Raw genomic sequence first — 72,089 nt, forward strand, 5'->3', positions numbered from 1 at the left:
GTAGCTGTCTATTTACCACCACAAACTGATGCTGGCACTAAGACCGTATTCAAAGAACTGTATAAGGCCATAAGCAAACAAGAAAATGTACATTCAGAGGTGTCGTTTCTTGTGGCCTTTGATTTAAATGCAGGGAAACTGAAATCCGCTTTACCTCATTTTTACAAGCATGTCACATGTGCAACTAGAGGTGTCAAAACTCTAGATCACCTTTATTCCACACACAGAAACATACAAACATACAAAGCCCTCCATCACCCTGCCTTTGGCAAATCAGACCATAACTCTATCCTCCTGTTTCCTGCTTACAATAATGCTTAGCGATTAGTGGTTTTTGAGGTTGGTTCGTTTTCGGTTTGATTATTAAAAAATAATCTGTTATTTTTTGGGGGGGTTTAATCATTTTCTTTAACATTAAATGCACTATGCATTATGTGGGTTGAATGCTGTAACAACACAGAATAAAACAATGAATAAAGTCCCATGATGGTAGTGACTGCCCATTACTGCTTATCACTTATTAACCATCATTTATTCACATTATTTTACTTTAATAAAATATTTCAGTTGTTTTGTAAATTACATTTGTTTTATTTGATTACTTTATTATTTCATTCCAAGTCATCATCTCATCTCTATGGAGCTGCTGCCTATGCTGTCTGACAAAATCACTATTTTGTATTTCTTCAAAGTAAATAAGGTATACTTTTATGACTGCTGAATACCAACAATCAATCACTTATATCCTTTATTTTCAGGTAGAGATACCTCGCGAAGCAACAGCTGCTCCACAGTATATCACCTCACGATTGTGCTTTCTTCCGTCTCTTCTGGAGCAGGCATAAAATAAACACAGACCGGACAAGTAGATGTGCAATGGATTATGGTCATTGCAGTTAATTACCACGTTTTATGCGCTAAATTATGTAGACTATTGGCCTGTTGGAAACTACAACTCCCTACTACATCGTACAGTTCAGGCTGGATCTGATTTATCTGTAGAGAAACTGTGCAATGTGCGCATTGAGCCCACAGAAAAAAAACAGAACGAAATGGAATTCAAATAATTGAAACGGCATTGGTCAGTTGACCAGTTGTCAGTTGTTTAAAAAACAAAAAAAATCGAATAAATAGTCACTCAGCACTAGCTTACAAGCAAAAACTCAAACAGGAATTACCAGTGGCGCGCTCAATACGGAAGAAGTTTGTTGAAGTGGATGCTAAGCTACAGGACTGTTTCGCTAGCACAGATTGGAATTTGTTCCGGGATTCATCCGATAACATTGAGGAGTTTACCACATCAGTCACCGGCTTCATTAATAAGTGCATCGACCACGTCGTCCCCATAGTGACCATACACCAACCACGCTTCGAGGCAAGCAACACTGAGCCATGCATGAGAGCACCAGCTGATCTTGCTCTCCATAGCCATTGTGAGTGAGACCTTTAAACAGATTAACATTTGCAAGGCCGCGGGCTAGACGGAATACCAGGATGTGTATTCAGAGCAAGAGCTGACAAGTGTCTTCGCTGACATTTTAAACCTATCCCTGATGTGGTCTGTAATACCAACTTGTTTCAAGCAGACAACCATAGTCCCTGTGCCCAAGAACGCCAAGGTACTGTAACTTGCCTAAATGACTATCGCCCCTTAGTACTCACATCTATAGCAATTAAATACTGTTAAAGGCTGGTTTTGGCTCACATCAACATCATCATTCGAGACACCCTGAACCCACTCCAACTCCATACCGCCCCAACAAATCGACAGATGACGCAATCTCTATTGCACTCAACACTGCCCTCACACACCTGGACAAAAGGAATACCTATGTAAGAATGCTGTTCATTGATCACAGGTCAGCAGTCAACACCATAGTCCCCTCCAAGCTCATCACCAAGCTCAGGATCCTGGGACTGAACACCTCCCTCTGAAACTGGATCCTGGACTTCCTGTCGGGCCGTCCCCAGGCGGTGAGGGCAGGCAATAACACATCCGCCACACTGACCATCAACACGGGGCCCCTCAGGGGTGTGTGCTTAGTCCCCTCCTGTACTCCTTGTTCACCCACGACTGCGTGGCCGCACATGACTCCAACACCATCATCAAGATTGCTGACGACACGATGGTGGTAGGACTGATCGTCGACAATGATGAGGCAGCCTATAGGGAGGAGGTCAGAGACCTGGCAGTGTGGTGCCAGGACAACAAGCTCTACCTCAACATCAGCAAGACAAAGGAGCTGATCGTGGACTCCAGGAAACAGAGGGCCGAGCACACCCCCATCCACATCGATGGGGCCGTAGTGGAGCGGGTCGAGAGCTTCAAGTTCCTCAGTGTCCACATCACTGAGGAATTAACATGGTCCACACACGCCCACACAATTATTAAGAGGGCACGACAGCGCCTCTTCCCCCTCAAGAGGCTGAAAAGATTTGGCATGGGCCCTAAGATCCTCCAAAAGTTCTACAGCTGCACCATTGAGAGCATCTTGACTGGGTGCATCACCTCTTGGTACAGCAACTGCAAGGCACCCAACCACAAGGTGCTACAGAGGGTGGTGAGTATGGCTCAGTACATCACTGGGGACAAGCTCCCTGTCATCCAGGACCTCCCTGCCATCCAAGTTCCAAAAAATGGTCAAAGACTCCAGCCACCCAAGCCATAGACTGTTCTGCTACCGCACGGCAAGCGGTACCAGTGCAAAGTCTGTTACCAATAGGACAGCTTATATCCACAAGCCATAAGACAGCTAAACAAGACTGCAGCTGCTAAATAGCTAATCAAATGTCTACCTGCTGCAGCTACAGTCTAATATCTATCCTGTTGCCTAGTCACCTTACCTATATGTACTTAGCTACCTCAATTATCTCGTACCCATGCACATCGACTCTGTATTGGTACTCCCTGTATATAGCCATGTTATTTTTACTCATCATTGTTATTCGTTATTCATTGTGTATTTATTCCTCGTGTTACTATTTAAAAAAAAAAAAGTTTATCTTTAACTCTGCATTGTTGAAAAAGGACCCGCATTTCACTGTTAGTCTACACCTGTTATTTACGAAGCATTTGAAACATTTATTGAAATGTTATTTAACTAACAATGTAACAAAATACAGTACATTGTTATTATTATATAGGAAGTGTACAAAACATTAGGAACACCTGCTCTTTCCATGAGATAGACTGACCAGATGAATCGAGGTGATTGATGTCACCTGTTAAATCCACTTCAATCAGTGTAGATGATGGGGAGGAGACCGGTTAAAGAAGGATTTTTAAGTCATGAGACAATTGATACATTGGATTGTGTATGTGTGCCATTCAAAGGGTGAATGGGCAGGATAAAATATTTAAGTGCCTTTGAATGGTATATGGTAGTAGGTGCTAGGTGCACCGGTTTGAGTGTGAAAAACTGCAACGCTGCTGGGTTTTTCACACTCAACAGTTTCCTGTGTGTATCAAGAATGGTGCACCACCCAAAGGACATCCAACTGTGGGAAGCATTGGAGTCAACATGGGCCAGCATCCCTATGAAATGCTATAGTTCATGATTTGAGGCTGTTCTGAGAGCAAATGGGGTTGCAACTCAACAGTAGGGAAGTGTTTCTAATGTTTTGTACACTCAGTGTAAGTCTTATCAAAAACCAGACCAGATCTCATTAGAAGTATGTCAGAATGTTGACATATACCATTGTAGTAACATGTAATTTATGCTGACATATGGGTTACTTGTGGTTCTACAGACTCCCAAAAACTTTTTTCAAGTAATCCTCAAATAAAATGAAAATATATTGGGGTGTAGTCAGGCTACTGAAGTATAGTATTTAATGCTGAATTTAACTAGCAGTCCCACCTGTCCTGATAATTCAATATGTAGAAAGCTGTGTAAGCCGACCAGTATCTTTGGGAGGGAGGGAGGGAGGGAGGGAGGGAGGGAGGGAGGGAGGGAGGATGGAAGGAAGGAAGGAAGGAAGGAAGGAAGGAAGGAAGGAAGGAAGGAAGGAAGGAAGGAAGGAAGGAAGGAAGGAAGGAAGGAAGGAAGGAAGGAAGGAAGGAAGGAAGGAAGGAAGGAAGGAAGGAAGGAAAGTTAGATCTGAGGCCTAGCCTCATCTTTAGGTCACATTTGAGGGTAAAAAAGTTGCATGAATTGAGAAACAAACTGCATATACTGTACAAAAGGAAAAAGGAAATTGAAGTAGAATAAAATATGTTTCGTTCTTATAATTAACAAGTTATATAACAATAATGACAACTGATGTGTTTCAGGATGAAATGCCTTAATCATGCTTTTCCTCCCCAAAATCGAAGGGATGTTTGTAGCATTACCCATTTCTTAAAGGCAGTCACTTTAAATCAGCAATACTACAGGCACCTGAAATGTTATTCCGACCTCTCATATCCTAACATATGCATACATTTTTCTACACAAAAACCCCATGTTGAATGTATTGTCAATATTAAAATCTATTTTATGCCCCAATATTCCAGGAGATCTGCAGCTGGCTGCTGGGTGCTCTGTGGAGTAGCTACTCTAGCCTAGTTCCAGAATGGTTTGTGCTGTTTGACAACTCCTTTGGTTTCATAACCATTGGTGTTGACAAGATAGCACAAACAGATCTGGGACCAGGCTAAAACTGCTCTGGGTCTGAGTCTGGGCCTCTGCACTCCCCTGTGCAGCTGCGTCCATGAGTCAACACGTCTGACCACAGAGAGTATCAAACCCAGCAGGCCGTCATGGCCGCACTCTGCTGGCATTAACACAATATTGGGGCTGACTCGCAATGTGGTTACCGTGTCATCACTCAAAACAGTGCTGGAGTTGTCCAAGAGAGAAAATGGTCTGGAGGTGTGGGGGAGGCGATGGTGAATTGTCCTAAAAGGGAAGTTTATCAGGCCTGTTGTGATACACTGTTCAGCTGCCTGCTTATGCATCAGACATTACTTAAAACATGTCTCTCATTTTTCATTGTCCTCCACGATGAAATCGGGGAGGGGACTGTGGATCTGTCTCTGTCCGTTAGTACGTTAGTTCGTCACACTTGATATCTCAGATGATATCTCAGACAGCACTGGGACGATTTGGTGAAACTTGGGTGAATGATGTGTCCTGCCATAGAGATTCAGCATTTACAAAACTGATTGGCCAGATGGTGGCAAGTGATTGAAAATTTATATTTTGAGAGGTCACGCCCCTAACCCCGTTTGATCAAAAGTCATAAGATTTGGTACATAGGTTCCTCTCATCACAGGTAGCACATTTGTCTCAGGTCACATAAGGTCTAACATGATGGACTTTTCACCATTTAGAATTTTGTGAAAAACACTTCAAAAACGCTACCGATCTGCACGAAACTTGATATGTGGCATCTATGGGAGTTTTTCCTAGCCACCATGCTTCTACACCTGCATTGCTTGCTGTTTGGGGTTTTAGGCTGGGTTTCTGTACAGCACTTTGAGATATCAGCTGATGTAAGAAGGGCTATATAAATAAATTTGATTTGAGTTGATATGGACCAAGGTCTCGCAACGCAATACTTTCCAGACTAGTACCTAAAACAACTTGGCCATTATTGACCAATAAACATTCACATGGGCGTGGTCTGGCACATAAATGCATATAAATCAGTCAAGAATATTCATATTGTAATGACATTTGATACACATGTTGCAAACACTGAAGACTTAACATATGCACGAACATTCATATTGACCACATGGTGGCGCTATAAGGGACACATGTTTATCTCTCTTGATCTGTTTGACTCAGAGTGATGAAATTTGGCACACATGCTCAGGGACATGAGTCTAGCTAACCCACGTGATATCTCAGACACCACTGGCACATTTTTCATGAAACTTGAGTGATTGAGATTACAAAATTACACTGATTGGTCCAAGGGGGGGCTACAGTCATCAACTGTACGTACGTTAGTCACACTCTATATCTCAGACACCATTCGCCTGATTCTGACGAAACTCGGGTGAAGGATGTGTCTTGCCATAGAGTGCGACACACTGTGACTGCAAACTCAATATCCCTTAGTTAATTGCCTCAACAGGTTTTTAAAGGCATTCCTTGGTGCGGGGGGCCAAAGTATTTACGGTTCCAAACTGTGAGGTTGGGGAAAGTGAGCAAGGGGTCGAGTTGGTCGCGGCTGAGGAGCAGTAAAAAGAATCTTGCTGTGTCACGGTTTACAAGCGAGGACCGGGTCTTCTGCAGGTCGCCATTGTTGGTGCAGCTGAGTTAGGACCAGAGCCAGCAGGGCCTGCTGGTGGCTTGATGTGTCAGAGGTTGTGATTGTAAAAACAGGCCAAAGAGGTCCTTTGATGTCACACACCAGCAAATCTGGAAGCCATTTGCTTTTCCACAGTCAGTGATTGCATCCCAAATGACCAAGGCCCATCACAAGTAGTGCACTATATAGGGAATAGGGTGCCATTTGGGACGTATTTAGAGAAAGTGGAGGGCTTGATCCCCTCCAGCATCTGCTGCCTGTTTATTTACCCAGCTCACTTAACCCATTAGACAAACTAACCAGGGCTCGCTGTTGCGCCACTGTTAGATTGGCCTCTGAGGACAGGATCTGTCACAGGGGCTTTAGACTCTAACAGTTGAAAATATTAAACATAGAAAGACATAACATATCATAAACCTTGCTATAAGATATTATTAAGGTTTGAAATCTTTAAACAAGTTATAAAGCATCATACTTTGATGGTTTAAGTAAAGTGTTGTTATCTCTATGAGGAGCATAGACAACACTTATAAAATGTTTCTTTGTAGGTGTACTTTAATTGGATTACATGATAAGGAGCTATAATAGGCCGTCAGAGCTGTGGTTTTAGTTGTTTTGCATTGCAGCAGCTTTTCATGTGCTGCACAAACAACAGAACATCATTACGTTTTTAATCTCACTTTATATGTGGTGAGAGTTTCACGCCTCACATTCCTATGCATAATCACACTAATGTAATCTTTTGAATATACAAAAATGGCACTAGGCCTATTTAAATAAGTACATTGCTGGTAAAGATATATGTTGTAATTGTAGTACATAATAAATTGGCAATGGCAGCCTCCAGTGTCAAAGACTGTTTAATGGAAGCCTCTCCAACATAATCCAGGTAGAATTAGGGATTTCCCAGGGCAGCTGTCTAGGCCCCTTATTTTTTTCAATCTTTTTCCAATCTTTACTAACGAGTAAAGCCAGTGTGTCTATGTATGCGGATGACTCAACACTTTACATGTCAGCTACTACAGCAACTGAAATGACTGCAACACTTAACAAAGAGCTGCAGTTAGTTTCAGAATGGGTGGCAAGGAATAAGTAAGTCCTAAATATTTCGAAAACTAAAAGCATTGTATTTGGGACAAATCATTCACTAAAACCTTAACCTCAACTAAATCTTGTAATGAACAATGTGGAAATTGAGCAAGTTGAGGTGACTAAACTGCTTGGAGTAACCCTGGATTGTAAACTGTCATGGTCAAAACATGTTGATACAACAGTAGCTATTATGGGGAGAAGTCTGCCCATAATAAAGCGCTACTCTGCCTTCTTAACAATACTATCAACAAAGCAGGTCCTACAGGCCCTAGTTTGGTCGCACCTGGAATACTGTTCAGTCGTGTGGTCAGGTGCCACAAAGAGGGACTTTGGAAAATTACAATTGGCTCAGAACAGGGCAGCACGGCTGGCCCTTAAATGTACACGGAGAGCTAACATTAATGATATGCATGTCAATCTCTCATGGCTCAAAGTGGAGGAGAGATTGACTTCATAACTATTTGTTTTTGTAAGAAGTGTTGACAAGCTGAATGCACCAAGCTGTCTGTTTAACCTACTAGCACACAGCTCAGACACTCATGCATACCCCACAAGACATGCCACCAGAGATCTCTTCACAATCCCCAAATCAAGAACAGACCTTGGGAGGCGCACAGTACTACATAGAGCCGCAACTACATGGAACTCTATTCCACATCAGGTAACCGATGCAAGCAGTAGAATCTGATTGAAAAAAAACCAGAATAAAATACACCTTATGGAACAGCGGGAACTGTGAAGACACACACAGGTAAAGACACACGCATACGCACACAGGCACTAGCACACACACTGCAGATGTGTAGTGGTGTAACAATGTTATATGATGTACTGTTCTATCTTTTGTTTTATGTGTAATGTAAGTGCCTTAATGCGTTTGGATCCCAGGAAGAGTAGCTGCTGCCAGGGGATCCCTAATAAATCCAAATCCAAATGGGAATTAAATAAATAATTATCTAGCCAAGTTCTTCAACTCCTTCACAGAGTTAATCACAGACTAGAGTTTTTTTTAATGAATCTCCGAATCCTTCGAATCACTATGAGTCAATACTTAAAATATGTTAATTCTTAAACTTTTTTAATAAAACGTGAACCAAATACAGACACCGACTGTTTCCTCATTGCTGCTGATCAAGATGGCAACTCAGAAAGAAGGTGCATGTGCCAATTGAATCTCAACAAGGAAACAGTCGGTGGTTGTTTTATTAAAAAGTATGGATTTCAGTAAACAAAGACAGGCACGCAACAACAGAGGACAAACATATGTACACGGTAAGGGTTTAAGAATGTACAAGTTTGAAGGGTCAAAGCATAGCGACTCGAAGGAGTCTGAGGTTCATTTAAAAAACTAGTCTGCGCTCAGCTCCATGGAGGAGTTAAGGTACTTGGCTTCAACATATCATGCAAATAATGCTTCAATTTATTGAAATGATACTGACCTATTAAAATAATACAAGTTGTTTATAGTCTAAAATATAATTTTGAAGGGCAATGGTTACTGTTGGACTGTAGCCTAATTGGTCCTTTTGGACAGATTGGTTTGCATGTTCCAAACAACCCCTCCTCTTCTGCTGAGCTACAGTGGGCTGGCTATAAGAGCTCACTCAAGCACTCACTGTTGACCATCCGGCAACACCATACTATGAGGATATGTCAAAACAATTTTTTCCTATTCGAGGGGGTATTCCTATGCAAGTTCTGACCTCAACGGCTGTCCATGAGCACATATTAAACTGTAGGCTTATTATCTAAGGAATACTAAATTCATTGTAATTGGGTTATACTTTAGTTTATAATGGCTTTTACCATGCTTCGGCCGGTGGCAACTCACCCCTTCTCCTCCTACCCTCCTGATCTCAACATGATCTCGGACGACGAGGAGAACCGCAGCGAGAGCGACGGCAGCTCTGACCAGAGCTATGAATGCTGTGCCTCTTCAGATAAGACTTGTCGGCAGCTTTCCCGCATGGTGGGAGTCGGTGGGGTTGTTGTGGTCAAACAGCGCAACACAGCCAACGCCAGGGAGCGAGACCGGACCCAGAGCGTCAACACCGCCTTCACCGCGCTCCGGACACTCATACCCACGGAGCCGGTGGACAGAAAGCTCTCCAAAATTGAAACGCTCCGGTTGGCGTCCAGCTACATCTCACACTTGGCCAACGTTCTGATGCTTGGTGACGGGCGTGAGGATGGGCAGCCGTGCCTGAGTGCAGTGTACCGCGCGCAAGGAAATGGAGACAGGAAGCAACCCAGAACTATCTGCACCTTTTGCTTGAGCAACCAGCGAAAAGGGGTAAGCGTGCATGACAGTGCTATGTCAAGTATGAATTCCAAATATATTTATACTATTTTACATAGTAGACTAGACAGGCAGCATGGCACCCTTGACAGCCTAGTAGTTAGTGTACAGTGCCGTCAGAAAGTCATCATACCCCTTAACTAATTCCACAGTTTGTTGTATTACAGCCTGAATTCAAAATGGATTACACAAACTATTCTCACCCATCTACATACAATACCCCATAATGACAAAGTGAAAACATGTTTTTCAAAAAGTTTGCAAAAATACAAAAATATCTCATTTATATAAGTATTCACACCCCTGAGTCAGCACATGTTAGAATCACATTTGGCAGCTATTATAGCTGTCTTTCTAGGTAAGTCTCAAAGAGCTTTGCACACCTGGATTGTACAATATTTGCATATTATTATTTTTTAAATTCTTCATGCTCTGTCAAGTTGGTTATCAATCATTGCTAGACAGCCATTTTCAAGTCTTGCCATAGATTTTTCAAGCCAATTTAAGGAAAAACTGTAACTAAGCCAGTCAGGAACATTCAATGTCGTCTTGGTAAGCAACTCCAGTGAATATTTGGCCTTGTGTTTTAGGTTATTGTCCTGCTGAAAGATTAATTTGTCTTCCAGTGTCTATTGGAAAGCAGACTGAACCAGGTTTTCCTCTGGGATTTTGCCTGTGCTTAGCTCTATTCCATTTCTTTTTATCCTAAAAAACTCCCAAGTCCTTGCCGATGACAAGCATACATAACATGATACAGCCACCACCATGCTTGAAAATTTGAAGAGTGGTACTCATTGATGTGTTGTGTTGGATTTGCCCCAAACATAGTACTTTGTATTCAGGACATAAAGTTGATTTCTTTGCCACATTTCTTGCAGTTTTACTTTAGTGACCTTATTGCAAACAGGATGCATGTTTTTGAATATTTTATTCTGTACAGGCTTCTTTCTTTTCACTCTGTCATTTATGTTAGTATTGTGGAGGAACTACAATGTTGATGTATCCTCAGTTTTCTCCTATCACAGCCATTAAACTCTGTAACTGTTTTAAAGCCACCATTGGCCTCATATGGTAAAATCCCTGAGGGTTTTCCATCCTCACCGGCAACTGAGTTAGGAAAGACAGCTATAACTTTGTAGTGACTAAGTGTAATGATACACCATCCAAAGTGTAATTAATAACTTCAACATGCTCAAAAGGATATTCTTAAAAAAAAAAAATATGCTATTATAAACTGGGTGATTCGAGCCCTGAATTTTGATTGGCTGAAATCAGACCGTATACCATGGGTATGACAAAACATGTATTTTTACTGTTCTAGTTACATTGGTAACCAGTTTATAATAGCAATAAGGCACCTCAGGGGTTTGTGATATATGGCCAATATACTACGGCTAAGGGCTGTGTCCTAGCACTCCTTGTTGTGTCGTACGTAAGAACAGCTCTTAGCCGTGGTATATTGGCAATATACCACACCCCCTTGGGAATTATTGCTTAATTATAGTCTACTTTTGTTGCATTCAATATCCTCTACAAAGGTAGTAGCATGTTTAATTAACCCTAGACTTGTTTTGATTGGCCACTTAAAATTAGTATTAGATTTGTAGTCTAGTTATTCCAGTATATCCAAACAAATAAATGTCAAACATAGTTAATGTCACAATGATAATATGGCATAAAAATAATACTAGGATGTTAACAAAAATACTTTCTTGCCAGGTCACATGAAGATTCATCATAATAGGTATCCATCAGTTCAGCTTCAATCTGTCAAACATCTTCTTGAGAGAAAACACCCGACTGGCAAATGATCCCGTTTGGGACGTCATGTAGTTATTCATTTCATTTTCAGTCTGCTAAGATATCCTTTAAAGGGAAAAACTGAGGAGGGGCTGAGGGGTTGTTGATATCAATTACACATACGCAATCCGTCTCAGTGCTTAAAAATGCTTTTTTAACCTGTCTCCTCCCCTTTTATCTACACTGATTGAAGTGGATTTATCAAGTGACATCAATAAGGGATAATAGCTTTCACCTGGATTCACCTGGTCAGTCTATGTCATGGAATTCATTTTGTGCCTAAAAAAGGGGGTTAAATATGTGTTAAACATTTTTTCTTTTGAGTTTCCTCATCTTTCTTATACTGTATTGCTCAGATATAGTCCAGACACTTCAAAACAAATTTCCTTTAGAATAGTTTTTTAAATATCTGTTTTTCCATGTTATTCAATGCATTTCTATGGGCTAATAGCAGTAAGGCCAAATTCAATGTTTCATCAAATCATTTTTTATAGGCTCAGACTCTAGTGTTAAGTCAAAGACAGCATGTAGTATTCATGTTTTGGTTGCAGATGTTTCCAACCACAGAATTTTCAGGACAGAAATCAATTCTGATGTTATTGCAACTTTTTGGCCTAACACGATATTTGTTTTTGCAGGGGAAAGATGGTCGGGGTTGTCTGAAAATGCGTGGAGCCAGTGCATTACGAATGAGCCGAAAATAGACGGCTCTCAGACTTCAAGGATTGTTGAATTCAAGTCAGCACCTCAGGGAAAAAAACTCTAGCTAACACACCCACTGTACATATACCGACACATAGGCCAGAATGCCCTCCAACTTTGGGAAAAGACTGTCAAAAAGACGCGTTTCAGGAATTTGTTCGTGTGAGAAAAGGCTACTCCTCTCTGCCGCAATGCTGGTTATGGAAAAGGTGATTTTGGAAGAACATTGTCATAAATGAGACTTTATTTGGTTGCCTTTTCAACACCATTTTGAATTTTGCTTTAAAATTATATTTTTACATAGTTGTAGTTGTCCCTAGTCTTTATTTCAGCCCCTCAATACCAACAATGTTGTGGTGTTATTTTGATATAACTTACAAAATGTCTACCAACAAGGTGATGTAACAGAGTTTTTAAAGATAAAGTATGTCTGGGAATTTCCGATACAGTTTACCTTATCCTTCAGCAATGCTAAGGAATCTCTGCTAAGAAAGTGCGTGAGATAGGGCCTTTCCAAAATATCTGAGATTGGCCAATTTTAAAGTTGCCAACCAAAGGCCTTTTGAGCCTAATAAGGATAGGACATGTCAGTGTGTGAGGAATACATGAATCACTCTGAATCATCACGCTCTATATTTGCTCTAAAACGTTAAAGGGAAAACAGGAAAGGCAACATGAATAGTGTCGGTAGATCTTTTGTCAAGACTAATGATTACTCATGGAAACCATCAAAATGTGTGGCACATTGCTGGACCGATGCCCAATATCAGGAAAAGATGGTAAAAGCCAAAGGTAGTGAGTTGAACAATTGGTAACACTTTAGTTAAAGACTGCACTTTAGTTAATGCTTTATAACCTGTTTCTGTAAACATTTTACATTTACATTTTTAGTCATTTAGCAGACGCTCTTATCCAGAGCGACTTACAGTAGTGAATGCATACATTTCAAACATTTCATACATGTTTTTTTTCCGTACTGGTCCCCTGTGGGAAGCGAACCCACAACCCTGGCGTTGCAAACACCATGCTCTACCAACTGAGCCACACGGGACCTATAAACACATATAGGAGCCTCTATTAATGTCTTATAATAAGGCTTAAAAATGTCATGTCTCTATCTATTAATTATTTTTGAGGTTAGTTCGGTTTCAGATTGATTATTTTAAAAAATGTATCATGGTTTTCGATTTCAGTTTCTAATTTATGTTTTGCATTAAATGCACTATGCATTATGTGGGTTGAATGGTGTAACACAGAATAACACAATTAATACAAGTCAATGGATGGTAGTGACTGCCCATTACTGCTTATCACTTATTAATCATAATTTATTCAGGTTCATTTAAGAAAATATTTTTTTTATTTGATGCCTTTATTTTTTCATTCCAAGTCATCATCTTATCTATATAGAGCAGCTGCCTCTGCAATCTGACAAAATCACGATTTTAGTAGTTCTTCAAAGTAAATAAGGCATATTTTTATGACTGCTGAATAACAACTATCAATCGCTTAGATCATGCATTTTCAGGCTCATGAAGCAACTGCTTTACTTCCCTCTTTTGATCGCGCGTTCTCTCTTCTGTCTCCGTGTCTGCGCCGCACAAGTTTAAATTGAACCAGCGTCGGTCAATTAGTTGTTTAAAAACCAAAAAATATGTTGGTTTAATTGCTCAGCACTATTATATATGTTTAACATTTCCACTGACTCAAACTCATTATGAGATGATTATAAGACATTATAAAGGGGTCAGTCATACATTTTCAAGACAAGGTTTACAATGATTATCACATAATGCATTGACTCTGTTGGCTTAAAGCAAAGTGTTACCAATTGAACAAATTCAGTGTTTTAGTTTCAGATCCATGTCTATCAATTCGCAAGTCTACAGTACAGTGCACTTAGAGTATAAACCATTCAATGGTTTTGGCTTATTGAAGCTGTATTTCAACAGCTGCAGAGGATCCTAGGAAGCAGTAAGCTGCAGGGCTTTAACACTGGTGTGTTTGAGTAAATCTTGCGGGTTTTAATGCACATGTGCTATTGATTAGTCACACCTAATATCACCTAGCAGCCTGTGTTGAGCAAAACACAGCTGCTGATATGTTAATGGCGTAAATCACAACTCTCCGGAGCTGGAGAGGTATGGAGGGGTCAGAGAGTTGTGTGTATGTGTGTGTGGGTGCGTGTGTGCATGCCTTTGTATGTCTGAGTGAGTGAGTGAGTGAGTGAGTGAGAGAGAGAGAGAGAGAGAGAGAGAAAGAGAGTTTATAAGAGGTGAGTTATTGTTTTGTAAACCACCTCTAAACCTGTGTAAGTTAAGATTTAGTCATTTCTTTAAATCCTCTGTCATAAAGCCAACTTGTAATTTCAAATAGACTTATATGATGTATTTTCCTCATTACACACATGCTGTGACATTGTTTGAGTGGTTGGTTACCTCTGATAACATAAGGCCAATAAAAGAATATCAGTAGCCTGGTTGTCTGTCTGTTAAGCTAACGTTCCACTCCTTGCACTCCACGTTATGTGCCGTGGAGTGGAATGTTAGCTAAACAGACTGGCAGTCAGGCTTCAATATCACAGCTCCCATCACCAGATTTGGAATGTTGTCATGTCACCACAATTACTACTTTACTGTAAATGGCAAGTGTTACAAAGTGGCATTGTTGTAGTTACAGCCACAACCCATCAATAATGTACAATTCATTTTGCACTTGCATACAAATGCTCCTAGTCCCAGTCCCTTCTCCACCTGCTGTCAAACAGACCTGGGTTCAAAAACTATTCAAAATCATTTGGCATACTTTCACTGGGCTTGATTGAGCTTGCCTGGCGCAATTGAACCAATAGAATAGTTGCAAAGGTGCAAACCCCGTCCACCTGGCACTCCAGGCAGACTAAAGCAAATGCTTTAAAGAATATTAAACATTTAAAATCACTGTCAAAACGGGACAAATTAGAAACGGCTGTTTGACTGAGCTTATTCTGTAACTCTGGGTCTTGGGGCCCAGTGAGGCCCCTTCAAATGGCCCCCAGAAGCCCCCGGGGCAGGAAGATGTCACGGAGGAACAGGAAGGAAAAGCAGGAACAGCCGACCCGGCAAAGGCCCTCCCTGTGGGGCCAGCACGTCCTGGGTCAGTGCCAGTCCTGACATCAGCCTGCAGAGCTGGGGTCCAGATGTCCAGCTTCTAATTTTAATTAATGGGTGGGAAAGCCTGGCATTCCATCATGTATTATAGTCCAGAGGAATGTACTGTTTCACAAAGTCCCTAACAGCTGGTAAGGTTATGAGAGAAAATGTGTTACACTGTTACAGTACAACAACCTGTAGGCTACTGTAACACCACCTGGTATGGAGGATGCTGTTGTTACTTACCTTTATTAAGTTGACAGAGCATTTACAGCAACAGCCTGTATGTTGTTGAGAACAGAACATTTGACTGCCATTGAGTTGAGACGGAATAAAAGGAAGATATACACTTTAAAGTAAATTGTCTTGTCAAAGGAGTCCCCATGCAGCACTTACTCAATTCCTGTCCAGCCACATGCTAGACATTTGCTGAGGGAACCATGGGACAAATAGGGCTAATATTGTGATACAGTTCTCTCCACCACGCTTCGACCAAAACAAACCCTTATTGTGCCTTATCTCACACAATCCACAAGGGAGGTTGGGCCCCGTTCAGCCTAAAGCTTCCTGTCCAACCTGCATGTCAGAAGAGCTAATCGCCTTCAGACACGCACTGCAGCCCTTTCATGAGACAGGGCCTTGGATACAATGCTTCTGATTTTTTATGATGTCATGATCCTTTTTTTCCGTGGAAGAGGGATGGGAGTGTGGGGAGCAACTGAATCCAGCCAAGCAGGCCTAACCAGAGCCAGACAGAGGGAGGGAAACAGTGTGTGTGTGTGTGTGTGTGTGTGTGTGTGTGTGTGTGTGTGTGTGTGTGTGTGTGTGTGTGTGTGTGTGTGCACGCTTGCATGTGTGTGCTCTCTTGCGTGGGTGTGTGTGTGTGCGCCTGCGTGGGTGGGTGTGTGTGTACTGTAGGAGCGATACTGTTGACACACTCTCCACCCGGTGGACACACTGGGGGCTATTGTTTCCCTACAGTACGCAAAGGGAGGAAGTGAAGGAATGCCCTGAGACATTAGCCTAGAGACAATGTCAGTCTGCTGGGGCCAGGGCCGGGCCTTGATTGCTGTGTTTCCCTGGCTCCCGCTCCTGCCGCTGGGCGGTGTCCTTAATGCTGAGGTGAAAAGGCGGCTAATTTCGAGCCCGATTTCTCCCATCAAAATAATTAAACAATATGAGTGCGCAAGCAGCCCTTCAAGAGGAAAGAGGCTTCCATCCTTAGTAACCATCCATCAGGGCGTAATAGTTCATTATTGTTTTGAGCAGGAGCATGGGGTCACTGGGGGTCAAGTGCTTGTATAATATCAGAAACTGTATGCACAAAACACTCTCAGAGTAGCACTGCAGATCTAGGATCAGGTCCTCTCTGTCCATGTCATCTTATTCATTATGATCTATAAAATATATATATATCCTAGATCAGCACTCTTAGGAGCTTTATGGATATGGCCTTGACGTCCATCTACCATAAACACAATCCTGAGTCCTCTGTAAGTTAAATGAATAACTCAGGGCATGGAATCCTTGTCTTGTTTAGCATATATTTTTTTTCTCTCTCTCTATCTAATGGTTTCATCACCACAAATGTGTAACTCTGTGCTTGTTGAGGCAAAAGCTTACAGTATGTAAATCACCCACTCTAGAAATGTATTAAACTACTTGCCATACCCTCAATGACCAACTATTTTCTGTATATCCTAACCTCGACATGAGATGATCTAAATGACTTAAAGGAATGAGTTCTCAATATGTAAATTGTGGTCTAAGTCTATTTTCTTTTCACTCAAGACGGCTGACACTTTCACACCTTTTCCAATGTTTGTGAGTGTGTGCGTTTTATTTTTGTTTTTACAGTAGATTGGAAACTCTTCTGGCTAACTGAGTGTAGACGACTAGATGTCTGAAACTTAAAATGTGGCCCATATTTCATTTCGAAACCAGGAGCAATTGTTAGGAGGATATCCTCAATCAAGGACCCACAGAGCGCAATGAATAGCCTCACTAACAGAAGCACACTGACCCATAACCTCTGGGACCTACATGTAAACGTTAGGCTACCTACATTGGAAAGAGAGGAGCTCCTCCCTAAAATAAAAAAACACATAATGTGGGATACTTTCTGTTTGTTGTTTGTAAAAAAAATTGTCATTTTACCATGTCCATTCAAATGCCTAGATGCATATCTGAAACATCTGCAAGGCCTGGGTGACATTTCATATGGATCCAGTCTAGCCTAACCATTTTGAAGTGGGAAGTGGCAAGCAAGACTGAAAGTAGACAACAACACAACCCGCATTTACAACTGTGTGTGTGAACACAGGTTCAGTAGGCGTACTATAGCCTTTCTGTAACTCAGTGAGAACTTTCACAGATGAAAGTTACATATCGCCCCCTTGGGTTGAAAAATATATATGGAGTGGGGTGTATTTGTTTTATGCTTTTATTCATTTATTCATTTCTCTTTAAATTAATTAACATTTGACTGTTGTCTGTTAGATGTCCAGATGCCTCTTAAAATACAGTTGAAGTCGGAAGTTTACATAGCCAAATACATTTAAACTCAGTTTTTCACAAATCCTGACATTTAATCCTAGTAAAAATTGCCTGTTTTAGGTCAGTTAGGATCACCACTTTATTTTAAGAATGTGAAATGTCAGAATAATAGTAGAGAGAATGATTTATTTCAGCTTTTATTTCTTTCATCACATTCCCAGTGGGTCAGAAGTTTACATACACTCAATTAGTATTTGGTAGCATTGCCTTTAAATTGTTTAACCTGGGTCAAACGTTTCGGGTCGCCTTCCACAAGCTTCCCACAATAAGTTGGGTGAATTTTATCCCATTCCTCCTGACAGAGCTGGTGTAACTGAGTCAGACTTGTAGGCCTCCTTGCTCGCACACGCCTTTTCAGTTCTGCATACAAATGTTCTATAGGATTGAGGTCAGGGCTTTGCGATGGCCACTCCAATACCTTGACTTTGTTGTCCTTAAGCCATTTTGCCACAACTTTTGAAGTATGCTTGGGGTAAATGTCCATTTGGAAGGCCCATTTGCGAGACTTAAAGTTTTTTTCTGATGTCTTCGCTGATTTCTTTAGATTTTCCCATGATGTCAAGCAAAGAGGCACTGAGTATGAAGGTTGGCCTTGAAATACATCCACAGGTACACCTCCAATTGACTCAAATGATGTCAATTAGCCTATCAGAAGCTTCTAAAGCCATGACATCATTTTCTGGGATTTTCCAAGCTGTTTAAAGCCACAGTCAACTTAGTTTATGTAAACTTCTGACCCACTGGAATTGTGATACAGTGAATTATAAGTGAAATAATCTGTCTGTAAACAGTTGTTGGAAAAATGACTTGTGTCATGCACAAAGTAGATGTCCTAACCGACTTCCCAAAACTAGTTTGTTAACAAGAAATTTGTGGAGTGGTTGAAAACCGAGTTTTAATGACTCCAACCTAAGTGTATGTAAACTTCCGACTTCAACTGTATCTGGGTAGTTGCCATGTGGCCAAAACAAAAGTGAAAAAATGATTTCCTCCAAAATGATAGTCAAAAACATAGTTACAATAAATTATGTCTAAACAACTCAAAATGTTATGTGGCCACCTTACATTTTCTGTTCATATCCTATTTAAATGAACCATTTAATGCATCAATACCTTGCATTTGGCCTCTGGTATTACAATTAATGTTAATATATATATATATAAAAAGGTTTAATGATTCCAAAATAGACAAGAACATTTGTTTTTAAATCAATAATCATATTCTGGCACGATACATTATTGGCACTCATGCACACAGACCTCTCGAGTGTCATCAGAAACAAACAGCAAACACATTAATAATAATAATAATAATAATAATAATAATAAATAATACATTTAAGCGCTTTTCAGGACACACACAGTCTCAGCCAACTTTATTGCTTCAGTCAAACTGTATTACAATATTTCAGTCTTTCAGTTCACACAGACGCTTCAGTTTGTGCTTGTATCAGTATTATCCTCTCCTCACAGAGAGAGGGAGTCAGAGAAAGAGAAGTAGGGGAAGAGAGCATGAGAGACAAATAGACTATCAATGTCGTTCCTTTTTCCTATGATGACGTTATTACCTGCAGTATGGTGTCTCTTAAGTTAATCAAAGTGCAACAATATAATCTGGGTCAGAGGAATGTAATACATACAAACAGTTATAAACCTTAAAAACAGAGAGACGTACTTGGTTTAACCCAGACCCCCACACACACTCCCCAAGCCAGGAGTGGCCAACCCTGGTCCTGGAGAGCTATAGGGTGTTACATACCAGCATTAACACACCTGATGCAGCTTATCAAGTCTCAATGAGAGGTTGCTATGTTGAATCCGGTGTGTTAGTACTGGACTGGAACAAAAGCCTGCCCAATACAATTCACCTCTAATTCACAGACAGATCCCTCAGTATCAGGAGAATACATACCAGATGACATAAAATTACATATTATACGCTATACAGTACATATTGTGAATAAATACCAGTAACATCACAGGGTTAGAGGTGATGAACTGGTTCGGAATGCTGCTAAAGACTGAATTCTGACCTACAGGGTCACGATCTCATATCATATTGTGGGTTTAGAGAACTAAGGAAGGAAGTGATTGAGAGTAGGAGGAGGAGTTAACTTTCACCCAGGGGTTGGTGTCTCAGGGAGTCGGAGGGGATGTGAAGCAGACCGACTCTTTTCTGGTCTCTAGTTTGGGTGAATGGAATGTCTTTGTGTTACAGAAGAGTGGTCAACCAAAATTTCAACATCAAACAATGAACACTGGGGCAATATATTTCAACATCTGAATGATGAGAGATGGAATATGGAAAATGAATGTCTATTTTGTGATGTCATTAAAATTGGTAGAAAGACGTTATAACGGAAACACTAACTTGAAAAGCTTTTACACTGTGTATATCAGGTTTACAACCTTTATGTTGTGTAGAAAATATCAAGGATAAAGAGAATGTTTTTGTGACGTTAAGATTGTGATTTTAGTTCTCTAACGAGACCATAGTAAATGATGATACCTTGCCGCGCCCCAGGGAGCTCAGAGAGCGGTTCAGCATGACGTAAAGGCCCCTTTTTATCCGAGGGTATAAAAGTTTGAATTAACCTGTTAGGTTACAGATGTTCCGCTAGCGGAACGCCTCACCAATATCCAATGGTATAGAGTGGTGCGAATTACAAATACCTAAAAAATGCAAAAACTTCAATTTTTCAAACATATGACTATTTTACACCATTTTAAAGACAAGACTCTCCTTTATCTAACCACATTGTCCGATTTCAAAAAGGCTTTACAACGAAAGCAAAACATTAGATTATGTCAGGAGAGTACCCAGCCAGAAATAATCACACACCCATTTTTCAAGCTAGCATATAATGTCACAAAACCCAAAACCACAGCTAAATGCAGCACTAACCTTTGATGATCTTCATCAGATGACACTCCTAGGACATTATGTTATACAATACATGCATGTTTTGTTCAATCAAGTTCATATTTATATCAAAAACCAGCTTTTTACATTAGCATGTTTTGTTCAGAACTAGCATACCCACCAAAAACTTCCGGTGAATTTACTAAATTACTCACGATAAACGTTGACAAAAAACATAACAATTATTTTAAGAATTATAGATACAGAACTCCTTTATGCAATCGCGGTGTCCGATTTTAAAATAGCTTTTCGGTGAAAGCACATTTTGCAATATTCTGAGTAGATAGCCCGGCCATCATGGCTAGCTATTTTGACACCCACCAAGTTTGGCACTCACCAAACTCAGATTTACTATAAGAAAAATTGGATTACCTTTGCTGTTCTTCGTCAGAATGCACTCCCAGGACTTCTACTTCAACACCCAATGTTGTTTTGGTTCCAAATAATCCATAGTTATATCCAAATAGCTCCGTTTTGTTCGTGCGTTCAAATCACTATCCGAAGGGTGACGCGCCGGCGCGTTTCGTAACAAAACATTTCAAAATATTCCATTACCGTACTTCGAAGCATGTCAAACGCTGTTTAAAATCAATTTTTATGCGATTTTTCTCGTAAAATAGCGATAATATTCCAACCGGGAGACGTTGTATCCGTTCAAACACTGAAAGAAGAAAATGGAGTCGTCACATGCATGCGCGCACCAGTGCCATTGTTCTCAGAAGTACCACTCTCCAAAACCCCTACTGTTTTTCGCCCATAGTCTGCAGAGTTATCATTCAACGTTCTGGCGCCTTCTGAGAGCCAATGAAAGCCTTAGAAAATGTCACGTTACAGCAGAGATCCTGTATTTTTGATAAAGAGGCTACAGAAGGCCAAGAAATGGTCAGACAGGGCACTTCCCATATAGAATCTTCTCAGGTTTTGGCCTGCCATATGAGTTATGTTATACTCACAGACACCATTCAAACAGTTTTAGAAACTTTCGGGTGTTTTCTATCCAAATTGTATGCATATTCTAGTTTCTGGGCAGGAGTAATAAACAGATTAAATCGGGTACGTTTTTTATCCGGCCGTGAAAATACTGCCCCCTATCCCAAACAGGTTAAGAATTAACATATGAGACTAAAACGGACCACAGCTGCAGCGAGGTCTACGATAGTCACGACCCCGGAACGCAAGACAAGGTTGAAGAAGACAAAAGAACCTCTAACAATCCAACGCTACGGTTGAGTAGCTGTACTGTAGTGGTGTGGGGGCTGTGGGGGCTGTACACTAGTGGTGTGGGGGCTGTGCTTTGGCAAAGTGGGTGGGGTTATATCCTGCCTGTTTGGCCCTGTCCGGGGGTATCATCGGATGGGGCCACAGTGTCTTCTGATCCCTCCCGTCTCAGCCTCCAGTATTTATGCTGCAGTAGTTTATGTGCCGGGGGGCTAGGGTCAGTCTGTTTCATCTGGAGTATTCTCTTGTCTTATCCGGTGTCCTGTGTGAATTTAAATATGCTCTCTCTAATTCTCTCTCTCTCTTTCTTTCTTTCTCTCGGAGGACCTGAGCCCTAGGACCATGCCTCGGGACTACCTGGCATGATGACTCCTTGCTGTCCCCAGTCCACCTGGCCATGCTGCTGCTCCAGTTTCAACTGTTCTGCCTGCGGCTACGGAACCCTGACCTGTTCACCGGACGTGCTTGTTGCACCCTCGACAACTACAATGATTATTATTATTTGACCATGCTGGTCATTTACGAACATTTTAACATCTTGACCATGTTCTGTTATAATATCCACCCGGCACAGCCAGAAGAGGACTGGCCACCCCTCATAGCCTGGTTCCTCTCTAGGTTTCTTCCTAGGTTTTTGGCCTTTCCAAGGAGTTTTTCCTAGGGAGTTTTTCCTAGCCACCGTGCCTCTTTCACATGCATTGCTTGCTGTTTGGGGTTTTAGGCTGGGTTTCTGTACAGCACTTTGAGATTTCAGCTGATATACGAAGGGCTATATAAATAAATTTGATTTGATTTGATACTGTATCTAAGAAGGTCAATTTAAGTAGGACCCTCTGGTTATTCTCTTCAAATCATCGTTGCCTACACTGCTTTCATCACCACTCTGGGATCATAGACACGGCTGATTAGTCGTCCTCAGGAGACCACTCTTCCAGATCGAGTGCAAGTAAACAGACAACTAAGAAGAAGGACATTGTGACCTCGTGGACAATCAGAGACTTACAGCTGAGAACGAAGGAGAAGGCCATCCGAAATAAGAAGGCCCAATCGAACCTTTCTCACCAAGCGGAACCCTGCCCACAAAGGCCTGGGCCCATCAGAGATACCCAACAAAGAACTTCAACACGTAAATAAATGCATTACTTCCTACCCAAAAGAGTGGCAGTTCGGGGCAAGGTATTAGGGCTACTGTAAGCGTAGTTTACAAATGTATCCAAGTGTTGCTTCTCTTTCTCTCTCCCTCTTTAACTCTCCATCTTGTGTAAGTGTCAAAGTGTGTTGTCCACTAAGGACCTGTTGTCATCGTATTAAGTTTCTAATCAATAACCTATACCGAGTGTGTGTGTCTGTATCCTATGTTGTCATGTAGTTTGTTAGTAAATAAATAATCAAATAAATTTGTGTGGTACGGAATGATCAGTGAGACTCGGGTTTGTGCAGATTCACGAAGTCTGCGACGTTCAGAATGAGACTGATATGAGGAAATGATTAATTAGTTACTCTTATGATATCTATATATTCTTGAGTTCATTCGGGAGATTGTAACTTGTTAAACAACAACCAAATTCCTAATGAGTTGATTGTTACATGATTAATTTATTCTAATAACAATTAAACATAGTAGGTAATTATTATATGAATAACAGTCATCACATTAATGATAGTCACATCACGACATATTGGAGCCCTGTGTGAGGAATCTAAGAAGAATCTAGGCCTTACTGTTGAATTCAGTCCATATGAATTGTGTAGAAAAATACGTTATGCACCAATAGCGCTATAGGCAGGACAAAGTGGAGTGGTGTGTGTGTGGTTCCTTTTCATCCAGATACTAGTAGGGAGAGATTGACTCTTGTGTTGTATATCAGATGAAAAGTCAGTGTGTAGGGAGGTCAGAAACCTGACCGTGTGGTGCAAGGACATCAACCTCTCCCTCAACGTGATCAAGACAAAGGAGATGATTGTGGACAACAGGAAAAAGAGGACCAAGCACGCCCCCATTCTCATCGATGGGGCTGCAGTGGAGCAGGTTGAGAGCTTCAAGTTCCTTGGTGTCCACATCACCAACAAACTCACATTGTCCAAGCACACCAAGACAGTCGTGAAGAGGGCACGACAAAACCTATTCCCCCTCAGGAGACGGAAAAGATTTGGCATGGGTCCTCAGATCCTCAAAAGGTTCTACAGCTGCACCATCGAGAGCATCCTGACTGGTTGCATCACTGCCTGGTATGGCAACTGCTCGGCCTCCGACCGCAAGGCACTACAGAGGGTAGTGCGAACGGCCCAGTACATCACGGGGCCAAGCTTCCTGCCATCCAGGACCTCTATACCAGGCGGTGTCAGAGGAAGGCCCTAAAAATGGTCAAAGACTCCAGCCACCCTAGTCATAGACTGTTCTCTCTACTACCGCACAGCAAGCGGTACCGGAGCGCCAAGTCTAGGTCCAAGAGGCCCCCAAATAGTCTAGGTCCAAGCTTTTACCCCCAAGCCATAAGACTCCTGAACATCTAATCAAATGGCTACCCAGACTATTTGCATTGCCCCCCCCCTCTTTTACACCGCTGCTACTCTCTGTTGTTATCATCTATGCATAATCACTTTAATAACTCTACCTACATGTACATATTACCTCAACTAACCGGTGCCCCCGCACATTGACTCTGTACCGGTACCCCCTGTATATAGTCTCAATATTATTTTACTGCTGCTCTTTAATTACTTGTTACTTTTATTTCTTATTGTTATACATATGTTTTTAAGTAAGCATGTGCTGGAGTGTGAGATCAATGTCTGCGTAATTCTGTAGTACTAAGAAAAAAAGAAGAAAAGAAATCCCTAACTTCTACCCCCCCTCCAAAAAAAAAACTCCCAAGCCCCCCAATCCATTAAACTAACTGTTTTGCCATATCCACTATCACCTTCAACCTGGCATTTCTGCCTACCACAACCCGAGTCGTGTTGATAACCTTACCTACCAATGAAAGCTATGAAGTTAACTTTATTAACTATCAGCGTCCTTTGACACAGCACATTCATGATCACAAGATTCCTGAACAAGTCTTCAAAACCATGCCAGACTCAGCAGAAGCACCAGGTCCACTTAGTACAGGAACAGCCATGGAAGCTACATCAGTCCGCACTGTAGTTCCACCAATCTATCTTACAACCTCTGCATATGATACATCATGACTGATTCTATACTGAACAAAATTAAATGCAACATGCAACAATTTCAAAGATTTTATCGACTTACAGTTCATAGAAGGAAATCAGTCAATTGAAATAAATTCATTAGGCCCTAATCTATGAATTTCACATGACTGGGCAGGGGTGCAACCATGGGTGGGCCTTGGAGGGCATAGGCCCACCCACTTGGCAGCCAGGCCCAGCCAATCAGAATGAGTTTTGCCCCACAAAAATGCTTTATTACAGACAGAAATTACTCCTCACATGGGCTGTGGGGTGTTCTGCAGTTGTGAGACTTGTTGGACATACTGCAAACTTCTCTAAAATGACGTTGGAGGCAGTTTATGGTAGAAAACAACATTGAATTCTCTGTCAACAGCTCTGGTGGACAAGCAATTGCACACTCCCTCAAAACTTGAGACATCTGTGGCAATGTATTATGACAAAACTGCACATTTTAAAGTGGCCTTCTATTGTCCCCAGCACAAGGTGCACCTGTGTAATGATTATGCTGTTTAATCATCTTCTTGATATGCCACACCTGTCAGGAGGATGGATTATCTAGGCAAAGGTGAAATGGTCACTAACAGGGATGTAAACAAATTTGTGCACAACATTTGAGAGAAATAAGCTTTTTGTGTGTATGGAACAGTGACGATTTCAGCATGTAAATCTTGGTGGGGCAAACCCCAAACATTTTTGGGGATGCATGCCAGCAAAGCCACTACATAACACAACGCTAAACAATACATCAATTGCACTATAACAGTGACAAATGGTGCCTACAATCTGCCTACATAAAGCTGTCCCAACACCTTACCACTGCTACACTTGGCTATCAGCGGAGCCTTGTCTGGCAGTGAAACAGTTCATTCAGCCTCATTTACCGCCTTTAAAAAAAACAGCTGATATGGCTGACTTGCTTAAACAAATGTGGTTTCTACTGACAATTGAGATGTACAAACTATGGCTAAAGACAGGCTGTCACGCCCTGATCTGTTTCACCTGTCCTTGTGATTTTCTCCACCCCCTCCAGGTGTCGCTGATTTTCCCCAGTGTATTTATCCCTGTGTTTCCTTTCTCTCTGTGCCAGTTCGTCTTGTATGTTTTTCCTAGTCAACCAGCGGTTTTCCCGTTCTCCTGCTTTTTGCGATTCTCTTTTTTTCTAGTCCTCCCGGTTATGACCCTTGTCTATTTCTGGACTCTGTACTTGCTTGCCTGACCATTCTGCCTGCCTTTACCACGAGCCTGTCTGCCACTCTGTACCTCCTGGACTCTGATCTGGTTTTGACCTTTTGCCTGTCCACGACCACTCTTGCCTACTCCTTTTGGATTAATAAACATTGTAAGACTCCAACCATCTGCCTCCTGTGTCTGCATCTGGGTCTCGCCTTGTGTCATGATAGAGGCAATTTTTAATTTAGATGAAGACATTAATGAGCGAGCTAGGACGGGTGTAGTCAATATAATTATTTGCAGTGGTGGAAAAAGTACCCAATTGTCATACTTGAGTAAAAGTATACATACCTTAATAGAAAGTTAGTCACAAAAGTAAAAGTATAAATCCCTTAATTCCTTATCTTAAGCAAAGCAGATGGCACCATTTTTTGTTTTTTAAATTTACGGATAGCCAAGGGGACACTCCAACACTCAGAGATTATTTACAAAATATGCATTTGTGCTTAGTGAGTCCGCCAAGCCAGAGGCAGTAGGGATGACCACACGTTCTCTTGTAAAGTGTGTGAATTTGACTATTTTCCTGTCCTGCTAAGCATTCAAAATATAACAAGGACTTTTGGTTGTCAGGGAAAATGTATGGAGTAAAAGTACAATATTTTCTTTAGTAATGTAGCGAAGTAAAAGTAAAAGTTGGCAAAAATATAAATAGAACCATAGGATAAATAAAAGGGGCATATAAGCAGACACTGAAAGCTCTTAAAATATTCAATGAGGATATTTCTCTAAAACAGGCTACATGTGCACCACCAAGTCAGAACAGTACGCTAAGTTATGAGAGGAAAAGGGACCAAATTACTAGGGTCATGCACATGGGCTACTAACAGCTTACTACACAATATACACTTACTATTACTTTCTTAGCTACAGTATACATATCTCCCTGGCATATTACATCCTTTATTCATCAGCATACAATACATTTTTGGACTCACTTGAACAGGAAGGTGGTGCAGCAGTCCTTCATGGGCAAATTTTTTCAAAGTCTGGCATTCTCTGGATTTATGGTGCTTTCAAGACAAATGGGAACTCAGAAAAAAACAAGGTTGAATCATGATGTCAGTGATCTACAGGTCGGAGCTCTAGAAAGATGCCCGAGTTCCCGACTTGGAATACCGAGCTTGATGACCGTTCAAAACGTATTTTCCCGGTCGGAGCTTGTTTTTTATTTTCTCCAGAGTTTCCAGTTGTCTTGAACTCACTGAAGTCTGAGATTTCCCAGTTCCGAGTTTCCAGTTGTTTTGAATGCGGCAGAAATCATGCTGAACTGACAGCATGGCCAAGCTTGGAAAAGAGACCTGTCAACCTAGACTTGGACCACACACACTCCACCGAATAGCAGGCTAGTGATTGCTTTGCAATGCTTGCAGTTAGCCACTAATTCCTTCCAAACCACGCATTGTTGAATTCGCGATTTCCAACTTGTTGTGTAACATTTATGTCCAATGTCCGATGAGCACCAATACGTTTTATCTATAATTTCTCTTCATATGACAAGGATTTAAATGGATTTGCCAGTAGATAGTCAAGTTGATTCATGATGATGACTGCTAGCTTGCTAGCTAAGATTTTGAAAGTATGATGTTGACATGATCAGTCCAATCAAAGCTACCGTAGATATAACATGATTTGACGTCATTTAATCAGTGGCCAATGACCTTGAGCATTATTGGATGGACACTAATGTAACTCTAGAGGCTTGAATTTTCAAGCTTTCCCCGTAGATTTTGCGGTGACGTAGTGTCCCCATGAGTGACAGAACACTGAGCCAATCACGGTGCAACTAGAGAACATTACCAACCCCTTTATAAAAAAATGTTTTAAGCTTAACAGGTGGGGCTCAAAACAGGTGGGGTTCTGCCCCACCTGCCCTGAATGACAGATCGCCACTGGTTCCAGGAATTTCCAGGAAATGTTATTTCAGCTCATGAAACATGGGACCAACACTTCACATGTTGCATTTATTGTTTTGTTCAGTATATATCGCTGAGCCTCTCTTTGCACCTGGCATCCACCAAATGCTGCACTATGTTCCCCCCCACATTTACAACACTTAACCTTCCCATTTCTCCCACATTCACCATAGTCATGTTCCCCTCCACACTTGGCACATTTTTTTCTTTCCTTTACACTGAACAACTACATATTCCATTATTTGGCATTTAAAACACCGCAGTGGGAATGGGACAAATTCTCTGACATTGAAACTAAGGAATCCTATCTGTACTTTTCCAGACAAAACCTTCTCAAAGCTCAGCAGCACCAACACGCTTTCACTTCTTTGACCCTCTTTCCTACTGATCGAACTTTTGGCTTCAATCACTCCGCCTCCCTTCACATTTTCTTTAATATCATCTATGGACATAGATATTTGGGCCCCAGTGATGACTCCCCTAAACCTAGCACCAGAGACATGCTTTTAATCTTCTTCCCATTAAGCTCTTCAATTTGCATAGTCTTCCCTTGCTGAGTCTGACTACCATAACATATGAGCAATCTACATTTTCCAATCAACCGGGCTAGTTTGACTTTACCTATCTTTCTCTAAGCCATTGGTTAGTCAGATAGGGCCTCATTTACACCCTGTGGTCTCATCAAACACCACCACCACCACTTTCCACTCCTCATCAAACACCATCACCACTTTCCACTCCAACACATTATTACTCTTGCTTCATACCTTGGCCCTCTTTATGCTTTCTTTACTAAACGTGCCAATGCTTTCAGTATCATGAGCTCTCTTCACCCTTTGTACAATAGTTCCACTGCAGACCATTCAGGTCTTCTACCCTTATCCTCCCACTCCGTGGCTTTAGAACTGACGGCCATATATAGTTTGCATTCCAGCACAGCTGTTGCTTCTCCAACGTTTTCTCTATTTCCATCCCGAGCGCATTGTCAAGTCCTCTCTCACACTCAAAACACTAGCCAGCCTTGTCCAGATTTATTCGTAGAGAAAAAATATACACTTAAAAGAAAAGGCGTTATACCCATTAATGGGTATAACTTGATATCAAGAAACGCCCCTATCAGAAAACGCCCTAAATTGCTGTCTGCAATTACACCCTTCGCGGTAGTCCGCCATATTGTCTCTGAGACAGCAGAAATCATACAGAAGTACACCGGCGAGAGGAAAGAAAGGGAACCTGCCTTCACTTGAATCCCATATTTGATCAAAGAGGTAGCTATATACAATGGAAGTTTGTCCTCTGGTTTAAATAATTTTATGAAATAAGCAGTCAGTTAGACATGCTAACCGATTTAGCTAGTCAAATCATCAGTGGGACCCGTGACTAGTTAGCTACCTACTAACGTTATGCATGTAAGTTGGGGCGAGAGTGTGATGGTGGGGTAGGGAGACTACCGGTATCTATCCAATTGGATGACAATTTACAGCTGACACGTTGATTTCGCAAAGTTTTGCCAATTAACGTTAGCGAACTCTCGTAGCTCTACATGAAATCTGGGGCACTGGGCTAACACACTTTTGTTATTCCTCAATACAACGAGACACGTTTCTTATCAAACATGGCATTAGTTAACTGTTTTAGCCAGAGGGCAGCAACACCACTTTTCCCCCCAAGAGATCGCATCCATTACAGAAGGAGACTATTAATAGCCACATTGTTAAATTAAAACTAGCTAGTGTAACTTCATAATATTATGAGATGTAGTGGATGTGAAACTCGCCTGTGGCATGTTGCAACGGAAACCGTTTACTCTATGAATCAAACAGAATTTGTCCAATAGAAACTCACGTTTTCGTTTAACGTTTTGCAACGTAATCCGCGAAATGAACACACTCCATTAATATCACACCGTCCCTGAATTCTAAAGGCAACTGTTGCTCGCATAGTGGTAGCTGGTTCTCTCCCCATCACTTATTGAGCAACAGTTGATTTTAGACCTCAGGGAAGATTTTTCACATTCGCTACATTCGCACCCCAATGGTGCAGTGACCCGGATCGACAGTTGGGCTCTGCCCGGCTGCTGGTGTTCGGAGGAGTAGGAAGGGGTGGATGTGAAACTCGCCTGGTTGCTGGAGTACATTGGTGATATCACACCTTACCTGAGCTCCAAAGCCAACTGTCGCTCATGGGGCGATGAAACAACGGAAGCCATTCAGTTTAAATGGAATGTGAAGCGAAGATGGGGCGGGACTAAAGTTGGAAAATTGAACGTTGTGCAAATACTCTGCCATATCAGGGCGCGATTGACCAATCGAAGCTCATGTATGGCTTCCAGACCATACTGGATTGACGTTTGATCCCTAGCACTACCTAGCATGCTGTTGGCTTGCTAGCACCCACATAAGGAGACACTCTGGGCGAAGCTAGCAGGGCTAGGTGGGGAACTATGTCAAGTGCTTAGTAGTGGACACCCGCGTCACTCTGTTGGCTATGACGGTTGCCTTTAAGATCCATGTGTTGATGGTGCAGAAGTTTGGTGGTTCACATCCAGCTCGGGGCAGAACAAAATGCACTCTGTTGTAATGCCTTGTGGACAAATTGAAGTTACTGCAGCTAGCTGAGATCCTTGTCCTACTTAGCTGAAAAGTTGTAACATTATGAACGCTAGTCAGTGAGAGTATTGTGCAATCAATGTTGCAGATCTTATATTCTTACCTATCCCAGATGGTACTTCAGTTCTTCAAGCCTAGTCTAATCTGAGGTGTAAGAGCTAGGTGTAGGCCTATGTACCAGGTACATATCTCAAAGCTAGGTAAAAGGAGCCTCTGGGTAAAACCGTTGAACCACAAATGCATTGACTGCTTTGTTAAATTGGCTCCATTGAGGATATCTGACAGGCACCACAGTTATGACCGTTTGTCCATTGCTGGCAAAGATAAGCGAAGGCTTGACTGACTATATTGCAGATGAAATTGGTCTATTGGCAAGAAATATGGATGGATATCTTAATTTAGCAATACAAGCCTGCACATTTTGCTATGACTTATGCAATCTGAATGGCTCAAACATTATAACAAAATCATGCCATGACAAAAATACTCCTGAATGCATCATTCTTTGGAATTTTAAATTCTTCCTGTGCAGCTATTATTGTGTTGATTGTTTGTTCTCAAAGATGCTCTTATTAAAAAATATGTAGGTCCATTATGCTGCAGGGTGGCAGGTAGCTTAGTGGTTAGAGCGTTGGACTAGTAACCGAAAGGTTACAAGATCGAATCCCTGAGCTGACAAGATAAAAATCGGTCGTTCTGCCCCTGAACAAGGCAGTTAACCCACTGTTCCTAGGCCGTCATTGCAAATAAGAATTTGTTCTTAACTGACTTGCCTAGTTAAATAAAGGTAAAATAAATAATCTTTTAACATATTTTTTTAATCAACTGTTTGGACATAGGCGTCCAAGACTTTACTATGCAGATAAAACCCTGGAATGGATTTAGCATTGATTAATTTAACTAGGCAAGTCAGTTAAGAACAAATTCTTATTTACAATGACGGCCTACCCCAACCAAACCCTAACGACGCTGGGCCAATTGTGCGCCGCCCTATGGGACTTCCATTCACGGCCAGTTGTGATACAGCCTGGAATCGAATCAGGGTCTGTAGTGATGCCTCTTGCACTGAGATGCAGTGCCTTAGACCATAGACCTAGCTTCTTCTTCACTTTTTTTTTTTAGACTTGTAGTGTTGTAACTGTGCATCAAATAGATTTTACACACACCTGTCGAAACTTTGTGATTGTCTGCACTGGCCATCAGTTCTTCGGGAAGTTTGTTTTTCCCCCCACATGTCAATGATGCTTATTTGATCTGGCCTTGGTGATGGTCTCAAATAATATAAATAATAATAATATATGCCATTTAGCAGATGCAGATGCTTTTATCCAAAGCGACTTGCATTCATGCTTGCATACATTTTATGCATGGGTGGTCCCGGGAATCAAACCCACTATCCTGGCGTTGCAAGAGCCATGCGCTACCAACTGAGCTATAGAGGTCCATGAATATAACTGATATTGTATATTTTGTCCCCCTTGTTGTCTCAGCTGTCCAGAGGTTCCCCTGGTGGCTTCCCTTGCTTACAGCCAAAGCCCCTCCCCCCCTTACCCCCTGCCCTGTCACGAAGAGGTCCCCCCCACCTCCCCTCCTCGTCCTTCTCTGCAGTAAGTGGGCCCTCCCCCTCCTCTGCCAAGCTGTTGGACATGCCAGGACCCGTGCAGAGTCGGGCCCGTGTGTACACAGATGTCAACACACACCGGCCCAGGGAGTACTGGGACTACGAGTCCCATGTGGTGGAATGGGGGTACATACCAGTCTCTCATGTCACAGCGACATTGGTGCTTGCTAAACTATTATGAGGAGTCTGAAATTACTATTTCTCTTCATTCCATGTTAAATCTCATGGCTAGATCAAGGTCTGCTCCCTTTGTGTCATTTGCAGTTTAATTTTAATTACCTTGAATGGTGTAATTGACTAAAAAATTCTGCCCGCAGAAATCAAGATGACTTCCAGTTGGTGCGGAAGCTTGGACGCGGGAAGTACAGTGAAGTGTTTGAAGCAATCAACATCACCAACAACGAGAAGGTTGTGGTGAAAATACTCAAGGTAAGGCCACGATGAGAAATCCAATATCATTCAGATCATAGATTGCCATTTGATACAGACTCGCATTGGATTCATATTGAATTAAAATCGCCCAGATAATCAATACAATTGGTCTTTATTTGTGTTCATAGCCCGTCAAGAAGAAGAAAATCAAGCGTGAAATTAAGATCCTGGAGAACCTCCGTGGAGGCCCTAACATCATCTCCCTCAAAGACATCGTCAAAGACCCAGTGGTGAGTAGGAATGGCGGGAAAGATGTGAAAACACTATTGTTCGTTTAGGGTATGCCATGACTTTGATGCAACAACCCTTTCTCTTCTTTCAGTCTCGGACACCCGCCTTGGTCTTTGAACATGTCAACAACACTGACTTCAAGGTATGCCAGAGCATCTGTTTTTTTACACCTGAGTCTTATGCACATCGCAGCAAAATGTTGTGCAACGGAAAATTAAAAGTTTCTTATTGGACAAGTTCTGGGGTGTATTCACTAGGATCCAAATGGAAGCAAACTAAACGTGGAGGGACCTACCTGAATTTATCCAGTAAACTAATCTTCAACTGTTTGGACTAATGATTACACCCCAGGTAGTCCCTCTCCGTTTTAGTCTGTTTTCTTCCGTTTGGTGCCTAATGAATACGAACAACCCTGATTCTTGACCGTGTACAACATCTCTATTCTGAAGCAAAGCCCTGTGAAACCTTTGTTCTTGGCATGCATGCTGTTTCCCCAGTCAGGTGTGTGTGTGTGTGTGTGTGTGTGTGTTGAGGGACAAAAAGGTGCAGCGCTATGTCTTCGGTGCCAGGCTATTTCTTGTCTTCTGGTTCTATCCTCAATCGCTGGTACACTATAATCAAGTTTGGTGTTGAATTACTTAATAATATACCTAAATGTTACCAGTCAGATGCCCAAGTTGATAGCTTGTGATTTGAATAATATGTGAATTCTTTGTATTGGATAATGTGTTCAGGTTGCAAAGACCTATACGCGTGTTATTTTTAACTTTTATTTCACTAGGCAAGACAGTTAAGAACAAATTCTTATTTACAATGACGGCCTAGGAACGGTGGGTTAACTGCCTTGTTCAGGGGCAAAATGACAGATTTTTACCTTGTCAGCTCGGGGATTCGAGCTAGCAACCTTTCGGTTACTTGCCCACTAGGTCCATTATCTATCTGCATGTAATGTTCAGGGTGTAGTTAAATCTCACTGTATTGATTCACTGCATCTGTTTTTACTTGCAGCAATTGTACCAAACCCTAACAGACTATGACATCCGGTTTTACATGTTCGAGATCCTCAAGGTTAGTCTCGTAATGTTCTAATTTGGGTGAACTATCCCATTAATTTGTGTTAGAAGCCCCAGAGGCTTTGCCAGACATAAGTCAGCATTTCCCCCTCTCAAAACAAGAACATTCAGGTGCTTAAGAGGATAGACCCCTAGTTTGTCTTTGTCCAATGGTTACATACCAGCTCTTTATTTTCCCATCAACATGTTTGTGCACCAAGACGGGTAGACAACATCTGTTTTGTAATTTCTGCCTTTATTGCATTACTGTGTTGAGTAAATCCCCAGCCTCATCGTTGCTAACCAGCGGCCATTTTGGCTCTTGGCTCTGTGCGCAGGCCCTGGACTACTGCCACAGCATGGGAATCATGCACAGGGATGTGAAACCCCACAACGTGATGATTGATCACGAACACCGAAAGGTGAGTGTTAACGACCAATGCGGCGGAGACACAATAACTATCTGATTCGCCCTAGTCAAGACCTTTGTTATCCATTGAATGTGACTACAATATGTAGGTTAGTTTAAATAGAAATTGGATATTGTACCACGACAATCCTCAATACAATACCCCAAAGTCCAAGTAGTCACTCCCAGTTTCACTCTGTTTGGTGCCCTAATGAGCACAACCCTGTTGTATTTCTCTCAGTATTGACTTGCCTCTGTTTTGTGTATTCTTCCAGCTGCGCCTTATTGACTGGGGTCTGGCTGAGTTCTACCACCCGGGACAGGAGTACAACGTCCGAGTGGCTTCTCGCTACTTCAAAGGACCTGAGCTTCTGGTCGACTATCAGGTATGTTGTCCTGCTACTGTTATGAATTGTGTGACCAGCTCAGTCTATATTATTTGCTGTTGTGTACATCCCATATATATGCATACAGATACCCTTTTCACAATATTGAGCTGTGCTGGTTACACATCCACCATAGTTACTGGAACTGTGCTGGACAGGGCAAAATATCTTCACTTTTTTTTTTTATTATTATTTTTTTTCACCGTCTTCGTCCAGATGTATGACTACAGTCTGGACATGTGGAGCTTGGGCTGCATGTTGGCCAGCATGATCTTCAGGAAGGAGCCTTTCTTCCACGGTCACGACAACTACGACCAGGTAAACACACACTCTCCGATACTTTGTCCACCATGTCTCAAAGGTCACACTCATTACCAGTGAAGAAAATAACCTTGGGCCTGTTCAGGAGGGTGTAAGGTTACAGAACAAACAGATAGAAATAGACTGTGTAGAACAGATATGATTCTGTTGGGGACAATAGGGAATCCTGTCAGCTCCATTCATTCCATTTCTATCTGCAACGTTCAGAGCATTTCACGTCACTGAATACGCCCCAGGTGAGATGAATTACCTGATGTTGTTTCTCACTTTGTAGTTGGTAAGAATAGCCAAGGTGTTGGGAACGGAAGACCTGTATGACTACATCGACAAGTACAACATTGAGCTGGAGCCTCGGTTCAATGACATTCTGGGAAGGTACGTTGTCTGTCTTCACTAGTGTGTGTTTTTTACACTGGATTTGTAAACTTATACTCCTTTCTCATAGGGTTTACGGTATGTTGCCTGTAAAAAATAAATGCAAGCAGGCCCATTTTTATTATTATTATTTTTTCATATTCTCGCCTGAATACACCTTTTATACCTGTTATGTGCATGCCGGTAACGAGTGTGCAGATGTGGCTGGGGCGTCTATTTATAGAATAGTATATTTGGAGTTTAATTGTTACTGGTCTGTGCAGCCTATAGGCTACATGGCAGCACCATGCAAATGAAATCACTAGTTTATTTTGTTGATTAAAGCAGACAATACACACTCACATTCCCCTGCCCTGATCAGTCAACACACATATATATTTTATAGTAAGAATAGAATGGCATATAACAATAAAATATGGGATCGTGTTGAACCGCGGCCATATAAAAAAAGAGAGCCCAAGCCAACACCTTTTTGAGAATTTGTATGTGCTTGAGAAACCTTAATCTGCTCTTTCTGATCATGTAACTAAAATCAAAATCGGACCTGAATGAACCTCTGTGTAATTTGAAAAAGTCACTTTTGATCCAGGTTGAATTTTCCCCTATCCTCACTCCGCGTTGTTAGGGAGCGATTAAAAAAAAAACTAAATAAATAGCAATCTATATTTTGAAAAGCATGCGAGTCTCGTGTTCATATTTCACAACCAAGGCTTTTGGAGTAGCCTGTACCTGATCGAGCGAAACAATTGGCCTACACTTGATTTTAGGCTTCATTGTTACATGCTAAATATTTCTGATCAGTGATGGATGACTAGATGAGCTACCACCTCCACGTATTTATTTGCCCAACCAGGGACCAATTAACCAAATTTACAAAAAGATTATGTGAAGCAAAATCACATTGCTTGATTATCAGGCAAGTCACAAGCTTTTGGTTGGGAGTAGGCTACTATGTGAGTGAAGAGCAAAATAATAAACTTGTTAAGCTACATAACTTGCTAGCAATATGTTCTGATTAGTGCTAATACAGCCAACTAGACTACAGATGATCATGAGCAGCACTCACCTCAAACTAGCTAACATTTCCCCAGCCTAATTGTAACCAAATATCCAAACAGATTCAGTGAAAAAAAAACCTGACATTGAATGATTTATCCAGAGTCCCCACGCTGTCCCAGTCAAAACAGTGCTGAAATGATCATATAGTTGACCACACGCAGGTATTGCTTCAAATGTATTATAACGATTGGATAACTTGAGGAGTTTCAGTGCACAACAATGGGATACATGCCTGTCAGTGTAGTGTGCGCCAATGCCGCTTCAGCATTACTGCCATTATTGTGTTTTAACATTTTTCATAATGGCAAGAACAAGTTTGATGTCAGACAACAACATTAGAATGTTCATGATTTAATGCATGCCAAAGACGGTAAGATGAAAGGGGACTTTTAAACTGAGGGGTTGGTGGAACTTTTAAACACATTGCCGCAATCATGACTAGGTCGGTTGGCGGGAAAAATAAAAGTACAGGCTTTGTTACTGGAAATAACCCCCCCCCCCCTTTAGGGTTTCATCTTAGTTTGAAAGGGATATCAGTTGTTCTTGCCATAAACAACACCTGAATCTAGACACTGCTGTGCATAGGGGTTTTTCTTTCTTTTTTTTTGCACTGCTGCAAACCTGCTCTCCCCTTCCAGACACTCTCGTAAGCGGTGGGAGCGCTTCGTCCACAGTGAGAACCAGCACCTGGTCAGCCCCGAGGCCCTGGACTTCCTGGACAAGCTGCTGCGCTATGACCATCAGGCCCGGCTGACCGCCCACGAGGCCATGGATCACCCTTACTACTGTAAGTGCGAGGAGGGATCCAGTTGCCAGTACATTTAGCCGAACTGCAAAGCCAAAATTGGCTATATTGGGAAAACAAAATGTAAGGTTAGGGGTATGGTTAATCAGACCATGGACCCATATTGATGAGATTGGAAGGGGCCTCTGGTTTATTGCAGGGGTGGGCAAAATACTGCAGATGTTTTTTTTCAGACCTCCGTGGATTTAGTTTTCTGGGTAGGGTGTTAATGATTATTTTGGTTTAGAAAACTCCAGGGCACAATTGAATGCCTAAAACTCAATTGACCTACAGGCAACTGACAAAATAATGGAAACACTTAAGTAAATGAGGGTTACAAAGTATATTGAAAGCGGGTGTGGTTCCTGAGTTAATTAAGCAATTAACATCCTATCATGCTTTGGGTCATGTGTAAAAATGCTGAACAGGCCATTATTTTGGCTACCATGGCTATGCCCCCATAGGATGACAATGCCCCCATCCACAGGGCACGAGTGGTCACTGAATGGTTTGATGAGCATGAAAACGATGTAAACCATATGCCATAGCCGTCTCAATCCCCAGATCTCAACCCAATTGAACACTTATGGGAGATTCTGGAGCGGTGCCTGAGGCAACTTTTTCCATCAACAAAACACCAAATTATGGAATTTCTCGTGGAGGAGTGGTGTCACATCCCACCAATAGAGTTCTAGACACTTGTAGAATCTACGCCAAGGAGCATTGAAGCTGTTCTGGCTCGTGGTGGCCCCACACTCTAAGACACTTTGTTGGTGTTTCCTTGATTTAGTCAGTTACCTGAATATTAACTGCTGTTTTTCTGCCCCGCAAATGTATTTTGACACAAATCAAAGGCTTGTTATGACTGGGGGGTTACTTGGCATCTCAACCAAATTTCTCTGAATGCAACTCGCAGCTAAAAGGTATAAGTTATTTTCATGTAATGAAGGAGCAGGAAGTTTTAGTCATTCGTAGGCTGTATGTCATGCTATAAGAAGATTATTTTGCTTGTTCTAATCGGGGTCTTGTTCATTAGGGCACACTAGCAAAACGTTTTACAACGGCAAACAAAAACAAGCGTGTCTTGTTGGAATCGTTCAGGTAGCGCCGCCTTGGTTTACTCTGCTTTCCTTCATTTTGTGTGTAATGAACACGACCCAGTTCACTGGTTATCTGCAGTTCCTTATGACCATCTACTTGCAGTGACTAGGGACTTGAGACTAGAGGTTGTTCACTGTTTTTAATATGAGTTATTTTGTCCACAAAGATACTATTGTGAAAGACCAGGGTCGCATGCCGGGGTCGGCTAACCCGCCCGGCGGAAATACAGCTGTAAGCACAGCCAACATGGTGCCTGGTGAGTGCAAACACACACACCCTAATCATCCTAACCCTCCCACCCATGAATCCTCATCTGAACTCCCAGAGACTCCCATCACTCAGTGTTAAGGAGGATGTTTTGTCTGCAGGAGGCCATATTTGGAAATTAAATCGAATCAAGCAGCCGATTTGGTCTGTGTTAAGATTTAATTAAGCGGCTATATTTGTCCACGCAAATAGGACAATCTTCTATCAAGGGTTACCACATTGTCATACTTGACATACTGTAATTCAATCCAATACATTTCATAAGAGCTAAACTCACCATATGCCAGTGCATCTCTTGTCATCTTTCTTATGTAACTCATTGGTTATACAGACCTGCCAACATGCACGCATTTTGCGTACCAACTACGCAATTCTCTGTCCATGTACGCAGGTACGAGATCCGAGTTAAAAGTACACTGATTTGACATTTTTCATTAAAAAAATGTACAAAATATTTGTTCCCCCTTTTTTTTTTTTTACATTTCAATAATAAAAAAAATAAATCCACAGAATGAATCTAACATCCCGATTCTTGAGCTGCAACACACGGGCATGTACGAAGTTTGTGTCAACGGACATGGAGATGAATACATCATTATTGGACGTAGCTACCCGGTGTCTGCCCCTCCTGTTTGTTGTGATGCTGAGTTCGCCGACTGTCAGCTGTACGTAAACACATGGACAAATCCCTAATTGTTTCAAGCTAACGTTAGCGAACACAAGATGGACATTCAGTGGGCTCCAAAGTGCCAGCAGTTCACTCGCATTTGCTAGTGAAAGAAATTAAATGCATATGCGAAAAATAACTGGTTGCATTTAATTCGAGTGCGATATACATTTTAATTTCTGCGTCCCATTAGTTGTATTTTCCACGTAACATTACGAGGATCACGCAACCTGATAGACAGTAACAGTAATTATTATCCACGTCACAAAAAGCATTACAAAAGTATAATAAAATAATAACTCTAACATCTTGGCATTAAATGGAGTCGGGCGTTTAGAAGACCGCTCAATGAAGAACGAATGAGCGTCCGGCATTAGCTCTCGAGGCAATGCTTCTAAAATGCCTTTGCACTAGATTTGATACATTTTTAAAATCTGAAATCATGTATGCGCTGCAAAGTAACACAATAGAGACCTTCACATAGGCTGAAACACCGGGCTTTCTAGCGAACAGCGTTCAGATTCCCTTTGCGGTAGCCTACTTAAGTTTTGTGTAGCCAGTTTGCGGTCTGTGTCGATGCGATGATTTGTTTTTATCTTTTCAAAATGATTTTGCTTTTAGTGTTGATTAGGAACCGTGTCTAAAAAGCCAATACTTGTGAGCTGGCCCTAGTGATTGGCCCTGTTTGAGAGGTGACAAGCGTTCCTCTACTATAGAGACTAAACTTGGGGGCATGTACTAAGAAAAACGTTATAGATAACTATCGCCATTCTACACTTGTACATGTAATGGAATAAACATACAATCTGTGCTAATTACACAAAACATATATTTATTTGATATGTTCTCTACTTATCAGTATGAATCTTTTATTTATGTTTTGTACATACCTTTTCAGAGGACTGAACTGAACCAGTGTGTGATCCATAATGTTTGTCTAAGCACACAAATCTCCAATTTGCTGCACGCGTCTGGTACTCTAAAAAGTTGGACATGGTTGGCAGGTCTGGTTATACTGTAGCTCACTGCATCATCAGATCTCGCTTGGAAGAGTGTTTTCTAAGTAACCCCCGTGGTTATCTCTGAGGTGTATGGTGGTTAAGCTAAACCCCCCCCCCCCCTTTTTCCTCTCAAGGTATATCTGCCTTGCCAGCTGCTACTGCCCTGGGCACCCTCACCGGCTCGCCCGTCCTCTCTGCTGCCACCAACGCCCTGAGCACCCCTGTGCCCGCCGCCGTTAGTGCCCCCCAGTGATGGCATCTCCAGGGGAGCAAACCTATGGGTGCCACTCATGCAGGCACGCACCAACATCTCTACTTACTCAGTCAGTCCGACTGCCCTGAGATCCAGGAATGCCAACCTCTGAATGCTATCTCGCCTGAACGATGTTTATTTGTTTCTCCTTGAATGAACTTGAGTTAACCAGACATTAAATGAATGTTCTGTGTAATCGACACCTGCAGGTATTTATTTTATCTTGATGGCTGTGTGTGTGGCTTTGTCCACAATCTGAGAATGAGTCATGAATCCAAGGGTGATGGGGGTTTCTCCCCCGAACACATTTTGTTTTTGTACATTACTGACAAGTAGTTAATCAGAAGGTAACAGGAAAGGGACATTAGCATTTAGACCAAAAGGTGCAGTCTGCAGTTTACTAATGCAACCTTGTCAAACGAGCGCTGGCAAGCACACTTTAAGCAATTCCCATATTTAGTCCAGTCTACTATATACCACCATTATGAAAGACTTCCCCACGGTATTTGGAAGTGTTTGGTGCTGTTCTGTGCTCCAGTGGTGTGTTGAAACACTGAAGCTGCCTCACTCAACGTATCCTAATGACACTTCAGCCTGAATAGTATGTCTTGCCTTTCTACTGTACTGGATACCTAGTTTTTGATGTAAGGGTTCCCTGACAGTTATCATTTTTTTTACTGAAATGCCGTGGTATGCTGGATGGGTTTAATTTACTGTGGCAATGGTTTGATGGCAGTATTGTCATTCGATCCCTTCGAAAGCCAGGCAAAGCTATCCGTTCTGTTATTTTGAAAAGTTTCTCTCAAACTTGCTGCTTTCCAGTTCCTTGATTTAATTCAAGTCTTGAAAAACTATGTTCACTCAATCGCTTGAGAAAGAGGAGACTGACCAAACCTATTTGTTTTCTCGGGGAGAGTTATATGTGGAGAAAATATGGATGGTGTTAGATATAAGATCACAACTGAATATGAAGGTACCAGAGTCCTGGTTAAGTTGGCTTGAAATGTGTTTATATCTATCTGCTCTTAGTACCTGAGGAAAGGGGTTTTCGTTTTGTATTTAGTTTGTTTCGGGGATAAGTTTCTTGGATCGATCACCTGTTTGGCTCACACTTACGGTGGCAAGAAAAAGTATGTGAACCCTTTGGAAATACCTGGATTTCTGCATAAATTGGTGATAAAATCTGATATTCATCTAGGTCACAACAATACACAAACACAGTCTGCTTAAACTAATAACACACAAACATTTAAACGTTTTCATGTCTTTATTGAACACACCGTGTGAACATTCACAGTGCAGGGTGGAAAAAGTATGTGAACCCTTGGCTTTAATAACAGGTTGACCCTACTTTGGCAGCAATAACCTCAACCAAATGCTTTCTGTAGTTGCGCATCAGACCTGCACAACAGTCAGGAGGAATTTTGGACCATTCCTCTTTACAAAACCGTTTCAGTTCAGCAATATTCTTGGGATGTCTGGTGTAAATTGCTTTCTTGAGGTCATGCCACAGCATCTCAATCGGGTTGAGGTCAGGACTCTGTCTGGGCCACTCCAGAAGACGTATTTTCTTCTGTTGAAGCCATTCTGTTGTTGATTTACTTCTGTGTTTTGGGTCGTTGTCCTGTTGCATCACCCAACTTCTGTTGAGCTTCAATTGGCAGACAGATAGCCTAACATTCTCCTGCAAAATGTCTTGATAAACTTGGGAATTCATTTTTTCGTCAATGATAGCAGGCTGTCCAGGCCCTGAGGCAGCAAAGCAGCCCCAAACCATGATGCTCCCTCCACCATACTCTACAGTTGATGAGGTTTTGATGTTGGTGTGCTGTGCCTTTTTTCTTCACACAGTGTTGTGTGTGTGCCTTTCAAATAACTCAACTGTCCACAGAATAACTGTCTTCTGTCCACAGAATATTTTGCCAGTAGCGCTGTGGAAAATCCAGGTGCACTTTTGCAAACTTCAGACGTGCAGCAATGTTTTTTTGGGACAGCAGTGGCTTCTTCCGTGGTGTCCTCCCATGAACACCATTCTTGTTTAGTGTTTTACATATTGTAGACTCGTCAACAGAGATGTTAGCATGTTCCAGAGATTTCTGTAAGTCTTCAGCTGACACTCTAGGATTCTTCTTAACCTCATTGAGCATTCTGCGCTGTGCTCTTGCAGTCATCTTTGCAGGACGGCCACTCCTAGGGAGAGTAGCAACAGTGCTGAACTTTATCCATTTTATAGACAATTTGTTTAACCGTGGACTGATGAACATCAAAGCTTTTAGAGATACTTTTGTAACCCTTTCCAGCTTTATGCAAGTCAACAATTCTTAATCTTATGTCTTCTGAATTCTCTCTTCTTCGGGGCATGGTTCACATCAGGCAATGCTTCTTGTGAATAGCAAACTCAAATTTTGTGAGGGTTTTTTATAGGGCAAGGCAGCTCTAACCAACATCTCCAATCTCGTCTCATTGATTGGACTCCAGGTTAGCTGACTCCTGACTTCTTCATTTAGTTTTTGGAGGAGTCATTAGCCTAGTGGTTCACATTCCAACCTACACTGTGAATGTTTAAATTATGTATTCAATATAGTCAAGAAAAATACAATTTCTGTTATTAGTTTAAGCACACTGTTTGTCTATTGCTGTGACTTAGATGAAGATCAGATCAAATTTGATGGCCAATCTATGCAGAAATCCAGGTAATTCCAAAGGGTTCAAATACTTTCTTGCCACTGTAGATACTGGAAGATGTATTGAACTTGAAGGGGTCACATTTTCCCTGCGTTTTAGTGCCATAAATGGGAATCTTGTGTAAGGATAGACCCTGCTGTACATATGAATCCTTTTTTTTCATTTGAAATCTCAATATATGAAAAATACATGCATACATCGACAAAGTTGAGTCCTTACATCGCTGTATATATTTTTATGTCCTTTGAAAATATTTGTGTAAATAAACACGTGTTTTATTTATCAAGTAAATCTGATTGTATAGATTTTTTTTTTTCAGTGTCTCCTGATTGTAAGGTTTTACAAACATTACTTTCCTTATAGTATTCTTTTGAGGTCACTTATCGTGCATTTGGAAAGTATTCAGACCCCTTGCCTTTTTCCACATTTTGTTACATTACAGCTTTATTCTAAAATGGATAAATAAATAAAAATCTTAGCAATCTACACACAATACCCCATAATGACAAAGCATAAACAGGTTTTTAGAAACAGTTGCACATTTATAATAATATACTTTTAAAATATCACATTTACATAAGTAATCAGTCCTTTTACTCTTTGTTGAAGCACCTATGGCAGCGATTACTGCCTCGGTTCTTCTTGGGTATGACACTACAAGCTTGGCACACCTGTATTTGCAGAGTTTCTCTCATTCTTCTCTCCAGATCCTTTCAAGCGCTGTCAGGTTGGATGGGGAGCATCGCTGTACTGTGATTTTCAGGTCTCCAGAGACTTTTGATCAGGTTCAAGTATTTTATTTTTATATTTTATTAGGATCCCCATTAGCTGTTGCAAAAGCAGCAGCTACTCTTCCTGGGGTCCACACAAAACATGAAACAATACAGAATATCTATAGACAAGAACAGCTCAAGGACAGAACTACATACATTTAAAGTCGCCTCTGGCTGGGCCACTCAAGGACATTCAGAGACTTGTCCTGAAGCCACTCCAGCGTTGTTTTGGCAGTGTGCATTAGTGTTATCCTGTTGGAAGGTGAACCTTCGCCTCAGTCTGAGGTCTTGAGCGCTCTGGAGCAGGTTTTCATCAAGCATCTCTCTGTACTCTGCTCCGTTCATCTTTCCCTCAATCTTGACTAGTCTCCCAGTCCCTGCTGGTGAAAAACATCCCTGCAGCATGATGATGCTGCCACCACCATGCTTCACCGTAGGGATGGTGGTAGGTTTCCTCCAGATGTGACGCTTGGCATTCAGGCCAAAGATTTCAATCTTGGTTTCATCAGACCAGAGAATCTTGTTTCTCTTGGTCTGAGTCCTTTAAATGCCTTTTGTCAAACTCCAAGTGGGTTGTCATGTGCCTTTTACGGAGGAGTGGCTTCTGTCTGGTCACTCTACCATAAAGGCCTGATTGGTGGGGTGCTGCAGAGATGGTTGTCCTTTTGATAGGTTCTCCCATCTCCACAGAGAGACTCTGGAGCGCTGTCAGAGTGACCATCGGGTTCTTGGTCACCTCTCTGACCAAGGCCCTTCTCCCCCGCTTTCTCAGTTTGGCCGGGGGGCCAGATCTAGGAAGAGTCTTGGTGGTTCCAAATGTCTTCCATTTAAGAATGATGGAGGCCACTGTGTTCTTGGGAACCTTCAAAGCTGCAGAAGGTTTTGGTATACTTGCCCAGATCTGTGCCTCGACACAAAATCCTGTCTCAGAGCTCGAAGGAAATTCCTTCGACCTCATGGCTTGGTTTTTGATCTGACATGCACTGTCAACTGTGGGACCTTTGATAGACAGGTGTTTATTTTCCAAATCATGTCCAATCAATTGAATTTACCACACGTGGACTCCAATCAAGTTGTAGAAACATCTCAAGGATGATCAATGGAAACAGGATGCACCTAAGCTCAATTTCGAGTCTCATAGGCAAAGGGTCTGAATACTTATGTACAGTTGAAGTTGGAAGTTTACATACACTTACTTTGGAGTCATTAAAACTTGTTTTTCAACCACTCCACATTTCTTGTTAACAAACTAGATTTTTGGCAAGTCGGTTAGGACATCTACTTTGTACATGACACGACATTTTTCCAACAATTTGTTTACAGACAGATTATTTCACTTATAATTCACTGTATCACAATTCCAGTGGGTCAATAGTTTACATACATTAAGTTGACTGTGCCTTTTAAATAGCTTGGAAAATTCCAGAAAATGTAATGGTTTTAGAAGCTTCTGATAAGCTAATTGACATCATTTGAGTCAATTGGAGGTGTACCTGTGGATGTATTTCAAGGCCTACCTTCAAAGTCAGTGCCTCTTTGCTTGACATCATGGGAAAATCAAAAGAAATCAGCCAAGACCTCAGAAAAGAATTGTAGACCTCCACAAGTCTGGTTCATCCTTGGGAGCAATTTCTAAATGCCTGAAGGTACCACGTTCATCTGTACAAACAATAGTATGCAAGTATAAACACCATGGGACCATGCAGCCGTCATACCGCTCAGGAAGAAGACGCATTCTGTCTCCTAGAGATGAACGTACTTTAGTGCGAAAAGTGAAAATCAATCCCAGAACAACAGCAAAGGACCTTGTGAAGATGCTGGAGGAGACGGGTACAAAAGTATCTATATAAACAGTTAAACAAGTCCTATATCGACATAACCTGAAAGGCCGCTCAGCAAGGAAGAAGCCACTGCTCCAAAACCGCCATAAAAAAGCCAGACTACAGTTTGCAACTGCACATGGGGACAAAGATAGTACTTTTTGGAGAAATGTCCTCTGGTCTGATGAAACAAAAATAGAACTATTTGGCCATAATGACCATCGTTATGTTTAGAGGAAAAAGGGGGAAGCTTGCAAGCCGAAGAACACCTTCCCAACCGTGAAGCACGGGGGTGGCAGCATCATGCTGTGGGGGTGCTTTGCTGCAGGAGGGACTGGTGCACTTCACAAAATAGATGGCATCTTGAGGAAAGAAAATGATGTGGATATATTGAAGCAACATCTCAAGACATCAGTCAGGAAGTTAAAGCTTGGTCGCAAACGGGTCTTCCAAATGGACAATGACCCCAAGTATACTTGCAAGCAAAGTTGTGGCAAAATGGCTTAAGGACAACAAAGTGAAGGTATTGGAGTGGCCATCACAAAGCCCTGACCTCAATAATATAGAAAATGTGTATGCAGAACTGAAAAAGCGTGTGCGAGCAAGGAGGCCTACAAACCTGACTCAGTTACACCAGCTCTGTCAGGAGAAATGGGCCAAAATTCACCAAACGTATTGTGGGAAGCTTGTGGAAGGCTACCCGAAACGTTTGACCCAAGTTAAACAATTGAAAGGCAATGCTACCAAATACTAATTGAGTGTATGTAAACTTCTGACCCATTGGAAATGTGATGAAAGAAATAAAAGCTGAAATAAGTCATTCTCTCTAATGTTATTCTGACATTTCACTTTTTTTTAAATACAATTGTGATCCTAACTGACCTAAGACAGGGCATTTTTACTTGGAAAAATGTCAGGAATTGTGAAAAACTGTGTTTAAATGTATTTGGCTATGGTGTATGTAAACTTCCAACTTCAACTGTAAATATAATGTTTTTGATTAAATATGCAACAATTTCTAAAAACCTGTTTTCACTTTGTCATTGTGGGGTATTGTGTTTATAATGAGGAACATGTTTTATTTAATACATTGTAGAATAAGGCTGCAACGTAACAAAATGTGGAAAAAGTCAAGGGGTCTGAATTCTTTCCGAATGCGCTGTATATACGGTTTGCTATGTTTTGAAATGAATTCTGACAGTGGTGATACATTTTTATTGTAATGCTAGGTTTAATTAGACTACTGTTTTAGAGCTTCATTATCTGGCAGAGTGCCATTTGATGAATTCTAGTGAACTTCAAAGACTAACGACTTTGAATGACTAATTAGATTAAATCACCAATTGCGCCGTAAAGGCCCAGTTAAGGAGCCCCATGCGGCTCCATAGCCGAGGTTATCGATTTATTTGATTTCAAACACAATACAACCACACGTGGATAATGCATTTAAAATCTTTGAGGATGACACAAAAGTTTGAAAACGTATTTCCATTATGGTTCTCTAAATGGTTAAACATTTTACAAACATAAACATAGTAGGCTAGGCATACTTGGGTTATACATATTACATAGAACAAAACGAAGGATAGGACAACATTGTCATTGGTTAGAGCAAGACTCCCTCAGTGGATCAGCTTTCTCAGACTCCTAAACTGATGATGGTGATGCCAGATGACGACCCCCGTATAGGTTGACTCTTGATGGAAATGGAAAACTGCTGTTCTTTTTCTTGAAGACTATTGAAAGGTAGTAGAATGGCAGAGTGACTTGCAAAAAAAACATTGTGCTTCATTTTCATTTGCGAAAACAAGTGACAGAATTGTTCACAAGCATTCGAAAAATAAGTTTGAAGTATCAGTGCAATAAAAACATTGTTCAGTCATGTCGTAAGCTCTGTGGTAGCTGGACGAATCACTATGCTAAACTTTTCAATACCGACATTAGCATCAGTCCGTTGTTTCAGTCTGGTTGCAAGAGTGTAAAAAAAAATATATATACTTAGAATGTAACACTTGGATAGACTTACTCAACATTGGGTTGCTGAGCTAACAATGTGCACTCTTTGATACCCGGGGGAGACGATACTCCTGCTAAGGATGTTACAGCATTCTTCACTGTTGTGTACCCTACAAAAGAAGAAACAGATATGTTCCTAGATCTGTCTGCATTTCAGATCACGTTGAAAATAACATTTCTATTTTTACTGCATAATGATAGACTGAAGTTTGAGTTCTACCTTTTCAAACAGAGCTCCCTGTCTATTTGCTCCAGTGATTTCCCTTTGGTCTCTGGTAACATGAAGTAAAAGAACACCACCGCTCCCACTCCAATCAGCCCATAAGAAAGGAATGTCCCAGACAAACCAATCACATCTGGTGACGAAACATAATCAACTTAATTGCCAGGTAGATACTTTTTAAATAAAGATACTGCACTGCATTCTAAGTTGAGCGCCATCGAAGGAATATAGTTCAATCTTTGAAGATTGAACTAGCATCCTAGTGTTTTAGCATGCTCCTATCTGATACATTTTCCATTGCTCGTAATACCAACACATACAGTACCTGTCAAAAGTTTGGACAGACCTACTCATTCAAGGGTTTTTCTTTCTTTTTAGTATTTTCTACATTGTAGAATAATAGTGACGACATCAAAACGATGAAATAACACATGTAGAATCATGTAGTAACCAAAAAAGAGTTGAACAAATCAAAATATTTTTTACATTTTAGATTCTTCAAAGTAGCCACCCTTTGCCTTGATGACAGCTTTGCACACGCTTGGCATTCTCTCAACCAGCTTCACCTGGAATGCTTTTCCAACAGTTTTGAATGACCTCCCACATATGCTGAGGACTTGTTGGCTGATTTTCCTTCACTCTGCGGTCCAACTCATCGCAAACCATCTCAATTGGGTTGAGGTCGAGTGATTGTGGAGGCCAGGTCATCTGATGCCGCACTCCATCACTCTCCTTCTTGGTGAAATAGACCTTACACAGCCTGGAGGTGTGTTGGGTCATTGTCCTCATATCAAATCAAACTGGTTAGCAGATGTTATTGCGAGTGTAGCGAAATGCTTCTAGATCCGACAGTGCAGCAGTATCTAACAGGTAATATCTTACAATTCCACAACAAAACCTAATCTCTAACAAATTCCACAACAAAACCTAATACACACAATCTAGTAAAGGAATGGGATGAGAATATATAAGTATAAAATATATGGATGAGAAGTGACAGAGCGGCTAAGATGCAATAGATAGTAAAGAATAGATAGTGAAGGATATAGTATACAGCATATACATATGAGATGAGTAATGTGAGATATGTAAACACTCTTAAAGTGTCATTATTAAAGTGACTAGCGTGCCATTTATAAAAGTGGCCAATGATATGAAGTATGTAGGTAGGCAGCCACCTCTCTGTGCTAGCTGTTTAACAATCTGACTGCCTTGAGATAGAAGCTGTTTTACAATCTCTCTGTCCCAGGTTTGATGCACCTGTATTGACCTCGTCTTCTGGATGGAAGCGGGGTGAACAGGTAGTGGCTCGGGTGGTTATTGTCCTTGATGATCTTTTTTGCCTTCCTGTGACATTGGGTGTTGTAGGTGTCCTGGAGGACAGGTAGTTTGCCCCCGGTGATGCATTGTGCAGACCGCACCACCCTCTGGAGAGCCCTGCTGTTGTGGGCGGTGCAGTTGCCGTTTTTATTTTTTTATTTCACCTTTATTTAACCGGGTAGAACCAGTTGAGAACAAGTTCTCATTTACAACTGCGACCTGGCCAAGATAAAGACAAGCCGTACTGGGCGGTGATACAGCCCGACAGGATGCTCTCAATTGTGCACCTGTAAAAGTTAGTGAGGGTTTGCGCATTGCGGAAGTTAGAGTAGCAGTGGTCGAGTGTGTTACTCGCTCGTGTACTGCAATAGATATGCTGATAGAATTTAGGTAACCTTGTTCTCAGATTAGCTTTGTTAAAATCCCCAGCTACAATAAATGCAGCCTCAGGATATATGGTTTCCAGTTTGCATAAAGTCCAGTGAAGTTCCTTGATGGCAGTCTTGGTATACGCTTGCGGGGAGATATACACAGCTGTGACGATAACCGAGGAGAGTTCTCTTGGGAGATAATATGGTCGGCATTTGATTGTGAGGAATTCTAGGTCAGGTAAATAAAAGGACTTGAGTTATTTTATGTTGTTACAATTACACCATGCATCGTTAATCATGAAACATACAACCCCGCCCTTCTTCTTACCAGAGAGATGTTTGTTCCTGTCAGCGCGATGCACTGAAAATCCCATTGGCTGTACAGACTCCGACAGCATGTCCCCAGCTAATCATGTATCCATGTAACAGAGTATGTTACAATCCCGGATATCTCTTTGGAGAGCAACTCTTGCCCTAATTTTGTTGACTTTGTTAACTAGGCATTAGCAAGTAATATAAAAAAGAAGCGGTGGGTGGTGTGCGCGCATCCGAAGCCTCACTAGAAGACCGCTCCGGCATCCTCTCCTCCGACTGCATTGTTTTGGGTCGGCCTCGGGAATCAGTTCAAATGCCCTGGGAGGTGCAGACTAAGGATCCGCTTTGGGACAGTCGTATTCCTGGTCATAGTGCTGGTTGTGCTGGTAAGTTGACGTCTCTCTGATATCTAATAGTTCTTCCCGGCTATATGTAATAACACTTGAGGTTTTCTGGGCTAACAATGTAAGAAATAATACATAAAAAACAAAATACTGCACAGTTTCCTAAGGACTTGAAGCGAAGCTGCCATCTCTATCGGTGCCATAGTCTTTCCTGTTGGAAAACAAATGATAGTCCCACTAATTGCAAACCAGATGGGATGGCGTATCGCTGCAGAATGCTGTGGTAGCCATGCTGGTTAAGTGTGTCTTGAATTCTAAATAAATCACTGACAGTGTCACCAGCAAAGCACCCCCCACTCCATCACACCACCTACATGCGTCACGGTGGGAACCACACATGCGGAGATCATCTGTTCACCTACTCTGTGTTTTACAAAGACACGGCGGTTGGAACCAAAAATCTCTAATTTGGACTCATCAGACCAAAGGACAGATTTCCACTGGTCTAATGTCCATTGCTCGTGTTTCTTGGCCCAAGCAAGTCTCTTCTTCTTATTGGTGTCCTTTAGTAGTGGTTTCCTTGCAACAATTCGACCATGAAGCCCTGATTCAAGAAGTCTCCTCTGAACAGTTGATGTTGAGATGTGTTTGTTACTTGAACTCTGTGAAGCATTTATTTGGGCTGCAATTTCTGAGGCTGGTAACTCTAATGAACTTATCCTCTGCAGCAAAAGTAACTCTGTGTCTTCCTTTCCTGTGGCAGTCCTCATGAGAGCCAGTTTCATCATAGCGCTTGATGGTTTTTGCGACTGCACTTGAAGAAACGTTCAAAGTTCTTGAAATTTTCCGAATGTACTTTCCTTCATGTCTTAAAGTAATGATGGACTGTCGTTTCTCTTTGCATATTTGAGCTGTTCTTGCCATAATGTGGACTTGGTCTATTACCAAATAGGGCTATCTTCTGTATACCACCCCTACCTTGTCACAACACAACTGATTGGCTCAAACGCATTAAGGAAAGATATTCCACAAATGAACTTTTAACAAGGCACACTTGTTAATTGAAATGCATTCCAGGTGACTACCTCATGAAGATGGTTGAGAGAATGCTAAGAGTGTGTAAAGCTGTCATCAAGGAAAAGGGTGGCTACTTTGAAGAATCTCAAATATAAATATATTTTGATTTGTTTAACCCTTGAATGAGTACGTGTGTCCAAACTTTTGACTGGCACTATATACAGTACATTCGGAAAGTATTCAGACCCCTTGACTTTTTCCACATTTTGTTACGTTACAGCCATATTCTAAAATTGATTAAATATTTTTTCCCCTCATCAGTCTACACACAATACCCCATAATGACAAAGCAAAAACAGGTTTTTAGAATTGTTGCACATTTATTAAAAATAACATTTTTAAATACCTTATTTACATAAGTATTCAGACCCTTTGCTATGAGACTCGAAATTGAGCTCAGGTGCAAACCTGTTTTCGCTTTGTCATTATGGGGTATTGTTTGTAGACTGATGAGGGGAAAAAATCTTTAATCAATTTTAGAATATGGCTGTAACGTAACAAAATGTGGAAAAAGGTCAAGGGGTCTGAATACTTTCCGAATGCACTGTAGCAAACCAGACTTGATTGAATGTGAATTCATAGAGGTAGACACTTACTGATGACATTCAAGAAGGAGAATGTGACAATTAAGTTGGCAGCCCAGTTGAAGCAGTTGGTGAAGGCAAACGCTCGCCCTCTGACCGCAGCAGGAAATATTTCACTCAAAATGAGCCAGGTCACTATGCAACGGAAAATTTACAAACATTAACCTCTAGCCATTCACAAGATAACCCCATATGATTGTCAAAAGCAAGTTCTAGCTAAGCTTAACAATAATCTTGTGGCCCCACATTTAGATCATTTGCCAGAAAATACGATAATTATGAATAATCCTAGGAGAAAGTACTTACTTGGTCCAAATCCAACTGAGTATGCACTGACGACTGCCATCATACAGAGTAAAATGATCCAGTTCACCACTCCATTGTGGACAGCTGGAGAAGCCACTGGCATCAGAGTACCTAAGGATCTCTCAGCATCGTAAGCGATATGCCTTACTTCGGTCCTATCGTGACGTCCAAGGCGTTGACTGACAGAAATGTCAAAGCTTGATTGATTTTCCACCGTTAGCTGTGAAAGGGGTGTGCTGTTATTGACATAATCCCCAGCATTACAGGGTGTCTTGGTGTTGACCACTGAACGCCCGCTCAAAAGTCCTATGGTGATCAAACACACGGACATTACTGTACATCCACCAATGAGCAGAGGCCTCCTGCCAACCCTATCGGCAAACACCATGGAGACCAAGGTGGCGATCACCTTGACTACCCCCAAGCCCAAGGACGCCAGCACTGCCGAGGCATTGCTCTTGAAGCCCACTGAATGAAAGATGGTTGAGGAGTAGAAGAGCACATTGGGCTGACCTGTGAACTGTTGAAAGATCACCAAGCCTAGCGCAATGGTAGTCCTGGTCCTCATGTTGTCCTTCTGTTGAAAGAGGTGCAGAAAGCTGTACTGTGGATTATCGAGTATGTTGGAAACATGTGCCGAATTCTCCACTTTGTGATTCTCAATGGAGTGAATAAGACCTCTTTGGCTTTGAGCACCTGCCCTTTGGCCTGCTGCAGGTGTTCCGGCATTGGACGGGAGAAACCAAATGGAGACAAACTGAGCCAAAGTAGGCACGATGGCTAACCCAAACATATACTTCCATCCCTGCCTGGCATCGGACAGGATATAGTTTATGGCGTAAGCTCCCAGGATGCCCACGGTGATACCAACTTCGTACAGAGTCACCAAAAAACCTCTGTGCTTGGGGGTGACCATCTCCGATACAAAGATACAGCAGGACATAGAGGAGATGCACATGGCGAAGCCCACCGTGATTCTGCCCACCACCAGTGCCAAGTAAGAGTTGCTGACCAGAATCAAACTCCCGGCCAGGATGAGGACGTTGCTGTGGAGGATGGAGTTCCTCCGGCCGTAGCGGTCAATCAGCCACCCACCGACCAGGGAGGCCAGCAAGGCCCCGATCAGAAGGGCACTGACCACAGCCTCCTGCTGGACACAAGTGAGTCGGAACTCGGCCTGGAGCTGGAGGAGAGCCCCGGAGATAATCCCCAGCTCGTAGCCAAAGACCAGGCCACCAAGCGTGGACACCACACTGGAGAGGGCCAGGGTGGAGCAACCTAGGGAAGAAGAAAAAGGTTTGGAGTATATAAGTATACAATTCATTATGTGAGTATAGGATTAATTTTGTTAACATTTGAATGATTCTTGGATGATGTGATACAATTGATAATGGTTTCCACAGAAGGTAAAAAATATTAAGGTGCAACACTATGTAATCATTTGTGTCTATTTTCATATTACTGTACGTGTGCCTATATAGAGGACATTTAATAAAGCAGCTAAGAAATTTGCTTATCATACATATTCTGTGTCCCATAGAAGAAACATTAACTATTCAAAGGTATGCTCATGTTTGGAGAAAGGACATTAATAATTGATTATGTTCCTCATGTCCAGGTATACATGTTTTATATGCAATATCTATTTCTGATTAATCTAGCAAAACTCCAGGATAATGATTGTAAACTCTACAAAGCGGTGTCGTCAATGATGATAACGTTTTTTTTTGTTTTTTTTACAGTTCTGCACATGCATAAGTATTGCAATGGATAAGTATTGCATACATGTACTGTTAGGCCTACTGTACATCTACATTATTTTAGTTGTTAGTGGTTGTATATTCAGGCAAAAAATGTTGTATGTATTTTCTATGCCACATGGTTTTATATATATATATATATATATATATATATATATATATATATATATATATATATCATTGGGTTTTATGCACATCCAATGAAATAACAGGAGCTGGACAGTAGAACATAGTGGCAATGTGCAAATATTTCACCTGGATTTTACAATTAGTGGTCCCATAAATTATTCTGTGTCATTTCATAACAGCTTGCCTTGATGTTGTAAGATAATTAGGTTGAAATAATCAAAATAACTTACCCATAATATTGAGTTGCTATTCCTTCAACGAAAAACACATTTCAGTTAAAGCCAGGTTCAGTCCATGTTGACATTTCTCGACTCTAAAACAGAAGCAAAAATAATCCATGAAGCATAAAAAATTATGTTTATAAATAGAGAAATAAAACGTTTATGACCTCGCGCGCCCAAAAGGAGACGTCCTGCGACGCATGAACAAGACAGCGAGCGCAAGAGGCGGCACAGCTCTGTAGTCATGACAACTCCCCTGTTTATACCACTGATTTCATTAGACAAGACCACTTGAGATTACCTCAACAACATGCACTCTGGCCGTTAATCAGATATTTCTCGTTTTCTCTGTTTGGAAAAAGCACCTTATGCACTGGTAGCAAATGTAATATCCCTTGCAAATCGGCTGCAGAAAGGAGACGACAATGCATTTATGAATTTAACATGTCCTTTCAAAATACTGTAGCAGCGTTGTTTCAATTAGAATAACGGTAATACATTAAGTACAAGTCCTTTTTATCTATTATATCCCATCTATTCTATTTAATGTACAGTATAATAATATTATATTCCATTCCATTCACATATATTCTGTCACCATCCAAACACCAGTTTTATTGCATGCTCAAAACAAAAAGGCCTATATGGTTCATACTCATGGCTATATGGAAAATAAGAAATACATTGAAGGTACAAAAGACATGATTTTCACCACTATTTTACCTGTTGCCATTGTTGATGCGCTTATCAGTAAAACACCAGTATGTTTTATCTTTATCATATCAGAAGTGTAAAATAAATTATTGCTTGATTGTACATTTTTGGACGGTAGGCATCCTTGCTATCATGGAATACCGTTATTGAATGTTCGCATATTAATAGGCTAAAGCACAGATACAGACTAGACAGTAGACTACATACACTACCCTTACCAACATTGGTTGAAAGTTAAAATCAAAGAAGAAACGACGAGTTAAAACAAAGTTTAAGATTTCCCATCATGCGGATAGACTCTCAAAGGCAAGTATCCCGTTAAACTTCAGAGAACGCGCTCGAGTGCACTCATTTACGTAAGGCAATGACTAAGATGCTTTGTTTTTTGTATCCTGTTTGTAGTAAATTTGCTTACCATGTTGTTACAATGTTTCTGATGAAGATGCATTTGGTTAACTTCGGAGCAACACAATGTATGGCTTTACATCAGGAAGTTGAAGCTACGTGGCAGAGAAAAGCGTCTCAAATTGCAAGTCTCAAATTGCAAGAGTCCATTTCAAACTTTTGACACCAGGGGCCGACATCTCGACAACATTTAAAATATTCCAAGGAAATCGAACTCCTAATGAAACTTTTCCCATGCTTCACTTAGTGAAACTATCGTTGGAAAATTGTAGGCCCATACCATAGGCATAGCATTAATTTCGACTCATAAATCGATTAAGCCAATATGAATGACAACACGTATGGAAAAACGCAATGTGTGATAGTTATTTTACAAGAAATGTTATAAACCTCGCAGTAGGCTATCATTTGCCGTCGTGAATTATTCCTACAGATGTGATAGTGATAGCATCTGTGACCTGGCTGAATCTCCAGTCTTTAAATTTCGACAGTTGAAATATCCCTGTCGGTTTTACACCGAAACTAAGGGTCGCAGAGCTTTTAAATACATGCAATTGTGCCACCTGTCTGCAAGCAGGAAAAAAATGTGATTTGTAAACATGGCTGTTGAGGCGAACAGCGTGGCCCTCCTGCAGTTTCTCAATAAAATAGAACTGATGAAACAGGGTGCAAGAGCTCGTGTATATCGGGGACGTTTTTGGGCAAGCTGACCATTGTAAAATAAAGGTTTCCTAAATTGTATAGGTAACCGGTGCTGGATGAAAAACTCACACATCGCAGAACCATGCAAGAGGTGCTCTCAATACTTCGCTGTTGAAAAGCTGTTGAGTGACTGCTGGGGATCTACATGGTTTCAAATCATGAAATAAATGGAAGTTGCAGAGCTGCACCGCATGGCAGAGGTGTTGCCGTGGTGTCTTTGTGAGCTGGACAACTGTGAAATACTTCCAATTTACAGGATGTTGATGATTGCAAGGTCTATATGATAAGTATTCTATCTTATTTATTTGAGGTCATACATATCAAATAATATATTTAAGCAAAATGGCCCAAGGGATTGTGGTATATGGCCAATATACCACGGCTAAGGACTGTACCTGGATACAGCCCTTAACCGTGGTATTTTGGCCATATACACCAAAGTCTGAGGTGCCTTATTGCATTATAAACTGCTTACCAACGTAAAAATAATAAATGTTTTGTCATACCCGTGGTATACAGTGTCTAATATTAGTGTCTAATATTCCTCTCTCTCTCTCTCTCGGTTCCTCTCTCTCTCACCCTCTTTCTCTCTCTCCAGGCATATCTGCACCAGTCGTCTACTTTGTAAACTACACCTCCCACTGCATCTTTCTTGAAGACATTGTGGGCTACATAACCTTCGCCTCCATATGCAGCTCTCCTCCACCCAGAAAATCCTAGAGGACCGTCTGGAACCGCTCGCTAGGAAGATGGGTCAGATTCTGGCCAAAATGCATGACGAGGACGTTGTCCATGGAGACTTGACCACGTCCAACGTGCTGCTGAAGGCTGGAGCTCAGAGTGGAGAGACAGAGCTGGTCTTCATTGACTTTGGCCTGAGCTACATATCGGCCTTGCCCGAGGACAAGGGAGTGGACGTGTACGTGCTGGAGAAAGGTTTCCTGAGCACCCACCCCAACACAGAGGTTCTGTTCGAGAAGCTGCCGAAGGCCTACGCAGCCTCGTCCAAGAAGCCCCACGCCGTTGTCAATAAGCTTGACAAAGTTCGGGTGAGTGGGAGAAAGAGGTCGATGGTCTGTTAAAGGGAACCTATGAGATTGTTTGTACAAATGCATTTACAAGGACATGGCCCGTTTGGCACTGATTTGTTAAGTGTTCTATTTGATATTTAGATGGTAGCATATAGGCATAGACAGTGGAGAAGCTGTCGGTCTGACAATGTTATGTTACTACAAATATTTGTTATTGAAATAAAAGACCCTTGGCTTTATTTGTGCTTTTTCCTGACATAACAATATACACTATTCAGCAGACGCTTTCATCCAAAGTGACTTATAGTCATGCATTCTAAGGATGGGTGGTCCCCGGAATCATACCCACTATTTTGGTGTTGCAAGCACTATGCTCTACCAACTGAGCTACAGAGGACCACTTCTTTCACTGGTTAATTCAATGTGATGAGAATCTAGAATGAGGTTCTTCATTCTGCCCCACACGGTGTGCAGGCAGGCAATGATTTCTCAATCCCATTTCTATTGTGCCTTTCTGATGGCTCACAATCATATTCCTTGTTATGTAAGGAAGGCCTTACTTGGGATCTTTTATGAGCTTTCCTGTTTCAATTGGAGCTGGGAAATCACATGACTGAGATAGGCGTGTAAATGTTTACTTTCAGAATTGCTCTCCAGTCCTGTCACGGTAAACATCCCAACCAAACGTGAATCCCAATGAATAGCTGCTGGGATATTAACAATGTCATCACAATTATGCTCATCCTTTTGGATTGTAAAGGTATGTGGAAAAACGCTCAGTATTTTGATTGTCATTGCAATTTCACTAGGGTTTTCTTAGAAGTAACGTCATTGGGACAAAGGTCAAAGTCAGCCCCACAAGCAAACAACGGTACTTGTCTTGGCCATGAAACAAGTTCAGTTTTCAGTTTTTATTATTGTCACGTCCTGACCAGCAGAGGGTGTAATTGTATTAGTTTTGGTCAGGGCGTGGCAGAGGGTTTGTGTTGTGTATGTATTTCTATGTTCTGTCTAGTTTAGTTTTTCTATGTTTAGGATTGGGTGTTGGACTCTCAATTGGAGGCAGGTGTTTCTAGTTGCCTCTGATTGAGAGTCCTATATAGAGGTGTGTGTTTGGTTTGGTTATTTTGTGGGTAGTTGATTTTGCACTGCTGTATGTATGTATGTACTTAGCCTGTAAAACTGTCGGTCTGTCTTTCTTGTTTATTGGTTTTCCGTGTTCACGTTTATTTAATAAATTATCATGATGAACACGCAACCCGCTGCGTATTGGTCCACCTTTTTTGACAGTGATTTTAACATATCGTCAGATGAAGGAGAAGACTGTGACAGAACTACCCACCACAAAAGGACCAAGCAGTGGAGGAAGGAGCAACAGGTGGACTTTGAGGAGCAAAGGGAATTTGAGTTGGACCAATGGGAGAAATGGACATGGGAACAGATTATGGCCGAAGAGGGCCCAGGGAGAAAATGGAGCGAAGACCGGGAACGCTACAGGGGAACACGACTGGCGTTTAAGCCGGAGAGGCAGCCCCAATAATTTTTTTTGGGGGGGCACACGGGTAGTTTGGCAGGGCCAGGATTGAGCCGCAAGCCAAATCCCCGTGCTTATTGGGGGCAGCCTATTATTAGTCAGGACCCGTGCGTTGGAGTGATGTGCACGGCGTCGAGGCCTAGTATTCACAGGCCGGTGTGCGCGGTACCTGCGCCCCGCATTTGTCAGGGGAAAGCGGGCATCCAGCCAGGAAGGGTGGAGCCGGTGCTGCGCTCGAGACCGCCAGTGCGCCTTCACGGTCCAATATATCCTGTTCCCGCTCCACGCACTAGCCCTAAGGTGTGTGTTTCCAGTCTGGCAGATCCAGTACCAGCACCACGCATCAGGCTTCCAGTGCGTCAACCCAGTCCGACTCGGCCTGTTCCCGCTCCCCGCACTAGCCCTGAGGTGCGTGTTCCCAGGCTGGTACCACCTCTACCAGCCCCACGCACCAGGCCTCCAGTGCGTCGGCCCAGCCTCAAGAGCCCGGCACCCGTGTGCAGTCCAGAGTATCCGGCACCCGTGTGCAGTCCAGAGTATCCGGCACCCGTGTGCAGTCCAGAGTATCCGGCACCCGTGTGCAGTCCAGAGTATCCGGCACCCGTGTGCAGTCCAGAGTATCCGGCACCCGTGTGCAGTCCAGAGTATCCGGCAACAGTGTGCAGTCCAGAGTATCCGGCAACAGTGTCTAGTCCGGAACCGAGGGAGACTGCCTGTGACCCGGAACCAGAGGGGTCTGCCTGCGACCCGGAACCGGGTGAGTCTGCCTGCGACCCGGAACTGAAATTGACTAACTGTGTGGTAAATGAGTCTGCCTGCGACTCGGAACTGAAATTGACTAACTGTGTGGTAAATGATTCTGCCTACAGCATGGAAAGGAGGGAACCTGCCCACGAGCCACAACTTGAGTCTGTCTACGACCCGGACCCCAATGAGTCTGCCTACAACCTGGAGGGCAGGAGGCCGGAACCAGAGCCACCTCCAGGATAGGTGGGTTGGGGAGGGGGGTGTAGCACAGTGGCCACTCCTGCGAGGTCTTGGCTGTGTGCTTAGGGTTGTTGTCCTGTTGGAAGGTGAACCTTCACCCCAGTCTGAGGTCCTGAGCGCTCTGGAGCAGGTTTTCAGAAAGGATCTCTCTGTACTTTGCTCCATTCATCTTTCCCTCGATCCTGACTAGTCTCCCAGTCCCTGCAGCTGAAAAACATCCCCACAGCATGATGATGCTGCCACCAACATGCTTCACCGTAGGGACGGTGCCAGGTTTCCTCCAGATGTGACGCTTGGTATTCAGGCCAAAGAGTTCAATCTTGGTTTCATCAGACCAGAGAATCTTTAGGAGAACCTTTAGGTGCCTATTGGCAAACTCCAAGTGGGTTGCAATGTATGTGCCTTTTAACTGTGGGACCTTATATAGACAGGTGTGTGCATTTTCACATCATATCCAATCAATTGAATTTACAACAGTTGGACTCCAATCAAGTTGTAGAAACATCTCAAGGATGATCAATGGAAACAGGATGCACCTGAGCTCAATTTTGAGACTCATAGCAAAGGGTCTGAATACTTATGTAAATACGTTTGTTTTTGTTCTTTATTTGCAAAAATGTCTAAACCTGTTTTCGCTTTGTCATTATGGGGTATTGTGTGTAGATTGAGGAAGAAAAAATAAATATTTAATACATTTTAGAATAAGGCTGTAACGTAACAAAATGTGGAAAAAGTCAAAGGGTCTGAATACTTAGACTTAGAATTAACACACTCTTTTCACTTTTCACTTTCCCTCGTTCTTAAAAATGTCCAGAGTGGGGAACAAAATGGCGCCGTAGAGAGAACACGGTGTTTCAGCGAGCTCACGCGGTATTCGTAAATTTATATCCTTACATTAATCTCCTAGCTTGAAAAAGTGGTAGAATTGGCTAAATAAGTTACCCTACAATGAGTCTTGGCGACTATTTCTCAAAAATCTCCGACAACATGCCCAACAGAGCTACTAAGAAGTCGACCAAAACCGTCATCCCTGTAGAGGTGCAGGAGGAGCTAGCTAACGTTAGCGAATCTAACAACATTGCGGATCCAGGCACAATGGACCTGGTGATTCAAAGGATGACAGATAACATTACTAAAGTGATCGATATTAAGATAAGAACGGTCCTGGAAGCAATAGCAGGCCATTCAGCTGAACTACAGAGGGTTGTCAAACGTGTTGATGAGGCGGAAGGAAGAATTGCTACTGTGGAAACTTCAACTACATCCATGGACACTAAGATAAAAGCACTTGAGAAGCAGGTGCGCGAAATGGCGGAGCACATTGACGACTTGGATAATCGAGGACGCAGATGCAATATCCGTGTTGTGGGACTCCCGGAAAATTCTGAAGGGACACGTTCAGTAAAATTTTTTGAGGAATGGATCCCTGGCTACCTACAAATGGACACTAAGGCTGGTCGTGTGAAGCTAGACAGAGCACATCGCTCTCAAGCACCGATACCCGGTCCCAATCAGCGCCCACGACCAGTGGTTATAAAGTTCCACAACTTTACCGACAAGCAGCGCATCATGGATGCGGCTAGAAACATCGGTTCTGACGGTAGTCAACGTAAAGGTCCAAAGGTCTCATTCTTCAATGATTATTCCACAGCGGTTGTACGAAGGCATAAAGCGTTTGATGAGGTGAAGGCTCGACTCAAGAGAATGAAGATCGACTACGCACTGCTGTACCCGGCCACATTGAAGATTATGGTCAACGGATCGCCTAAAAAACTCTACACATCTGAAGAGGCTGCTGCGTTTATTGACTCTCTCGGGTAAATAACCTTAAGCTGCACCTCCGCAGCATAGGATAACGTCTTATTTTATTTTGAATCTGATCATGAAACCGTGGTGTAAGTTCTCATGTGCTCCTGTTCAGTAATATTCGTATCGGTATTATTTTTCTTGCTAAAGTAACTGCCGCCGTAGCTCAGACTGAGATATGTGTGAACCTATATTGGTGCCCAGGCTTGGTTTTAGGTGGAAGAGCCTCAATCTTCTTCTATTGATTTTAATTTCCACATATATAAAGGATGAGGCTATTGAGTGGCAATGCGGACTTAAGAGTCTACATTGGAAAGTTGAAATCCCCTGCATGTTAGCTAGTGGGAAAACCCCCTTTTGGATTTTTACATGTTTATTTTTTGGGTTTTGTATAGTTCAAGTTCAGGGTTCATATCGTTTGTTTACGCTCAGTGAGATAGAGGAGAGTTCAACACATGGAAACAGGTACCACCCCATTTTTACAGTAAGATTCAGTCTGGATATTGAATGGTCAAAGCGCAATGGAAGGTAACAGACTACGTGTATGTACATGGAACATTAGAGGGAGCCATAACCCCATTAAAAGGAAGAAGATACTATCCTTTTTGAAAAAATAAAATATTGATATTGCCCTGTTACAAGAAACCCATTTGAATGATAAGGAGCATCTGAAATTACAACAAGGGGGGTTTGGTCAAGTGTATTTTTCATCATTTACATCCAGAAGTAGAGGTGTAGCAATTCTTGTGAAAAAGAACCTGCCACTTAAGGTCTTGAAGTGTGTGAAAGATAAATTGGGTCGCTTTGTTATAATTAATGGTACTTTACAAGGGCAGAGCATTTCCATAATGAATATTTACTTCCCCCCTGCCCACCCCCCTGACTTCCTCACTAAGGTATTTCTAGACTTTTCAGAATTAAACTCAGACACTGCAGTGGTCGGAGGGGATTTTAATTGTTTGTTGAACCCCCTTATTGATAAGCTTCCCAGTGGTATAGCCTCGCTCTCTCCTCAAGCTAAGTCACTTACAGCCATTTGTGATGATCTGGGGTATGCTTATGTTTGGAGAGCTTTTCATCCCTCCAACAGAGAGTTCACTTTTTTCTCTGCACCTCATGGATGTCAGACTAGAATAGATTACTTTTTTATGCCCAGGACGTCGCTGCAGTCTGTTTTATCCGCTAGGATAGGAAGCATAGTCATATCTGATCATGCGGAGGTGATCCTGGACATAAAACTCAACGGGGCATTCAATCAGTCAAGACATTGGAGGTTGAATACAACCATTCTTAAAGACCATACATTCACATCATATTTTATTACAGAGTTTAAAGCATTTTTCTCTATTAACTCTCAATCAACAGATAACCCCTCACTCCTTTGGGAAACCTGTAAGGCGTACGCCAGGGGTCTGATTATGTCATACGCAGCCACTAAGAGGCGGAAAAAGCGTGAAAAGCAAAAAACACTAGAGGGTGAATTGGGAACTAAAGAGAAGGACTACATTAAAACTCCCACTCCTGCCCTATTAAAGGAAATAGCAGTCATTAGATCAACGCTGGACTCCCTCCTAACACAGGACGCTGAAAAGAAAATGAGATTTGTCAAGCAAAAGCTATATGAACATGGCGATAAGCCAGGAAAGTACTTGGCGTACCTAGCTAAAAAGAGAGCTGACTCACAGTCAATTGCGGCTATTACTGATTCTGATGGCAATCATTTATATGAAAATAAATTGATCAATGACTCATTTAAGACATTTTATGCAAATCTTTACGCCTCAGAACTGCCATATGACGCACCCAAGTTAATGGAGAACTTCTTTTCTAAGATTGAGCTCCCTACTATCTCCGAAGAACAGAAGTCTCTCCTTAATGCCCCTATTACTGAGGAAGAGATAATGTCCGCAATTAAGAATCTGCAAAATGGTAAGGGTTTTGTAGTGAGTTCTATAAAGAGTTCCATGGCCTGATCCTTGAGCCATTGCGTGATATGTTTAACCACTCATTTTCAAATGACCAGCTCCCCCAAACGCTGCGAGAAGCCAACATATCACTTATTCTCAAAAAGGGAAAATGTCCGGAGTCTTGTTCCTCGTACAGACCAATTTCCCTTCTGAATGTGGATAGAAAAATGCTTTCTAAAATTCTAGCCACAAGATTAGAGGACTCACTGCCACTGATTGTGAAAGGAGACCAAACTGGCTTCATTAAGGGACATAGGTCATGTAACAATGTCAGACGGCTCCTTAATGTAATTGAAGTCTACCAACAAAGTGCTATGGATGGTCTTGTGCTCTCCCTAGATGCTGAGAAAGCATTTGATCGTGTGGAGTGGTCTTACCTATTCTTTGCTCTAAATAAATTTGGTCTGGGGGACAACTTTATAAAATGGGTGAAAGTTTTATATGATGATCCTCAGGCTGCTGTCCTTACTAATGGACTACGGTCAAATAGCTTCTCTATACACAGAGGTACCAGACAGGGCTGTCCTCTGTCCCCCCTCCTATTTGCACTTGTTATGGAACCACTGGCCGAGGCCATCAGGGTAACGCCTGCTATACAGGGGCTGCTCATTGGTGATGTTCACCATAAAATAAGCTTGTATGCTGATGATGTCCTGATATTTATTTCTAATCCTGAGACTTCAATCACATCTCTGATTAACACTATTGAGTTATTCAGCGAATTCTCAGGCTACAAGATTAACCTAACTAAATCAGAGGCTATGCCACTTGGTAACCTTCACTCTGTACCTAACACTTCTCCCCCCTTCCCTTTTAAATGGTCTCCCTCAGGTTTTACGTATCTGGGTATATTTGTAACTCCTAAATTGCAACAAATGTACAAAGCCAATTTTGTTCCCTTGTTTGACACAATAAGACAGGATCTGGAGCGCTGGAACTCGCTTCCGATTTCATGGTTGGGTAGAATATCCCTCTTGAAAATGAACATTTTACCTAGGCTACTTTACCCAATCCAAATGATCCCAGTATTACTCTCCAATAAGGTAATAAAGGATGTAAATGTATGGCTAAGTTCCTTTATATGGAGTAAACGCAAGCCAAGACTTAAGATGGCAATATTGCAGCTGCCAAATTCTATGGGTGGCTTGGATCTACCCAATATCAGGCTCTATCAGTGGTGTGCCCACCTATGTTATATCTCAGACTGGATCACAAACGATGACTCCTCTATTTGGTTAGACATTGAGACTTCTCTTTCAAAATACCCTTTACAGGACCTTTTGTTTCTCACAAGTTTCAAGTCTGTAAAAGATCGCTGTAACAACCCCATTACACTTAACACACTCAAAGTATGGAGGTCAGTTCAACGTTTCCTGGGAAGGTCCAAACTAACCTCTGCTCTTACCCCAATTCTTAACAACCCAGATTTTGTCCCAGGATTGCTGGATGCTGGCTTTAACGTTTGGCTTAATAAGGGCATACGCAGACTAAATGACTTATTTGCGGATAAGATTTTATTGTCATTTGAGCAGATGGTCAAGAAATATCAACTCCCAAAGCAGGACTTTTTCCGTTTCCTACAAGTAAGACACTATATTCTGAAGAGCACCACCTTAATTGGTAACCCTGATATGTCTGTCATTGAGAGAATGCTTTTTTCCCCACAAAGGAAAATGTCTGTAAGTCTGTTTTATGATGCTTTAAGGTCCTTTTCTGCTGTCGACACACAGAGAGTGAAACAAGTGTGGGAGAAAGAACTGTCTGTTACCATTGACGAAGAGATGTGGGAGGACATTTGGAAATATGCAAAAACAATATCTATATGTAATCGTACTAGAGCAATTCAATTAAGAATAATACACAGATTGCATATATCCCCAAATCGCAGACATGCATTTAGCCCCGCTTCCTCCTCTCCTCAGTGTCTCAAATGTAAAACTGATACAGGCACCCTAACACATTGTTTATGGTCATGTCCCAAAATACAAAGATATTGGTCTGGTGTTCTGCAAGAGATTGAAAAGATCCTAGGGGTCGATCTAGAATTGGACCCAGTTTCTCTACTGTTAGGTCTCCCTAGTAGGCATGTAACTTCTGTGGGTAAGAGGAGGCTTTACAACATCCTCACCTTCGCAGCGAGAAAAAACATACTTTTACAGTGGATTAGTGATAAGGTTCCCTCTATGAAAGATTGGCATAAGATACTATTTGAATGGGTCCCGCTGGAATATCTGACATGTACATTGCACTCTAAGACAGATCAGTTCTACAAAGTATGGGAACCTTACCTAAATTACCTAGAACCTGAAGTATCAGCTATTATGCTGCAAGGATTCTCTTAGAATGGTGATCTATGTATTCCAGAATTACACTGTACGGTCCGTGTGAGGAACTCAACTTCTTGGTTTAAACTGAGCATTTTATTTTATTTATTTATTATGTCTTTATTGTTATTTTTTTTTTCTGTTTCTGTTTGTTTAAAATGTATGTATTGAGGGATGCAATGAGGGGGATGGGGTGAGAGAAGCGGGGAGAGGGAAACGGTGGGTGTGTGTGTACGTGCGTGCATACATACGGATATGTGTAAGCGAGTGCTGTTTTTTTTGCCTTGTCTTTGTTGTTGTATCTCTTAATATGGGTGAAAATTGTGAAACTCCAATAAAAAATACTGTTACAAAAAAAAAAAATGTCCAGAGTTCCCCAGATCCCAAAGGTGTAGAGGTTGCTGGTGCTATGCTGTCGGGTTGAGAAGTTCTACCCGGACAAAGTCCATCTAGAGTGGTCGAGAAACGATTGGGAGCAAGTGTATAGCGTGTGGAGTAAAATCGAGATGACCATGGCTCAGGAGGACAAGAGGGCGGTCTACACGTGCTGCGTGTATCACTCCAGTTTCTCTGGGCCAGTATACAAAGACGTTCTCGATCATATCAACACACAAGGTAACTAACTAATCAGAGACATGGTGGCCATTTTAGCTCTGGGTCACAAACTTGTTCGGCCCTGGGCCCACATTCTGGCACACAGGCCGCCCGTTTGAGACCCCTGTTTTAGTTACCTGTTTACAGTTATCTCACAAATGTATTCTGCCAATCAGAGCTTGGCTATATTGTGCTCATTGTCATAAAGATTGAGTGTAGATGAAATACAAGTTAGTGGGAAAGTCTTCATCCTGGAAATGTAATTCTACATGTTTGGTTTTCATAATGTTGGTCAAGAGAATGCATCAACAGAGACAGAATTTAACTGATGGAGCTGATATTCAAGATATATATTCAAGTGTCTTCTTATAACTTTTTAGCGCAAACGTAATGTGCCTCATCATGTTATGTTCACTAGGGCTTATCATAGCAAAACAAAAAGTCCAGCTACTCCATCCCTGTTTCTATACATTTTAGTTTTTTTGTCCCCCTGAGACACCCTCGGAGAGTGCGGTCACAGCCCATAGGCCTTGTGTATACTCAAGTTGTACAACTGACACACTCAGGTTGTACAAAGCATTTGACACAATGGTTGTGATACAATAGTTGTGTGATGTCTGCAAAAACACCAGATGTATCACAACCATTGTGAAAATGGGTAGTACATCAGTTGTACAACCAGAGTGCTAAGGCATAGTCAAAGGATGTATAGAAGGATATTACCGCTAAAGTTTGTAGCATTATGTAGAGTTATTTTGGTACGTTCAGTAGTTTGATGTCTTTATACTTGTTTTTGTTTATTTCATTCGCTCTATTCATCCTCAAAAGATGGGAAATGTTGACGTGAGTCTAAGTGCTGATAGATGATCTAAAAGGCTAAACTGATCCTAGATCAGCGCTTAATGAATACGGGCCCTGATCACTGAATAGATGTCCTGCTTTGTTGATAGAGAATTACAGTCAGTGTTAGTTACTCGTAATTTTCTTGTTGCTAGACAGTCTATCATGGCATAAGGCGAGACCCAGATGCAGACACAGGAGGCAGATGGTTGGAATCTTACAATGTTTATTAATCCAAAAGGAGTAGGCAAGAGAATGGTCGTGGACAGGCAAAAGGTCAAAACCAGATCAGAGTCCAGGAGGTACAGAGTGGCAGACAGGCTCGTGATCAAGGCAGGCAGAATGGTCAGGCAGGCGGGTACAGAGTCCAGAAACAAGCAAGGGTCACAACCGGGAGAACGGAAAAATGCTGGTTGACTTGGAAAAACATACAAGACGAACTGGCACAGAGAGACAGGAAACACAGGGATAAATACACTGGGGAAAATCAGAGACACCTGGAGGGGGTGGAGACAATCACAAGGACAGGTGAAACAGATCAGGGCGTGACACAGTCATAGTATGTAGTATATAGTATGCAGTATATATTATATAGTATATGTAGTATATATTTTTTATTTAACCTTGATTTAACTAAGCAAGTCAGTTAAGAACAAATTCTTATTTGCAATGACAGACTACTGGGGAACAGTGGGTTAACAACCTTGTTCAGGGGTAGAACAACAGATTTTTACCTTGTCAGCTCGGGGATTCGATCCAACAACCTTTCGGTTACTGGCCCAACGCTCTAATCACTAGGCTACATGCCGCCCCAAATATAACTCACAGTTGCACCAAACATTTGTAATAAACTTTATTTTTATTTATCGTACAAGACTTTCTAAACAGTTGTGGTTCAATGGGAACTGAAGCAGGTTCCATAAGCAGATTCTCATCACAACTATAGCATACAGAAGGTTTTGGTCTCAGAATGAAATTAAATACTTATGATACATTTTCATCAATATCACAATGGCAGTGTTAATCTATAAACCATCATGCTCCGATCAAGTGCATCAACATTTTTCAATTTCTTTGTATTTGCGGTCATAACTGAGCTTGAGGATATCATTTTAATTATAATGTCATATTTACTAAATATCCGGTAACATTTTGTGGTATGTGAATATGACATAATGTATGTCCATTTGGAACTGAACCTTAGGCCTAAATGCAAAGCATAAATTGCAAAAACATACCTGGATGGCTTGTAGAGGCCTATATTTAAAAACAAATTACGATGGGTTTTTGTTGTATATGCATTTCAAAGTATGCTTAAGTTCCTTCAGAAAGCATTATTGATTCAGTCAATTACATTCATACATTCAATCTCCAAATCACAAACATAAAGATAACACAAATATTTGGCAGAAGCATAAATCATTTAAGTAGATTGTGGATCGCTTTCCAAAAAAACATTTTTCAAAACACTGATTGCTATGCTCCTCTTATTTTGTGATGATTTCAATTCAAAAGACACAAACATTTACAGATATGTAAGGCATTGGAAGGCATAGCAGCTTACTACAATATCAAATAATGTAAGGCTAAACCTATGCAAATTCAATAACTACTGAACAGTGTTGGCTACGATTAAATAAGCATCGGTAAGACTGAAAACTTTGAGGGTATAAGTGCAAACAAAACAGTTACCGAAAATCATGTCACCAAATGTCATACTAACCAGCTTCTTCAAACACAAAGATAAATATAACAGTAAAGGGAAATCAATGCTTTTGAAAATAAAAATACAACTCAGATATCAAGCAATAATTGTGACGTAGTCAATAGATGTGATTATAAGTGCTAAATATTTGTGGGCCAAATATAGCATTGGTTGAAACATTTTTTTTTCATTCTCCTTACACCACTTATGGTCCTTGGAGAGGGTCAGGACTGGTCAGATTCGTAGTTTGAGTCTATTGTTAACCCAACATTTCCCATAATGCAGGAATATAACATCCATAGACATACAGTGGCAAGAAAAAGTATGTGAACCCTTTGGAAAAACCTGGATTTCTGCATACATTGGTCATACAATTTGATCTGATCTTCATCTAGGTCACAACAATAGACAAACACAGTCTGCTTAAACTAATAACACACAAACAATTATACGTTTCCATGTCTTTATTGAACACACCGTGTAAACATTCACAGTGCAGGGTGGGAAATGTATGTGAACCCTTGGATATAATGACTGGTTTACCCTCCTTTGGCAGCAATAACCTCAACCAAATGTTTTCTGTAGTTGCGGATCAGACCTGCACAACGGTCAGGAGGAATTTTGGACCACCTCTTTACAAAACTGTTTCAGTTCAGCAATATTCTAGGGATGTCTGGTGTGAATTGCTTTCTTGAGGTCATGCCACAGCATCTCAATCGGGTTGAGGTCAGGACTCTGACTGGGCCACTCCAGAAGGCATATTTTCTTCTGTTGAAGCCATTCTGTTGTTGATTTACTTCTGTGTTTTGAGTCATTGTCCTGTTGCATCACTCAACTTCTGTTTAGCTTCAATTGGAGGACAGATAGCCTAACATTCTCCTGCAAAATGTCTTGATAAACTTGGGAATTCATTTTCCCGTTGATGATAGCAAGTTATCCAGGCCCAAACAACTCAACTGTAGTTTCATCTGTCCACAGAATATATTGCCAGTAGCGCTGTGGAACATCCAGGTGCACTTTTGCAAACTTCAGATGTGCAGCAATGCTTTTTTTGGACAGCAGTGGCTTCTTCCGTGGTGTCCTCCCATGAACACCATTCTTGTTTAGTGTTTTACATATCGTAGACTCGTCAACAGAGATGTTAGCATGTTCCAGAGATTTCTGTAAGTCTTTAGCTGACACTCTAGGATTCTTCTTAACCTCATTGAGCATTCTGCACTCAGCTCTTGCAGTCATCTTTGTTGGACGGCTACACCAAAGGAGACAATTTGTCTTACCGTGGAGTGATGAACATCAAGGCTTTTAGAGATACTTTTGTAACCCTTTCCAGATTTATGCAAGTCAACAATTCTTAATCTTAGGTCTTCTGAGATCTTTTTTTGTTCGAGGCATGGTTCACATCAGGCAATGCTTCTTGTGAACAGCAAAATCAAATTTTGTGAGTGTTTTTTATAGGGCAAGACAGCTCTAACCAACATCTCCAATCTCGTCTCATTGATTGGACTCCAGGTTAGCTGACTCCTGACTCCAATTAGCTTTTGGAGAAGTCATTAGCCTAGGTGTTCACATACTTTTCCCAACCTACACTGTGAATGTTTAAATGATGTATTCAATATAGACAAAAAAATACAATAATTTGTGTGTTATTAGTTTAAGCACACAATGTTTGTCTATTGTTGTGACTTAGATGAAGATCAGATCAAATTTGATGACCAATTTATGCAGAAATCCAGGTGATTCCAAAGGGTTCACATACTTTTCTTGCCATGAGATAAAGGACATTTTTTTTAAATGAAAGATGTTCATTTGACATGAAGGTCAACTATCCCTGCGTTTGGTCCCAAATTGCACAAAATGTAAAATGTACCAATACAAGGCTGGAGATTTAACACCAGGTTCATGTGGGAATCTATCTATTGTAATAGATCTAAAACGCTAACCACAGAGATATTTTTATAATAAACCATCAACATCTAATACACAAAACAACACAGTCCATTTTGACTGAAAATCACGTGAAATATACAGTAGGCAATAAGGTCAATGTTTATGTAAAATGTAAAAAAAACGAAGCAAAATCAGGAATCAAGATAAGGAAAGTGAAAGAAGAATACTGCGTTAGCGGAAACCTTTTCAGCTAAAGTCCCGGTTGATGAGTATCATGGGGGCGACCAGGGTCCAGACATAGAGGGTGAGACACACCCAACTGGAGCTGATCTTCACCCAAACCGCCGGCCACTTGCTGGTCATGGCATTGTATTCTGCATCAGGACTGTATAGGAAAAAAGTAAGATTTCTATATTAATATCTGAACAAATGTAATGGTGTGAATCTTTAACAGAAATATCTATGGTTGAAGTATTGCGTTGCAGCATTGCTGTGTTGCTTTGCGGTCACTTTCATGTTAGAGAGCTAGAGCTGCCTTGTGTTGCGTGGGAGAGTTTAAATATAAATGTTGAACTATAAAATATGTGAAGAGGCGACTCCGGGATGCTGGCCTTCTAGGAAGAGTTTATTTTGCCCATCTTAATCTTTTCTTTTTATTGGCCAGTCTGAGATATGGCTTTTTCTTTGCAACTCTGCCTAGAAGGCCAGCATCCCGGAGTCGCCTCTACACTTTTGACGTTGAGACGGGTGTTTTGCGGGTACTATTTAATGAAGCTGCC

General features: G+C 41.6%; 4 protein-coding genes and 2 pseudogenes across 8 annotated transcripts in view; 4 read left to right on the plus strand and 2 right to left on the minus strand.

Moving 5' to 3' along the window:
* Positions 1-8,678: 8,678 nt before the first annotated feature.
* Positions 8,679-12,441, plus strand: LOC115208341 (transcription factor 15). Of its 2 annotated transcripts, XM_029776307.1 has the most exons (3): positions 8,679-8,716; positions 9,226-9,628; positions 12,073-12,441. In XM_029776307.1, the coding sequence occupies exons 1-3, from the start codon at positions 8,703-8,705 to the stop codon at positions 12,136-12,138; spliced, it is 483 nt and encodes a 160-aa protein (XP_029632167.1). In that variant the 5' UTR covers positions 8,679-8,702; the 3' UTR covers positions 12,139-12,441. The 2 variants fall into 2 exon arrangements, with proteins under 2 accessions (XP_029632167.1, XP_029632166.1); XM_029776306.1 differs by lacking the exon at positions 8,679-8,716 and having other exon boundaries at positions 8,789-9,628.
* Positions 12,442-29,460: 17,019 nt separating this feature from the next.
* LOC115208343 (casein kinase II subunit alpha) lies at positions 29,461-41,070 on the plus strand. Of its 4 annotated transcripts, XM_029776309.1 has the most exons (13): positions 29,461-29,570; positions 32,402-32,658; positions 32,850-32,961; positions 33,093-33,194; positions 33,287-33,337; positions 34,204-34,263; positions 34,586-34,669; positions 34,932-35,042; positions 35,259-35,360; positions 35,638-35,738; positions 37,436-37,584; positions 38,849-38,938; positions 40,752-40,870. In XM_029776309.1, exons 2-13 carry the CDS (start codon positions 32,558-32,560, stop codon positions 40,868-40,870), a joined length of 1,182 nt encoding a protein of 393 aa, XP_029632169.1. In that variant the 5' UTR covers positions 29,461-29,570; positions 32,402-32,557. The 4 variants fall into 4 exon arrangements, with proteins under 4 accessions (XP_029632169.1, XP_029632172.1, XP_029632170.1 ...); XM_029776312.1 differs by lacking the exon at positions 29,461-29,570 and having other exon boundaries at positions 32,406-32,518; XM_029776310.1 differs by lacking the exon at positions 29,461-29,570 and having other exon boundaries at positions 32,558-32,658; positions 40,752-41,070.
* On the plus strand, positions 33,660-33,809 carry LOC115147940 (uncharacterized; annotated as a pseudogene).
* Positions 41,071-47,491: 6,421 nt separating the features above from the next.
* slc2a10 (solute carrier family 2 member 10) lies at positions 47,492-56,140 on the minus strand. The gene is made up of 7 exons (XM_029776313.1): positions 55,944-56,140; positions 54,824-54,906; positions 52,705-53,982; positions 52,411-52,533; positions 48,385-48,520; positions 48,175-48,274; positions 47,492-47,884 (listed from the first exon to the last, which is right to left on the minus strand). The coding sequence occupies exons 2-6, from the start codon at positions 54,825-54,827 to the stop codon at positions 48,175-48,177; spliced, it is 1,641 nt and encodes a 546-aa protein (XP_029632173.1). The 5' UTR covers positions 54,828-54,906; positions 55,944-56,140; the 3' UTR covers positions 47,492-47,884.
* Positions 56,141-56,142: 2 nt separating this feature from the next.
* LOC115208345 (EKC/KEOPS complex subunit TP53RK-like) lies at positions 56,143-57,896 on the plus strand (annotated as a pseudogene).
* Positions 57,897-71,141: 13,245 nt separating this feature from the next.
* LOC115208346 (serine incorporator 1) overlaps positions 71,142-72,089 on the minus strand; it is a 22,206-nt gene continuing 21,258 nt past the window's right edge. The window contains exon 10 of the mRNA XM_029776315.1: positions 71,142-71,695. Within this exon, the coding sequence (XP_029632175.1) occupies positions 71,557-71,695 (139 nt within the window). The 3' untranslated portion in view covers positions 71,142-71,556. The remainder of the gene's footprint in view (positions 71,696-72,089) is intronic.

This window comes from Salmo trutta, chromosome 14 (genome assembly GCF_901001165.1).
Source record: "Salmo trutta chromosome 14, fSalTru1.1, whole genome shotgun sequence".
NCBI lineage: Eukaryota > Metazoa > Chordata > Actinopteri > Salmoniformes > Salmonidae > Salmo > Salmo trutta.

Coding starts and splice junctions, on each gene's coding strand:
- LOC115208341 (XM_029776306.1), top strand. CDS start 9,131: ATGGCTTTTACCATGCTTCGGCCGGTGGCAACTCACCCCTTCTCCTCC. Junction 9,629..12,072: donor TGAGCAACCAGCGAAAAGGG/GTAAGCGTGCAT, acceptor TTGTTTTTGCAG/GGGAAAGATGGTCGGGGTTG.
- LOC115208343 (XM_029776309.1), top strand. CDS start 32,558: ATGCCAGGACCCGTGCAGAGTCGGGCCCGTGTGTACACAGATGTCAAC. Junction 33,338..34,203: donor TCAACAACACTGACTTCAAG/GTATGCCAGAGC, acceptor TTTTACTTGCAG/CAATTGTACCAAACCCTAAC. Junction 35,043..35,258: donor AGCTTCTGGTCGACTATCAG/GTATGTTGTCCT, acceptor GTCTTCGTCCAG/ATGTATGACTACAGTCTGGA.
- slc2a10 (XM_029776313.1), bottom strand. Junction 52,534..52,704: donor CTCAGTTGGATTTGGACCAA/GTAAGTACTTTC, acceptor TCCGTTGCATAG/TGACCTGGCTCATTTTGAGT. Junction 48,275..48,384: donor AGGGAGCTCTGTTTGAAAAG/GTAGAACTCAAA, acceptor CTTCTTTTGTAG/GGTACACAACAGTGAAGAAT.